The 62,390-nt window shown below is 45.1% G+C and overlaps 1 protein-coding gene across 3 annotated transcripts; it reads left to right on the top strand.

Annotated features, from left to right (window-relative positions):
• Positions 1 to 2,010: 2,010 nt before the first annotated feature.
• On the top strand, positions 2,011 to 46,965 carry LOC142256116 (phospholipase A2 inhibitor and Ly6/PLAUR domain-containing protein-like). 3 transcript variants are annotated; one of them, XM_075327653.1, is made up of 6 exons: positions 2,012 to 2,095; positions 7,726 to 7,839; positions 39,302 to 39,415; positions 39,504 to 39,650; positions 42,095 to 42,244; positions 44,212 to 46,965. In XM_075327653.1, exons 2-6 carry the CDS (start codon positions 7,740 to 7,742, stop codon positions 44,325 to 44,327), a joined length of 627 nt encoding a protein of 208 aa, XP_075183768.1. In that variant the 5' UTR covers positions 2,012 to 2,095; positions 7,726 to 7,739; the 3' UTR covers positions 44,328 to 46,965. The 3 variants fall into 3 exon arrangements, with proteins under 3 accessions (XP_075183770.1, XP_075183768.1, XP_075183771.1); XM_075327655.1 differs by lacking the exon at positions 7,726 to 7,839 and having other exon boundaries at positions 2,011 to 2,095; XM_075327656.1 differs by lacking the exon at positions 42,095 to 42,244.
• The last annotated feature ends 15,425 nt before the right edge of the window (positions 46,966 to 62,390 follow it).

The raw sequence follows: 62,390 nt of genomic DNA on the forward strand, positions 1-62,390 counted from the left end.
GGCTGGTCTCAAAGAGTCAGGACCTCAGCAAGCCCAACGTATGTCTCTAAAAAGATGATTTTCAATCTTCATCAGGGGATGATTAAGAGTGGAAACAAACCAGAAATGCGTTGATGCATATGCCATTATAGTGGTTTCCTTGTGACAGTTTTGATGATCTGTGTACTTGAAATTCTCAAACAATAAACAAGAAATTGTTCATTTGAGCTGGACTTTACTGTTTTACTTGTTTGAGTAATTGATGTGATGTCATCGTAGCTGAGCTGGCACGTTTTGACTGGTCACCCAAAGATGATAGAATACTGAAGGCTCAATAGACTAAATAGATGATGTAATAGACTAGATGCTTATAACGTCATAATGATTAAATAATAAATATATACCTTTTCTATAAGCTTGCATGAAATGTGTAATAAGTAATTACAACCTTCTATGGATCTTGAAAATTAGATCAGCAAATTTAAGCATTATATTCATTTTCAGCACCAAAAAAATAGTTAAATAAGTGGTTCACACCTTTTCATTACTGCCACATCGATATTATATGGAGAAACAAGATTGCTCTCATATACCTTGTGTTGCCAATTGTGCCTGTGAGTAGCGCTTTTGCGGTTCGCTCATCTCCATTAGGCCAGGGCCACATGGGCATCTACTGCGATCCTCGCATGACACTCGGCTCTTGCTGGCAGCACAGCAGGAGCCGAGTGTCATGCGAGTGTCAGACGATCGGACCTCAGCTGAGGGGGGCGGACCGGCTCTGAGGAGTGGCGGACCAGTGCTGAGGAGGGGTGGGCTGGCACTGTGGAGGGGACGGATTTATCTCCCTCTCTCCTCCGTTGACGGCTATTGCCATTTTCGCCCTGTACTTGTGGTACACCGGTGTACTGCGAGTGCAGTCTGATTTTTCTCTCACCCCATAGACTTGAATTAGTGCGAGAGAGACCTGGATCGCATTACAGTCACAGCATACTGCGATTGTTTTCTCGGTTCGAATAGGGCTGAGAAAATAATCGCTCATGGGTGCTTGCACATAGGCTAATATTGGTCCAAGTGGAATGAGATGTTTTATCGCATACCACTCGCTCCGATTTTCATGCTGTATGTCTTAGGCCTTACGTGACCATCGGGCTCTGTGACCTCTGATGTTCGGTGATATCACATCAACTTACTGTTGACTTGACATCACTGTGGCCGTCTCCAGTGTCCGTGAGTTACTGGACTGTGGGCGGCGCTTCACCGCTCGTCACAACCCAATATTGCTCCTGCTTGCATGCTCTGCAGTGAAGGAGGAGGGAGCAGGGAGATGCTGGGCTGTGATGAGCGGTGAAATGCCGCCCACAGCCCAGTCACTCAGGGAGACTGCGGCTCTCCTCAGTTGATGTGACATCACCAGGCATCAGAGGTCATGGAGCCCGGGGGATCACGCGAAAAGGATGAGCGGACAGTAATATCACCACTCACTGGCACTATTGGCAACACAATGTATTTGAGAGAAACATTGTTTCTCAATATAATATTGATGTGACCAGTAATGAAAACAGGTGAACCACCCCTTTAAGTTCCACTGTTGTCATCTTTAAACCAATTTGGCTGGAGAAGAGTGTACATTTTTTAATCATTTGTATGTATTAAGTTTCACCTATAGGTAGCTGCAGATTGCCTGAATTCTTTATTTTATCTCTATTTCTATGAAGGGACATTTTCAGAAAAGCCAAGATTCAATTGCCATAGGGATAAACTATAATTTAATTAACCCAGGATAAAAAATAAACATGGTGTTGAGTGTTGGAAACTTACTGTAGACGCCTGAAAGAAAAACAAACAATAAGTGCCTTGCCTGAAAAAACCATAAATTTTTGGGAGAACAAAATGTCCTGCCAGGGATACTTACAATATGTATTATGCCATGGGGTTATTGGAGTGATCTCATCCATCTTGTGATACAATAGTTTCTTTACCTTTCCAAAGAGTATATATATGATCCCTGTGTAAAGAGAACAGGACGAGCAGAAGAGATTCCGAGAAGACGCCCAATCATCTGCAATGAAGAACCTCGTTGTCTTTCTTTGTATTATCTCTGCGCTTGTCGTCTCAGGTAAGATTAATGTAGTTACAACACAGTATAAACACAATACACTGAAGAGTGTTTGTAGGCTTAAGGGTGCGCTCACACGAGCGTTGAAATCGGACGAGTGCAATGCGAGAACATCTCGCATTGCACTCTGACCAATATTGGTCAATGAGGGACAGCAGTTGGTCAGCTTTTCTCGCATCTAGATTCTGGATGCAAGAAAAGTAGCAGCATTCTATGATTTTCTGCGAGACCCATATCTCTCAAGTGAATGGGTGCAAGAGATACATCGGACTGCCCTCGGATGTTATCCCAGTGCAGTGCGATATACGCACAGGCTGACAATGGAGGAGATGGGGGGATTAACCCATCCCTCTCCTCTGCAGTGCCCGCCCTCAGCTTCACAGCTCTGACCTGATTGCAGGATCGGGTCACAGTCGCATGACACTCGGCTCATGTTCACAGCAGAGCCTAAGCTGGGGGTCATTAGCATATCGCATCCGATGCCGAGTCCAGCCTAACTGACATGTTCCTTAATGATTTTCAATAGTTCTACACCTAATATAAAAGGGTTTGTTCAGGAAATTAGCATTAATGTCCTAACCATAGGATAGTGAAATAAAAAACTGAATCGCACATCCTAACAGATAAATGTGAATAGATGCAGACCGTAAATACAATAAACTAAAGATTAGATAACTGCACTCTGGAAACATTCAATATGGGAGTTATAGACCTTCATTACTGTCATTAGAAGTAGAAAAATTGAGAGACTTAGCACATAAAGTGGCCAGTTTATGAGAGCCCAGCAGCCAACAACAAGGTGTTTCTCTTTGCTGGGTCCCTATCATGATATGCCTCTCTCTGGGCTGAAAGCCTAAAATTTTAACAGCACACAGGACCCTACTAAACTGAAAAGTACCTAAAGCTTGTGGGAAGAGTGCTCAGTCAGAAGGATTGAACTACACTGACCAGAAAATTCAAACAGATAAGTGTGAACAGGTGCAAACCGTAAATACAATAATCAAAATAATTATAGACAGCTGCACTCTGTAGCACTATAGCTTGCAATCATTTAATAAGGGAAATTAAAGACCTGCATTACTAGTGTTGAACATAGAAAAATTGGGATATTTACCGCATTTGCAACTGTTCACATTTATCAGTTAGGATGTGCAGATCACTTTTTTTTATTTCACATTGTAGTCCATTCCTTCTGACTAAACACTCGTTTGACTAGCTTTATGTGGGTTTCAATTTAGCAGGTTCCTCTATGCCCATAAAATTGTAAGCTTTCAGCCCGCATTGAGGCATATTGGGATAAAGACCAAGTATAGAGATATGCCTTGTCCCTGGCTGCTGGGCTTTCATAAACTGCCACTTTATGCACTGAGTACCCCAATTTTTCTATTTTCAATAGTAGTAATGCAGGTCTAAAATTCCCCTATTAATTTTTCTTTTTCAAAGCTAAAGAGGGCAGCTGTCTGTTCTAACCCTAACTCGTCTCATCGGTGGGGATGTAACAACTGGCACCCTTGTCAATCAAATGTTCCAGATACCAGGAAGCCCATCAACTATGTAGTGGCTGTAGTTGAATACTGGATATCTGCCCCTATTTGTATCAATAGGGGTGGATGTGCAGTGCCCAGCCACAACCACTATTCTATTGATGGTGGTGGGGTGTGTAGCCCAACATCTGAGTAGTTGTTGCTACCAGCAAGAACTAAGCAAATCAAGAGTATTAAGCCAAAGAGTTTTTCTTAATAAATGAAAAATCTTTATTAAAAATAAAAATATTCTAAAAAGGAGACACGCCTCTCAGAATGTGATCAAAATTCTCTCATCTGTTATATGTTACGGCAGAACTTTTTTTTATCAAAAAACAGACCCACCATTCTATATTAATTTCACAATATAGAAAAATTTATCTAAGAAATCTGGACTATAGGACAGCAAGTTAAAAATAAAACATAATTTTATTTTGTACATTAAAAACATTCTAAATATAAACAGTACATGCCACCAGTGTAAGGGTAAACTACACAGACCTTAGTATAAAAATAAATACAATATATTCAATGTCCTTCAAAATAGATCAGCAGCAATCATAAATATGTTAACACTTAAACTTCCAAATAGACAAAGTATTAAAGTGCAAAAGTGCCACTAAATTAAATATCAGTCTATATGTTGTTACAGACTAGCATTATAAATAGCCCTCCACCGTATACCTCATACATACAGTGCCTACAAGTAGTATTCAACCCCCTGCAGATTTAGCAGGTTTGATAAGATGCAAATAAGTTAGAGCCTGCAAACTTCAAACAAGAGCAGGATTTATTAACAGATGCATAAATCTTACAAACCAACAAGTTATGTTGCTCAGGTAAATTTTAATACATTTTCAACATAAAAGTGTGGGTCAATTATTATTCAACCCCTAGGTTTAATATTTTGTAGAATAACCCTTGTTTGCAATTACAGCTAATTATCGTCTTTTATAAGACCTGATCAGGCCGGCACAGGTCTCTGGAGTTATCTTGGCCCACTCCTCCATGCAGATCTTCTCCAAGTTATCTAGGTTCTTTGGGTGTCTCATGTGGACTTTAATCTTGAGCTCCTTCCACAAGTTTTCAATTGGGTTAAGGTCAGGAGACTGACTAGGTCACTGCAACACCTTGATTTTTTCCCTCTTGAACCAGGCCTTGGTTTTCTTGGCTGTGTGCTTTGGGTCATTGTCTTGTTGGAAGATGAAATGACGACCCATCTTAAGATCCTTGATGGAGGAGCGGAGGTTCTTGGCCAAAATCTCCAGGTAGGCCGTGCTATCCATCTTCCCATGGATGCGGACCAGATGGCCAGGCCCCTTGGCTGAGAAACAGCCCCACAGCACGATGCTGCCACCAACATGCTTGACTGTAGGGATGGTATTCTTGGGGTCGTATGCAGTGCCATCCAGTCTCCAAACGTCACGTGTGTGGTTGGCACCAAAGATTTCGATCTTGGTCTCATCAGACCAGAGAACCTTGAACCAGTCTGTCTCAGAGTCCTCCAAGTGATCATGACCAAACTGTAGACGAGCCTTGACATGACACTTTGAAAGTAAAGGTACCTTACGGGCTCATCTGGAACGGAGACCATTGCGGTGGAGTAAGTTACTTATGGTATTGACTGAAACCAATGTCCCCACTGCCATGAGATCTTCTCGGAGCTCCTTCCTTGTTGTCCTTGGGTTAGCCTTGACTCTTCTGACAAGCCTGGCCTCGGCACGAGTGGAAACTTTCAAAGGCTGTCCAGGCCGTGGAAGGCTAACACTAGTTCCATAAGCCTTTCACTTCCGGATGATGCTCCCAACAGTGGAGACAGGTAGGCCCAACTCCTTGGAAAGGATTTTGTACCCCTTGCCAGCTTTGTGACCCTCCACGATCTTGTCTCTGATGGCCTTGGAATGCTCCTTTGTCTTTCCCATGTTGACCAAGTATGAGTGCTGTTCACAAGTTTGGGGAGGGTCTTAATTAGTCAGAAAAGGCTGGAAAAAGAGATAATTAATCCAAACATGTGAAGCTCATTGTTCTTTGTGCCTGAAATACTTCTTAATACTTTAGGGGAACCAAACAGAATTCTGGTGGTTTGAGGGGTTGAATAATAAATGACCCTCTGAATAAACTTTTCACAATTTAAAAAAAAAATAAAAAAAGAAATAACATTCATTTTTGCTGCATTGCATTTCACACTTCCAGGCTGATCTACAGTCCAAATGTCACAATGCCAAGTTAATTCCGAATGTGTAAACCTGCTAAATCTGCAGGGGGTTGAATACTACTTGTAGGCACTGTATATTAATTGTCAAGTGACTAAACCCATGGGTAACTGTCAAGCAATTAATCTAGTTTCATTTACATGCTGCACATGAAGAAAGGAACATTTTTTCTATAACTTACACAAAGTTTGACTATTGGCCTGTGTGTTTCCCTCCTGCATCCGACGCGCGTTTCGTCACCTTCATCAGGGAATGTATCTCAAAATACCTGGTCTAAAAAGATTGTCCACACAAGAAATATATGCATAGTGAAAAAATCAATACAAATAGGCAAGTTGCTATATTATAATAAGTCCACTAGATGACCAAGCAGGCTAAAAAGGAAGGGGTGGACAGAAAAAAGACGGACAAAAAGGGAGAGTGAAATAAGATGGAAATGCGCAAGTAAAAGGAAAAACAAAATAGGTCACCACTTGGCAAAAGACAATGATGAAGGTGTGACATAGACGGAATGTGGGAAAAAAGTAGTATCTGAAAAAAACTCTAAATCATTATGTGCGCAAAAAATACATACATAGCGAAAAAGTCATTAAAAGAGTTGAGCGAGTACCTAACTATTCGTACTCGCTATACTCATAACAAATACTGTCTAATACTCACGAATTCATTCCAAATAGCGTGTGCAATGCAAGTCAATGGGAAAAAACTTGTAAAGCAACGAGTAACCCGAATACCATACTATTCGTGAGAGTAAAAAATAGTACGGAATTTGGGTTACTCATTACATTGTGAGTATTCCCCATTGATTTGCATTGCACACTATTCGGAATGCATACGCGAGAATTAGACAGTACTCGTTATGAGTATAGAATAGTTAGGTACTCGATCAACAAAAGTCATAAAACAATATGTATGTATAAGTAACATATAACACAGAATCAATATACGCACAATATTGAGTATGAGGAAAACCTCTTGATAGTCTCAATGAGAGCAAAGTTGAAAGTATAAAGAGAGATGAGAACGAAATAGTGGGAAACAGAATAAAGTAGAATAAAACAGAAGCAATGTATATATAACACACAGTTTGTGGAAAAATTGCAACTTGTGGACATTGTGTTATTGCGGAAAGCTCCTACAGAAAGCGGGCAAGCCTGAAGAGTTATGTGGCAGTCAATGACCATACAAAATCCACATAATTAAATAGAAAAGGAAAAAAAATTAAAAAAAATTATATATATATATATATATATATATATATATATATGATGGCGGATCACTCAAAAACAAGGGAGTATTAAATGTCCAATGTGGGACAACAGCTTAACCCTTAAGCCCCGGGTGATTTTCCGGTTTTTGTTTTTTTGCTCTCCTTCTTCCAAGAGCCGTAACTTTTTAATTTTCTCGGCAATCTTGCCATATGAGGGCTTGTCTTTTGCAGGACAAGTTGTACTTTTAAATGAAGCCATATGTTTTACCATATAGTGCACTGTATAATACAAGTGCAGAAAAATTGCAAAAAAGAGCGATTGGATTGTTTTTGGAATATTTTATTCACCATGTTCACTATATGGTAAATTGATGTGCCACTGTGATGTGTCAGGAGAGTATGAGTTTGTAGAGATCAAACATGTATAGGTTTATTTTTATCTAAAGGGTTAAAAAAAATCAGAATTTTGTTAAAAAAAAGTGGCACACTTTTTGCACCATTTTCCGTGACTCATAGCATTCTCATTTTTTGGAATAAGGGCCTCAGTGACCACTTATTTTTAGCATAGTGAGCTGAGATTTTCGCACAGATCCTACATTCTGATCTCCTGTTATTGCATTTTGTGCAAAATTTGCTACTAGAAAATGTAATTTTGGCATTTGGATTTTTTTAAAATTCTCTCAGGTGTGATCTGATGTATGTGGGGGTGTGTTCCGCTGAAGGTCCTGGTGCTCCACTGCAGCGGAAGGCAGGTCCTTACCGTATGCCGGCCAGAAACAATCGATATTCTTGGATGTGGTGAGTGTGTGTGTGCAGTCTGATGTGTAATTGTGTGTGCGATCTCATGTGTGTGTGTGATCTGATGTGTGTGGGTGTTCGTTCCACCTGCAGGTCCTGGCGCTCCACTTCACAGCATGCCAGGTCCTTACCGTATGCCGGCCAGAAGCAATTGATATTGTTGGATGTGGTAAGTGTGTGTGTGCAGTCTGATGTGTAATTGTGTGTGTGTGATCTGATGTGTGTGGGTGTGCATTCCACCTGCAGGTCCTGGCGCTCCACTTCACAGTATGCCACGTCCTTACCATATGCCGGCCAGAAGCAATCAATATTGTTGGATGTGATGAGTGTGTGTGTGTGCAGTCGGATGTGTAATTGTATGTGCGATCTCATGTGTGTGTGTGATCTGATATGTGCGTTCCACCTGCAGGTCCTGGCGCTCCACTTCACAGCATGCCTGGTCCTTACCGTATGCCGGCCAGAAGCAATCGATATTGTTGGATGTGGTGAGTGTGTGTGTGCAGTCTGATGTGTAATTGTGTGTGTGTGATCTGATGTGTGTGGGTGTGCGTTCTACGTGCAGGTCCTGGCACTCCACTTCACAGTATGCCATGTCCTTACCATATGCCGGCCAGAAGCAATCGATATTGTTGGATGTGATGAGTGTGTGTGTGTGTGCAGTCGGATGTGTAATTGTATGTGCAATCTCATGTGTGTGTGTGTGATCTGATATGTGCGTTTCACCTGCAGGTCCTGGCGCTCCACTTCATAGCATGCCTGGTCATTAACGTATGCCGGCCAGAAGCAATCGATATTGTTGGATGTGGTGAGTGTGTGTGTGCAGTCTGATGTGTAATTGTGTTTGTGTGATCTAATGTGTGTGGGTGTGCGTTCCACGTGCAGGTCGTGGCACTCCACTTCACAGCATGCCTGGTCCTTACTGTATGCCGGCCAGAAGCAATCGATATTGTTGGATGTGATGAGTGTGTGTGTGTGTGTGTGTGTGTGTGTGTGTGCAGTCAGATGTGTAATTGTATATGCGATCTCATGTGTGTGTGGGATCTGATATGTGCGTTCCACCTGCAGGTCCTGGTGCTCCACTTCACAGCATCCCAGGTCCTTACCGTATGCCGGCCAGAAGCAATTGATATTGTTGGATGTGGTGAGTGTGTGTGTGTAATCTGATGTATGATTGTGTGTGCGGTCTCATGTGCGTGTGTGATCTGATGTGTGTGATTGTGTGTGCTCCCGGTAGGCATTTAATGAGTATGATTGTGAGGTCTTCTCTCTTATTTCTTTTTGGAGTGTCTGCTTTCTATAATGAAGTGTCCTGCAGTATTCTATAACTATTTTTAGCTGGAGGAGGACTTATATTGAAGCCTTGCTGAAAACTCCTAGTAGCGTTTATTTTCACAATAGTTCTAATTTTCAGGAAAACACGTCAGAAGTAGAGTTGAGCGCGGTTCGTGGTTCGTGGTTCTCCAGTTCGCGGCTCGAGTGATTTTGGGGCATGTTCTAGATCGAACTAGAACTCGAGCTTTTTGCAAAAGCTCGATAGTTCTAGAAACGTTCGAGAACGGTTCTAGCAGCCAAAAAACAGCTAAATCCTAGCTTGGTTTCTGCTGTAATAGTGTAAGTCACTCTGTGAATCAAACTATTATCACATTTCAGTGTATAGTGTGCGTGAACAGCGCCTTCAGATCACTGCTGTTTCTATAATGGCGATCGCCATTTTTTTTTTTTTTTTCTTGTCTTCCTTCCCTAAGCGCGCGCTTCTTGTGGGGCGGGCCAGCATGTCAGCCAATCACAGACACACACACATTTAAGTGGACTTTGAGCCAGAGAAGCAACGGCATGTGTGATAGGATCTGCATGTCACATGTCCCTGCATTATAAAACCGGACATTTTCTTCACGAACGCCATTATCTGCCTTCTGCGTCTTTGGTGTCAGACATCAGTGTCGCAGCTCCGTCCTCCTGAGTCCTATAGCCGATACAGCTGTATGCGCTGCATACACAGCGTTAGACAGCTTAGGGAGAGCACATTCTAGCAGTCCTTTTAAGGGCTCAAAGCGGCAGGGTCAGAGAGCCATAAGTGACAGGTCCTGCAAACAGCAACAGCGTCTGTGTAGCCCAGGTCAGGGATTTCCTCCCTGCATTTCACCATTAGGAGGGAATAGAAAGGCAGGCTTCCATTCCTCTACCCAGAGCACCACAATCCTGCCACTGTACCCTCTTGTCCTCTGCACACTCCAACTCATTCTAAGTAAGCCATTATACTAGCAAACATTCAGTGTACCTAGTGGCATCCTATACGTGGCTATTGGACTTTGCTATAGTCCCACTAGTGCAAAGACATTTGCAGAGCACATCTGCCTGCATTGCACACTACAACTTTTTTAAACTAAGCAATTTTACTAGCAAACACTCAGTGTACCTAGTGGCATCCTATACGTGGCTATTGGACTTTGCTATAGTCCCACTAGTGCAAAGACATTTGCAGAGCACGTCTGCCTGCATTGCACACTACAACTTTTTTAAACTAAGCAATTTTACTAGCAAACACTCAGTGTACCTAGTGGCATCCTATACGTGGCTATTGGACTTTGCTATAGTCCCACTAGTGCCAAGACATTTGCAGCACGTCTGCCTGCGTTGCACACTCCAACTAATTATAACTAAGCCATTATACTAGCACACACTCAGTGTACCTAGTGGCATCCTATACGTGGCTATTGGACTTTGCTATAGTCCCACTAGTGCCAAGACATTTGCAGCACGTCTGCCTGCGTTGCACACTCCAACTAATTATAACTAAGCCATTATACTAGCACACACTCAGTGTACCTAGTGGCATCCTATACGTGGCTATTGGACTTTGCTATAGTCCCACTAGTGCCAAGACATTTGCAGAGCGCATCTGCCTGCGTTGCACACTCCAACTAATTATAACTAAGCCATTATACTAGCACACACTCAGTGTACCTAGTGGCATCCTATACGTGGCTATTGGACTTTGCTATAGTCCCACTAGTGCAAAGACATTTGCAGCACGTCTGCCTGCGTTGCACACTCCAACTAATTATAACTAAGCCATTATACTAGCAAACACTCAGTGTACCTAGTGGCATCCTATACGTGGCTATTGGACTTTGCTATAGTCCCACTAGTGCCAAGACATTTGCAGAACGTCTGCCTGCGTTGCACACTCCAACTAATTATAACTAAGCCATTATACTAGCACACACTCAGTGTACCTAGTGGCATCCTATACGTGGCTATTGGACTTTGCTATAGTCCCACTAGTGCCAAGACATTTGCAGAGCGCATCTGCCTGCGTTGCACACTCCAACTAATTATAACTAAGCCATTATACTAGCACACACTCAGTGTACCTAGTGGCATCCTATACGTGGCTATTGGACTTTGCTATAGTCCCACTAGTGCCAAGACATTTGCAGAGCGCATCTGCCTGCGTTGCACACTCCAACTAATTATAACTAAGCCATTATACTAGCACACACTCAGTGTACCTAGTGGCATCCTATACGTGGCTATTGGACTTTGCTATAGTCCCACTAGTGCCAAGACATTTGCAGCACGTCTGCCTGCGTTGCACACTCCAACTAATTATAACTAAGCCATTATACTAGCACACACTCAGTGTACCTAGTGGCATCCTATACGTGGCTATTGGACTTTGCTATAGTCCCACTAGTGCCAAGACATTTGCAGAGCGCATCTGCCTGCGTTGCACACTCCAACTAATTATAACTAAGCCATTATACTAGCACACACTCAGTGTACCTAGTGGCATCCTATACGTGGCTATTGGACTTTGCTATAGTCCCACTAGTGCCAAGACATTTGCAGCACGTCTGCCTGCGTTGCACACTCCAACTAATTATAACTAAGCCATTATACTAGCACACACTCAGTGTACCTAGTGGCATCCTATACGTGGCTATTGGACTTTGCTATAGTCCCACTAGTGCCAAGACATTTGCAGAGCGCATCTGCCTGCGTTGCACAATCCAACTAATTATAACTAAGCCATTATACTAGCACACACTCAGTGTACCTAGTGGCATCCTATACGTGGCTATTGGACTTTGCTATAGTCCCACTAGTGCCAAGACATTTGCAGCACGTCTGCCTGCGTTGCACACTCCAACTAATTATAACTAAGCCATTATACTAGCACACACTCAGTGTACCTAGTGGCATCCTATACGTGGCTATTGGACTTTGCTATAGTCCCACTAGTGCCAAGACATTTGCAGCATGTCTGCCTGCGTTGCACACTCCAACTAATTATAACTAAGCCATTATACTAGCAAACACTCAGTGTACCTAGTGGCATCCTATACGTGGCTATTGGACTTTGCTATAGTCCCACTAGTGCCAAGACATTTGCAGCACGTCTGCCTGCGTTGCACACTCCAACTAATTATAACTAAGCCATTATACTAGCACACACTCAGTGTACCTAGTGGCATCCTATACGTGGCTATTGGACTTTGCTATAGTCCCACTAGTGCCAAGACATTTGCAGAGCGCATCTGCCTGCGTTGCACACTCCAACTAATTATAACTAAGCCATTATACTAGCACACACTCAGTGTACCTAGTGGCATCCTATACGTGGCTATTGGACTTTGCTATAGTCCCACTAGTGCCAAGACATTTGCAGCACGTCTGCCTGCGTTGCACACTCCAACTAATTATAACTAAGCCATTATACTAGCACACACTCAGTGTACCTAGTGGCATCCTATACGTGGCTATTGGACTTTGCTATAGTCCCACTAGTGCCAAGACATTTGCAGCACGTCTGCCTGCGTTGCACACTCCAACTAATTATAACTAAGCCATTATACTAGCAAACACTCAGTGTACCTAGTGGCATCCTATACGTGGCTATTGGACTTTGCTATAGTCCCACTAGTGCCAAGACATTTGCAGCACGTCTGCCTGCGTTGCACACTCCAACTAATTATAACTAAGCCATTATACTAGCACACACTCAGTGTACCTATTGGCATCCTATACGTGGCTATTGGACTTTGCTATAGTCCCACTAGTGCCAAGACATTTGCAGAGCGCATCTGCCTGCGTTGCACACTCCAACTAATTATAACTAAGCCATTATACTAGCACACACTCAGTGTACCTAGTGGCATCCTATACGTGGCTATTGGACTTTGCTATAGTCCCACTAGTGCAAAGACATTTGCAGCACGTCTGCCTGCGTTGCACACTCCAACTCATTATAACTAAGTTACATTGTCAGGGATATTTATTCTTTATTATTCTGCTGTTAATAAAGCTAGACCACCACTGCAATCTTCACCACCTCTCAATTTTTACTACCACATTTTCAGTCCACAATCTTGTCGCAATCAACATGAGTGGCAAAATGACAGATGCTGGTGGAAAGGGGAAGAGGCGTGGTGGAAAAGGCAAAAAAGGTTTTGTCAGTGGGGAAGGTGGCAAAGCTCCATTATCATCTGCTGAAGATAGACCATCTACTAGCAAAAGTAAGATGTCTACTACTTATTGTGGACAATCCGATGTGCTCCCTTTATTACGGACACGAACAAGAGGAACAAAGGTAGATGATGGGCAAAAAAGGAAAATGCTTGAATGGATCTCAAGTGGTCCAACAAGTGCCCTCTCAGCCACTTCAAGTACCGCATCCAAAAAACACCATTCCTCTGAGTTGTCATCCCAATCACACTTGATTTCTCCCAGCTCTGAAGTCTCCATCAGCCCTGCACAGTATGGTGGAACTGAGATGGCTGAGTCTGCAGAGCTGTTCAGTCACACTATAGCCTGGGAATCAGAGGTCTGCTCCCAAGCTACAGTGAGTACAGAACAGGAAATGGTCTGCAGTGATGCCCAGAACCTTTGTGACTCAGATTCAGGCCGTGAGGACCAAGTTTCTGAGCATAATGTTGACCCTTTGTCACAAACTGTAACACCTGTGGTTATAGACAATGAGGAACATACTGATGAAGATGAGACTCAGATACCCGATTGGGATGACAACTTAAATATTCGGTCAGGGCAAGAAGAGGCTCGGTCTGAGGGGGAGGGGAGTGCAAACACAACAATTGATGATGACGTTCTAGATCCCACCTACTGTCAACCCCCAGTCAGGCACTCGAGGAGGTCAACAGAGGCGGTGGAGGAGGATGCAACCGACGACGAAGTTACCTTGCGCCTTCCTGGACAGAGTCGGAGCACTGGTAGCACGTCTACAACTGCATCCTCAGCCACCACTCTGCCTATGAGCATTATTCGGGGTGGATCAACAGGTCGCATGGCCTCTAAGCCTTGCCTAGCCTGGGCCTTTTTTCACATCGAAAAAGATCGCCCAACTCATGTGATATGTAACATTTGTCATGATTCTGTTAGTAGAGGTCAAAACCTCAGCAGTTTGACAACTTCTTCCATGAATCGTCACATGAATAAATATCATAAGTCCCGGTGGGAAGCTCACCGTGCTGCAATGCCGGCTAGCGGAGCGAACCATCCACCGCCCGCCCCTTCCAGTGCATCCGCGCGCTCTTCATCTTCTAGGACTGTGGGGACAGCTGTCACACCTGTTTTTCCACGCAAAACTTCCACCACTGTAACCGCAACAGGCAGTTTGCTTGTAAGGTCGTCAGTTGGTTTGGAAGGGGAAACAAGTGAGTGTGTACAGCTCTCTCAGACATCGATAGCACCAACGTTGGATGAAGGCAACATCATGTCTCCGCCTGAACTTTCCTCACAAACCTGCATTTTTCCAGGGACACCCTACTCAACACCATCTACACACAGCAGCCAGATCTCTGTCCCTCAGATGTGGTCAAATAAAAGGCCACTTCCTCCGACCCATGACAAAGCTAAGAGGTTGACTCTATCCCTCTGTAAGCTGTTGGCTACCGAAATGCTGCCTTTCCGCCTAGTGGACACACATGATTTTAGAGAGCTTATGTCTGTCGCTGTGCCCCAGTACCAGATGCCTAGTCGCCACTACTTCTCTAAGAAAGGTGTGCCCGCGCTACACCAGCATGTCGCACACAACATCACCGCTTCCTTGAGAAACTCTGTGTGTCAACGGGTGCATTTCACCACCGATACTTGGACCAGTAAGCATGGACAGGGACGTTACATGTCGCTGACTGGGCACTGGGTAACTATGGTGATAGATGGTGAAGGGTCTGCTGCACAAGTCTTGCCGTCCCCACGACTTGTGTGTCAATCCTCTGTCTGTCCAAGTTCCGCCACAGCTTCTGCATCCTCCACCTCATCTGGGTCCTCCACCTCCGCCCCAAGCCTGCCTGGTCAGGCCACCAGCGTTCTCACTGCGCAGAAGAAATCACGCACGCCTCATTACTATGCTGGCAGCCGAGCGCAACGGCATCAGGCGGTCTTTAGCTTGACATGTCTTGGTAATAAGAGTCACACAGCTGAGGAGTTGTGGTCAGCTCTGCGGTCCGAGTTTAATAAATGGTTGTCTCCACTCAACCTGCAGCCTGGTAAGGCCGTGTGCGACAATGCTGCAAACCTGGGTGCGGCCCTTCGCCTGGGCAAGGTGACACACGTACCTTATATGGCTCACGTGTTGAACCTTGTCGTGCAGCAATTTTTAACACACTATCCCGGCCTAGATGGCCTTCTGAACAGGGCACGAAAACTGTCTGCTCACTTCCGGCGTTCAAGCGCCGCAGCTGAGCGACTTGCATCGCTCCAGAAGTCTTTCGGCCTGCCGGTTCATCGCCTGAAATGCGATGTGGCGACACGCTGGAATTCAACTCTCCACATGTTACAGCGACTGTGGCAGCACCGCAGAGCCCTGGTGCAATACGTCATGACGTATAGCCTGGGCCAACGAGATGCAGAGGTGGGGCAGATCACCCTGATGGAGTGGTCTCAGATCAAGGACCTATGCACCCTTCTGCACAGTTTCGACATGGCGACGAATATGTTTAGCTCTGACAATGCCATTATCAGCATGACGATTCCAGTCATTTACATGCTGGAGCACACGCTAAACACTATTCGGAGTCAGGGGGTGGGACAACATGAAGGGGAGGAACTACAGGAGGATTCATATGCGCAAGGGACAACAACATCACCAAGGTCCAGACGTTCATCATCACCAATGCAGCAGGCATGGGACCATGGGGAACAGGGATCGACAAGGGCGCATAGTAGCAGGCGAAATGTTGAGCAAGGTGCAGGAGAACATGAAGAAATGGAGGACGAACTGTCCATGGACATGGAAGACTCAGCGGATGAGGGAGACCTTGGTCAAATTTCAGTTGAAAGAGGTAGGGGGGAGATGTCAGAGGAAGAAAGAACGGGTAGCACCTCTATGCCACAAACACAGCGTGGACTTGGTCCGCATGGCTGCGCAAGACACATGAGTGCCTTCTTGTTGCACTACCTCCAACATGACAGTCGTATTGTCAAAATTAGAAGTGATGATGACTACTGGATTGCCACACTATTAGATCCCCGGTACAAGTCCAAATTTTGTGACATAATTCCAGCCATAGAAAGGGACGCACGTATGCAGGAGTATCAGCAGAAGCTGTTACTCGATCTTAGCTCGGCTTTTCCACCAAACAACCGTGCAGGTGCAGGGAGGGAATCTCCCAGTTGTAACTTGACAAACATGGGACGGTCTCGTCATCTTCACCAGTCTACCCGTACCAGTAGGACCGTATCTGGTGCCGGTAACAGCAATTTTATGGAATCTTTTCATAATTTTTTTAGACCCTCTTTTGCAAGGCCACCAGAGACAACAAGTCTGACACATACTCAATGGCTGGAGAGGATGATACAGGAGTATCTCCAAATGAACATCGATGCCATGACTGTGCAACTGGAGCCTTGCTCCTTTTGGACTTCAAACATAGAAAAATGGCCAGAGCTCTCCAGTTACGCCTTGGAGATTTTGTCGTGTCCAGCTGCCAGCGTTGTCTCTGAACGTGTATTCAGTGCTGCTGGGTGTGTGCTGACAGATAAGCGCACGCGTCTGTCCAGTGACAATGTGGACAGACTGACGTTCATCAAAATGAACAAGTCATGGATCCAGAAGGAATTTACTACCCCTGTGTCATCCTGGGGAGAGTAAATGCTTGTGGATTTGGAATGTGCTTGATGCAAATCAAAACATCCTGTTTGCAACTAGGGCCCAAGTGCTGCCACTGATGGGGTGGGTGTCTGTGTGGCCCAATTTTTGGAAAAAAGGGAGACTCCGCTTGGAGTAACCCTTGCTTACATTGTTTTTAAAAGAAGCCAAGATGAACAAGTCATGGGTCAGCAAAGACTTTGCTACCTACCCCGGTGTCATCCTGGGGATGGATAAGAATGGCGTATTTTGGAATGTGCTTGATGCAAATCTAGCTGTGAAGTGTACAACTGGGGCACAACTGCTGCCACTGAATGGGTGGGTGTGTGGGGCCCAATTTTTGGAAAAAAAGGGAGACTCCGCTTGGAGTAACCCTTGCTTGATGTGTTTTTAAAAGAAGCCAAGATGAACATAGCTGGGATCAGGAAAGACTTTATCTACCTACCCCGGTGTCATCCTGGGGACGGATAAGAATGGCGTATTTTTTAATGTGCTTGATGCAAATCAAAACATCCTGTTTGCAACTAGGGCCCAAGTGCTGCCACTGATGGGGTGGGTGTCTGTGTGGCCCAATTTTTGGAAAAAAGGGAGACTCCGCTTGGAGTAACCCTTGCTTGATGTGTTTTTAAAAGAAGCCAAGATGAACAGAGCTGGGATCAGGAAAGACTTTGCTACCTACCCCGGTGTCATCCTGGGGACGGATAAGAATGGCGTATTTTTGAATGTGCTTGATGCAAATCAAAACATCCTGTTTTCAACTAGGGCCCAAGTGCTGCCACTGATGGGGTGGGTGTCTGTGTGGCCCAATTTTTGGAAAAAAAGGGAGACTCCGCTTGGAGTAACCCTTGCTTGATGTGTTTTTAAAAGAAGCCAAGATGAACAGAGCTGGGATCAGCAAAGACTTTGCTACCTACCCCGGTGTCATCCTGGGGACGGATAAGAATGGCGTATTTTTGAATGTGCTTGATGCAAATCAAAACATCCTGTTTGCAACTAGGGCCCAAGTGCTGCCACTGATGGGGTGGGTGTCTGTGTGGCCCAATTTTTGGAAAAAAAGGGAGACTCCGCTTGGAGTAACCCTTGCTTGATGTGTTTTTAAAAGAAGCCAAGATGAACAGAGCTGGGATCAGGAAAGACTTTGCTACCTACCCCGGTGTCATCCTGGGGACGGATAAGAATGGCGTATTTTTGAATGTGCTTGATGCAAATCAAAACATCCTGTTTGCAACTAGGGCCCAAGTGCTGCCACTGATGGGGTGGGTGTCTGTGTGGCCCAATTTTTGGAAAAAAGGGAGACTCCGCTTGGAGTAACCCTTGCTTACATTGTTTTTAAAAGAAGCCAAGATGAACAAGTCATGGGTCAGCAAAGACTTTGCTACCTACCCCGGTGTCATCCTGGGGATGGATAAGAATGGCGTATTTTTGAATGTGCTTGATGCAAATGTAGCTGTGAAGTGTACAACTGGGGCACAACTGCTGCCACTGAAGGGGTGGGTGTGTGTGTGGCCCAATTTTTGGAAAAAATGGAGACTCCGCTTGGAGTCACCTTGCGGTGTTTTACATGATTTTAGAAGGGCGTGCCATGCCTATATCTGTGTGTCCTCCTCTTTTTCCTTGTCCAGCTGTTTTGTTTTCGCATGAGTATATGTCCTTGTCACTTTCCAATGTGTTTGAGTTGTTTGTCACCTTTAGGACACCTTTGAGGGTGTTTTCTAGGTGTTTTTCTGTGTTTTTGATTGCCTGCCATTGTTTCCTATGCAGTTCGAGTTCGGTTCGTCGAACGTTCGACGAACCGAACTCGAACGGGAGGTCCGTTCGGCGAACCAACCTCGAGCCGAACCGCGACCGGTTCGCTCATCTCTAGTCAGAAGTTTGATATGTCAAAAATAAAATTGGCCTAATTGCGTAAATTTATCCAAAAATTGGATTTGCAGTAGTTATTCTTAAAAAATGTTATGTCCCTTATTATGTGTGACTGCCTCTAGACTACAGAGCATAATAATCATAAGCTGTTAAGAAAATAAAATATCTCAACACTTACCTCTAAAGCTGACACACTACCCCATATTTGGTCCTCAGGGCTTCTTTTTTCTGCCATTATGTTTCACTTCTCTGGCCTCCTCTACCCACACTGTTCACATGCAGCAAATTGCCCAAAAAAGATATGTTGAAGAATAGAGCTTTTTACAAAAAGTCAAGCAGATTTCCATTTCACTCAAATAAACTTGACTAGCTGTAGATAGAAGATTTCTATGAGCCAAGATATCAAGTAATTGTGGAAATAAGGTAAGATTATTGGCGATAACCAATTTACAAGTCTTGTTGGCTATGGTTATACAGTTAGGTCCAGAAATATTTGGACAGTGACACAATTTTCGCGAGTTGGGCTCTGCATGCCAACACATTGGATTTGAAATGAAACCTCTACAACAGAATTCAAGTGCAGATTGTAACGTTTAATTTGAAGGTTTGAACAAAAATATCTGATAGGAATTGTACAAATTTCTTTACAAACACTCCACATTTTAGGAGGTCAAAAGTAATTGGACAAATAAACTAAACCCAAAAAAAAATTTTTAGTTTCAATATTTTGTTGAGAATCCTTTGGAGGCAATCACTGCCTTAAGTCTGGAACCCATGGACATCACCAAACGCTGGGTTTCCTCCTTCTTAATGCTTTGCCAGGCCTTTACAGCCGCAGCATTCAGGTCTTGCTTGTTTGTGGGTCTTTCCGTCTTAAGTCTGGATTTGAGCAAGTGAAATGCATGCTCAATTGGGTTAAGATCTGGTGATTGACTTGGCCATTGCAGAATGTTCCACTTTTTTGCACTCATGAACTCCTGGGTAGCTTTGGCTGTATGCTTGGGGTTATTGTCCATCTGTACTATGAAGCGCCGTCCGATCAACTTTGCGGCATTTGGCTGAATCTGGGCTGAAAGTATATCCCGGTACACTTCAGAATTCATCCGGCTACTCTTGTCTGCTGTTATGTCATCAATAGAGATGAGCGAACCGGTCCCGGTTCGGCTCGAGGCGGTTCGCCGAACGGGGGGTCTGGCTCGAGTTCGGCTCGTCGAACGTTCGACGAACCGAACTCGAGCCCATAGGAAACAATGGCAGGCAATCACAAACACAGTAAAACACCTAGAAAACACCCTGAAAGGTGTCCAAAAGGTGACAAACAACTCACAACATAACACAAACACATGGGAAAGTGACAAGGACATATACTCATGTGAAAACAAAACAGCTGGACAAGGAAAAAGAGGGAGACACACAGATATATGAGTATATGCAAAGAAACAGCGATTCCATTATTGTGCAACTTGAGCCCTGCTCATTTTAGGCTTCCAATCTGGATAAATTGCCTGAGCTCGCCACGTACGCCTTGAGGATCTTGTCGTGTCCTGCAGCCAGCGTTCTCTCGGAACCTGTCTTCAGTGCTGCTGGGGGTCTGCTGGCAGATAAGCACACGTGTCTGTCCACTGACAATGTGGACCTGGCTCTCAGAGGACTTTTCTTCCCCTGGGTCAGCCAGGGGAGGCGAAAGGCACGCGTATTTTTGAGAGTGCTTCATGCAAAGCATCTTTTTCTTTGTCAAAAGGGGGGCTCAACCGATGCCAGTCAAGTGGGGTGTGTGTGGCCCAGTTAGTGGCAACGAGGGAGACTGTGGTTGGAGTCCCCTCGCTGTGTCTCTAAAAGAACCAAGATGAACAAGTCATGGCTCTCAGAGGACTTTTCTTCCCCTGGGTCAGCCAGGGGACGGGAAAGGCACGCGTATTTTTGAGAGTGCTTCATGCAAAGCATCTTTTTCTTTTTCAAAAGGGGGCTCAACCGATGCCAGTCAAGTGGGGTGTGTGTGGCCCAGTTAGTGGCAACGAGGGAGACTGTGGTTGGAGTCCCCTCGCTGTGTCTCTAAAAGAACCAAGATGAACAAGTCATGGCTCTCAGAGGACTTTTCTTCCCCTGGGTCAGCCAGGGGACGGGAAAGGCACGCGTATTTTTGAGAGTGCTTCATGCAAAGCATCTTTTTCTTTGTCAAAAGGGGGGGTCAACCGATGCCAGTCAAGTGGGGTGTGTGTGGCCCAGTTAGTGGCAACGAGGGAGACTGTGGTTGGAGTCCCCTCGCTGTGTCTCTAAAAGAACCAAGATGAACAAGTCATGGCTCTCAGAGGACTTTTCTTCCCCTGGGTCAGCCAGGGGACGGGAAAGGCACGCGTATTTTTGAGAGTGCTTCATGCAAAGCATCTTTTTCTTTTTCAAAAGGGTGCTCAACCGATGCCAGTCAAGTGGGGTGTGTGTGGCCCAGTTAGTGGCAACGAGGGAGACTGTGGTTGGAGTCCCCTCGCTGTGTCTCTAAAAGAACCAAGATGAACAAGTCATGGCTCTCAGAGGACTTTTCTTCCCCTGGGTCAGCCAGGGGACGGGAAAGGCACGCGTATTTTTGAGAGTGCTTCATGCAAAGCATCTTTTTCTTTGTCAAAAGGGGGGGTCAACCGATGCCAGTCAAGTGGGGTGTGTGTGGCCCAGTTAGTGGCAACGAGGGAGACTGTGGTTGGAGTCCCCTCGCTGTGTCTCTAAAAGAACCAAGATGAACAAGTCATGGCTCTCAGAGGACTTTTCTTCCCCTGGGTCAGCCAGGGGACGGGAAAGGCACGCGTATTTTTGAGAGTGCTTCATGCAAAGCATCTTTTTCTTTTTCAAAAGGGTGCTCAACCGATGCCAGTCAAGTGGGGTGTGTGTGGCCCAGTTAGTGGCAACGAGGGAGACTGTGGTTGGAGTCCCCTCGCTGTGTCTCTAAAAGAACCAAGATGAACAAGTCATGGCTCTCAGAGGACTTTTCTTCCCCTGGGTCAGCCAGGGGACGGGAAAGGCACGCGTATTTTTGAGAGTGCTTCATGCAAAGCATCTTTTTCTTTTTCAAAAGGGTGCTCAACCGATGCCAGTCAAGTGGGGTGTGTGTGGCCCAGTTAGTGGCAACGAGGGAGACTGTGGTTGGAGTCCCCTCGCTGTGTCTCTAAAAGAACCAAGATGAACAAGTCATGGCTCTCAGAGGACTTTTCTTCCCCTGGGTCAGCCAGGGGACGGGAAAGGCACGCGTATTTTTGAGAGTGCTTCATGCAAAGCATCTTTTTCTTTTTCAAAAGGGTGCTCAACCGATGCCAGTCAAGTGGGGTGTGTGTGGCCCAGTTAGTGGCAACGAGGGAGACTGTGGTTGGAGTCCCCTCGCTGTGTCTCTAAAAGAACCAAGATGAACAAGTCATGGCTCTCAGAGGACTTTTCTTCCCCTGGGTCAGCCAGGGGACGGGAAAGGCACGCGTATTTTTGAGAGTGCTTCATGCAAAGCATCTTTTTCTTTTTCAAAAGGGGGCTCAACCGATGCCAGTCAAGTGGGGTGTGTGTGGCCCAGTTAGTGGCAACGAGGGAGACTGTGGTTGGAGTCCCCTCGCTGTGTCTCTAAAAGAACCAAGATGAACAAGTCATGGCTCTCAGAGGACTTTTCTTCCCCTGGGTCAGCCAGGGGACGGGAAAGGCACGCGTATTTTTGAGAGTGCTTCATGCAAAGCATCTTTTTCTTTGTCAAAAGGGGGGGTCAACCGATGCCAGTCAAGTGGGGTGTGTGTGGCCCAGTTAGTGGCAACGAGGGAGACTGTGGTTGGAGTCCCCTCGCTGTGTTTTACATGCTTTTAGAAGGGCATGAAATGGCTTGGAGGTTGACTTTCATCATATGCAAACTGTTGGCTACCAAAATGCTGCCTTTCCAACAACTGTGGTTATAGGCAATGAGGAACATACTGATGAAGATGAGACGCAGATACCCGATTGGGATGACAACTTAAATATTCGGTCAGGGCAAGAAGAAACTCGGTCTGAGGGGTAGGGGAGTGCAAACACAACAATTGATGATTAAGTTCTAGATCACACCTACTGTCAACCCACAGTCAGACACTCGAGGAGGTCAACAGAGGCGGTGGAGGAGGATGCAACCGACGTCGAAGTAACCTGGCGCCTTCCTGGACACAGTCGGAGCACTGGTAGCACGTCTACAACTGCATCCTCAGCCACCACTCTGCCTCTGAGCATTATTCGGGGTGGATCAACAGGTCGCATGGCCTCTAAGCCTTGCCTAGCCAGGTCCTTTTTTGACATAGAAAAAGATCGCCCAAATTATGTGATCTGTAAAATTTGTCATGGTTCTCTTAGTAGAGGTCAAAACCTCAGCAGTTTGACAACTTCTTCCATGAATCGTCACATGAATAAATATCATATGGCCCGATGGGAAGCTCACCGTGCTGCAATGCGGCCTAGCGGAGCGAACCATCCACCGCCTGCCCCTTCCAGTGCATCCGCGCGCTCGTCATCTTCTAGGACTGTGGGGACAGCTGTCACACCTGTTTTTCCACCCACAACTTCCACCACTGTAACCGCAACAGGCAGTTTGCTTGGTAGGTCGTCAGTTGGTTTGGAAGGGGAAACAAGTGAGTGTGTACAGCTCTCTCAGACATCGATAGCACCAACTTTGGATGAAGGCAACATCATGTCTCCGCCTGCACTTTCCTCACAAAGCTGCATTTTTCCAGGGACACCCGACTCAACACCGTCTACACACAGCAGCCAGATCTCTGTCCCTCAGATGTGGTCAAATAAAAGGCCACTTCCTGCGACCCATGACAAAGCGAAGAGGTTGACTCTATCCCTCTGTAAGCTGTTGACTACAGAAATGCTGCCTTTCCGCCTAGTGGACACACAGGATTTTAGAGACCTTATGTCTGTCGCTGTGCCCCAGTACCAGATGCCTAGTCGCCACTACTTCTCTAAGAAAGGTGTGCCCGCGCTACACCAGCATGTCGCACACAACATCACCGCTTCCTTGAGAAACTCTGTGTGTGAACGGGTGCATTTCACCACCGATACTTGGACCAGTAAGCATGGACAGGGACGTTACATGTCGCTGACTGGCCACTGGGTAACTATGGTGATAGATGGTGAAGGGTCTGCTGCACAAGTCTTGCCGTCCCCACGACTTGTGTGTCAATCCTCTGTCTGTCCAAGTTCCGCCACTGCTTCTGCATCCTCCACCTCATCTGGGTCCTCCACCTCCGCCCCAAGCCTGCCTGGTCAGGCCACCAGCGTTCTCACTGCGCAGAAGGAATCACGCACCCCTCATTACTATGCTGGTAGCAGAGCGCAACGGCATCAGGCGGTCTTTAGCTTGACATGTCTTTGAAATAGGAGTCACACAGCGACTGAGTTGTGGGCAGCTCTGGAGACTGATTTTGATAAATGGTTGTCTCCACTCAACCTGCAGCCTGGTAAGGCCGTGTGCGACAATGCTGCAAACCTGGGTGCGGCCCTTCGCCTGGGCAAGGTGACACACGTGCCTTGTATGGCTCACGTGTTTAACCTTGTTGTCCAGCAATTTTTAACACACTATCCCGGCCTAGATGGCCTTCTGACCAGGGCACGGAAACTGTCTGCAGTGCTCACTTCCGCCGTTCAACCGCCGCACCTGAGCGACTTGCATCGCTCCAGAAGTCTTTCGGCCTGCCGGTTCATCGCCTGAAATGCGATGTGGCGACACGCTGGAATTCAACTCTCCACATGTTACAGCGACTGTGGCAGCACCGGCGAGCCCTGGTGCAATACGTCATGATGTATAGCCTGGGCCAACGAGATGCAGAAGTGGGGCAGATCACCCTGATGGAGTGATCTCAGATCAAGGACCTATGCACCCTTCTGCACAGTTTCGACATGGCGACGAATATGTTTAGCGCTGACAATGCCATTATCAGCATGACGATTACAGTCATTTACATGCTGGAGCACACGCTAAACACTATTCGTAGTCAGGGGGTGGGACAACAGGAAGGGGAGGAACTACAGGAGGATTCATATGCGCAAGACACAACAACATCACCAAGGTCCAGACGTTCATCATCACCAACGCGGCAGGCATGGGACCATGGGGGACAGGGATCAACAAGGGCGCATGGTAGCAGGTGAGATGTTGAGGAAGGTGCAGGAGGACATGAAGATATGGAGGACGAACTGTCCATGGACATGGAAGACTCAGCAGATGAGGGGGACCTTGGTCAAATTTCAGTTGAAAGAGGTTGGGGGGAGATGACAGAGGAAGAAAGAACGGTTAGCACCTCTATGCCACAAACACAGCGTGGACTTGGTGCGCATGGCTGCGCAAGACACATGAGTGCCTTCTTGTTGCACTACCTCCAACATGACCCTCGTATTGTCAAAATTAGAAGTGATGATGACTACTGGCTTGCCACACTATTAGATCCCCGGGACAAGTCCAAATTTTGTGACATAATTCCACCCATAGAAAGGGACGCACGTATGCAGGAGTATCAGCAGAAGCTGTTACTCGATCTTAGCTCGGCTTTTCCACCAAACAACCGTGCAGGTGAAGGGAGTGATTCTCCCAGTTGTAACTTGACAAACATGGGACGGCCTCGTCATCTTCAACAGTCTACCCGTACCAGTAGGACCGTATCTGGTGCTGGTAACAGCAATTTTATGGAATCTTTTCATAATTTTTTTAGACCCTCCTTTGCAAGGCCACCAGAGACAACAAGTCTGACACATAGTCAACGGATGGAGAGGATGATACAGGAGTATCTCCAAATGAACATCGATGCAATGACTTTGCAAATGGAGCCTTGCTCCTTTTGTGCTTCAAATCTAGAAAAATGTCAAGAGCTCTCCAGTTACGCCTCGAAGATTTTGTCGTGTCCAGCTGCCAGCGTTGTCTCTGAACGTGTCTTCAGTGCTGCTGGGTGTGTGCTGACAGATAAGCGCACGCGTCTGTCCAGTGACAATGTGGACAGACTGACGTTCATCAAAATGAACAAGTCATGGATCCAGAAGGAATTTACTACCCCTGTGTCATCCTGGGGAGAGTAAATGCTTGTGGATTTGGAATGTGCTTGATGCAAATCAAAACATCCTGTTTGCAACTAGGGCACAAGTGCTGCCACTGATAAGGTGTCTGTGTGGGGCCCAATTTTTGGAAAAAAAGGGAGACTCCGCTTGGAGTAACCCTTGCTTGCTGTGTTTTTTAAAAATGATACAAGATGAACAGATCTGAAGGCAAGATGAAGCCAACATCATGTCTCCGCCTGCACTTTTCTCACAAACCTGCATTTTTCCAGGGACACCCTACTCAACACCGTCTACAGACAGCAGCCAGATCTCTGTCCCTCAGATGTGGTCAAATAAAAGGCCACTTACTGCGACCCATGACAAAGCTAAGTGGTTGACTCTATCCCTCTGTAAGCTGTTGGCTACCGAAATGCTGCCTTTACGCGTAGTGGACACACAGGATTTTACAGACCTTATGTCTGTCGCTGTGCCCCAGTACCAGATGCCCAATCACCACTGCTTCTCCAAGAAAAGCATGCCCGCGCTACACCGGCATGTCGCACACAACATCACCACTTCCTTGAGAAAATCTGTGTGCGACAGGGTGCATTTCAACACAGATACTTGGACCAGTAAGCATAGACAGGGTCATTACATGTCACTGACTGGGCACTGGCAAACTATGGTGAGAGATGGAGAAGGGTCTGCTGTACAAGTCTTGCCGTCCCCACGAGTTGTTTCAATCCTTGTTCTGTATGTAGAAGTTAATACACTGCTTCTGCCTCTTCAACCTCGTGTGGGTCCTCTACCTTTGCGCAAACCCTGTGTGGTCAGGCCACCCTTCCTTGCAACTGCGCACAAGGACTACCACACACCTCCTTACTATGCTGGCAGCAGAGCTCAATGCCATCAGGCGGTCAAAGTTTTACTTTGAAATGTATGGGAAATGTGAGTCACACCGCTATTACAGAGAATAGTAGTCAGGCAGGGTCAAAACATTAATTGAGGAACAGGAACAGAATGGGACGGCCAGGACTTAATCAGAAAACAAGCAGAGGTGAAATGCGTATCGGCCAACAAGGTACATAAACAGCAAGCAGGAAAAGTAGTCAGGTAACAAGCACACAAAATCATAAAACTGAACTGGGGGTAAAATTAACCAGAGGTTCATAGCTATGTCTGGCAGTGGTCTGCAGACAGGATGGGCATAAAAAAGGGTGTGGTGTCTTCCCATTGGTTGTAGCTGAATGATGGTATTTCATCTGTGAGATACCCACCAGCTACATTCAGCCAGAGATTCTGCATCTGTCAAGGTAATGCAGCCCAGTGGGTGAGCATAACCTGCGTCCACCTGCGCCGCTGGCATCGACTACTCTCCCATCATCAGCACTATTCATGAAAGGAACACGTTGTCACCTGGCGACCGGAGTACAAATTGACGGAGCGGACTCCGTTGGTGACTTAACAGCCGTGTGCGGCAATGATGCAAACCTGGCTGCGGGCCATCCTCAGGGCAATGTGACACACGTGCCTTTTATGGCTCACGTGTTGATCCGAATTCTCCAGCAATTTTTAAAACACCATCACGGCCTACATGTCCTTGTGCAGCGGGCACGCTCGCTATGTGCTCACTTCCATCGTGCGCACACAGCAGCTCAACAACTTTCATCACTCCGGAAGTCTTAGGGTCTGGCAGTTAAACGCCGGAAATGCGATGTTCCGACACGCAGGAATTGGAATCTGCACATGTTGCAGCGTGTGTGGCAGCACCGCAGAGCCCTGCTGAAATACGGTAAGACATATAGCCTGGGATAAGTTGATCCAGAGGTGGTGCAGATCACGCTGCTGGAGTGGTGTCAGATCAAGGACCTATGCACCCTGCTACACAGTTTTGAAATGTCGACGAAGATGTTTAGCACTGGCAATGTCATTCTCAGCGTGACAATTCTGGTCATCTACATGATGGAGCACACTGTAATTATTATTCGGAGTCAGGTGTTGGGACAAGAGGAAGGGGAGGAAGTACAGGAGGAGTCATATGCGGAAGGGATAACAAGATCTACGAGGTCCAGATGGTCAGCGGCACCTATGCGGCAGTCATGGTGAGGGAGAGGGATTAACAAGGGCGCATAGTATCAGCAAAAAGTGTTGATGAAAGTGCAGGAGCCCATGAAGAAATGGAGGACGAACTGGCGATGGGCATGGAAGACTCAGCAGATGAGTGAGAGCTTGCTCACATTTCGGTTGTGCGAGGTTGTGGGTAGAGGGCAGAGGAAGGATGCACGATTCTCACCTCTCTGCCACCAACACACCAAGGACTTGGTCCTCCTGGATGCACAAGACACATGAGCGCCTTCTTGCTGCACTACCTACATGACCCTCGGATTGTATGAATTTGAAGTAATCCTGAATACTGGGTTGCCACACTGTTAGATCCCCGGTACAAGACAAAATTTGGCGAACTAATTCCTGCCATAGAAATAGACGCACGTATACAGGAGTATCTGCAGAATGTGGTACGCAATCTTAGATCTACTTTTCCACTAAACACCAGTGCTGCACAGAGTGAATCTCAACACTTTGTCATGGATAGGAGGAAATGGTCTTTTACTTGTCCACATCGGAGGGACCGAGGGATGGCTGCTGTGCTGAGATGGCGTTGAGTACGGTGTCCCTGCACAGTTGCACTTTTGGTCATATCCCAAAATGAGTTGAAAAAGGACAGATGCTGTTGGAAAGGGGAACAGGTGTGTTGGAAAGGGGAAAAAAATTTGGGTCCGTGGATTTGGTGGTTAAACAACTGTAACATTTGCTGAAGAAACAACATCTGTTACAGTGGGACTGGCAGATTTGGATAAAGTGGTATATAATCTGTGACCGCTATATAACAAAAATTAATAAGAAAAGAAAGAGAAAGGTATATATCACCTTCAGCAGTCAGTGTCCACCGTGCTCCCAGTTGGAAAAGGAGAGGTTGGCAACTTGAAGGTTTGGTGGAGGATACAGAGCTGTGTGGCTATGAAACTAATAGTAGCCTGAACCGAGTTAGACGCCATTCGGATCTGGAGACTGTGAGCCCTGTTAGCGTCACAGGGTCCACATGCCCACCCAGCCCAGGAACTCCCTGTTAACAACACAGGGGCCATTGAGTACGCTGACCGTGTGCGTAGGGGCCACACCTGTGGACAGCAGGCGCATCAGCAGCAGCAGGCCTGTTAATGCCACTGGGCTGCACAAGCAGGACTGGTAGGACAGGAGCTGGTCTTAACCATTCTGCGTTACCAACTGTGGTGGTGGCCTGCATCGACACCCTATCCCTGCCTACCTCTGGCCTAAAGCCGCAATGGGTTCAACACATGGAGGTGTGCTCTTTCGGAGCATAATAGAAGACTGCGCACCTCCTTGTTGGCTCCAGCCCCTTTTATAACCTGGGTCCGCCCCAAACCAGGGTGAACCACAATGCACCTCCTGGAGACAAAAGCAGAGTGACACGTCATGAGTGGCATAACTAGCGTCCTATTTGGAAACGCAACTTCAATGATGACCTCATGGCTGCCATGACCCAAACACCTCACCAGTCATCGTCTGACCATCAATAATGCGGTGACAAGTCATAGGTGTGGGCCTCTGCAAGCCATTTGGGAGGACACCTGATGCCCTGTGGTCTATATGGGACCCCCACATCAGGGCCAGGGCCAAAGAGTTCATTACCGGACCTAGTCTCTGATGCAGGAAGTGCCTGAGCATGCTCAGTAGCATGAAATACAGTCTCTGAAAAAAGACTATCAGCTTTAGCATGGTGTCTAGGCACAAAACAGGACTTAGACCCGGCACAGAATGCAAGCACCTGTGCAAAGAGGCTTTTCACACTTAGTGTGGGAGCATGCGCTGTATCCCGAAATGAAGACTTAGCGTCAGGAATGGCACAGTCAGGCTGAGCATACTCACTAGGCGAAACACTGTAATTATGCTGCAGCTGGGGTACATCGGCACACGCATGCGCACTAGCTGCCTCTCCACACTTAGACGTGGAGGGGAAATTTGTCTTGGAGATGCTGTCTATGAACAGAAGGAAAAGCTAAAGGAAGCCTGACTTTCTATCCCTCCGAATTATGAAATGCAGCAATGAATTCCATGAGTTTGCTATAACATTAGCGTAGCTAAATGTGCATGAGGGTGTGATGTAGAGGTGCTAGAAATAGCTTGTCACCAGTGGGGCACTAATGGAATACAACAGCCAGTTCTATGATGCCACAAAATGGCAGTATTTTGTGCTATCATTATAGCTTATTAAAAACAGAGCACGAGGTTGTCATGCAGAGGTGCTGCACATAGATTTGCAGTAGTGTGAATAGACAAAAGTACAATAGCCACGTTTAGGATACAACTAGGTACACTGAGTGTTTGCTACTATAAATGGCTGAGTTTAAAAAAGTTTGAGTGTGCAATGCAGGCAGACGTGCTGCAAATAACGTTCCAATACTGTGAATTGACAAAAGTACAATAGCCACGTTTAGGATACAACTAGGTACACTGAGTGTTTGCTACTATAAATGGCTGAGTTTAAAAAAGTTAGAGTGTGCAATGCAGGCAGACGTGCTGCAAATAACGTTCCAATACTGTGAATTGACAAAAGTACAATAGCCACGTTTAGGATACAACTAGGTACAGTGAGTGTTTGCTAGTATAATGGCTGAGTTTAAAAAAGTTAGAGTGTGCAATGCAGGCAGACGTGCTGCAAATATCGTTCCAATACTGTGAATAGACAAAAGTACAATAGCCACGTTTAGGATACAACTAGGTACACTGAGTGTTTGCTACTATAAATGGCTGAGTTTAAAAAAGTTTGAGTGTGCAATGCAGGCAGACGTGCTGCAAATAACGTTCCAATACTGTGAATTGACAAAAGTACAATAGCCACGTTTAGGATACAACTAGGTACACTGAGTGTTTGCTACTATAAATGGCTGAGTTTAAAAAAGTTAGAGTGTGCAATGCAGGCAGACGTGCTGCAAATATCGTTCCAATACTGTGAATAGACAAAAGTACAATAGCCACGTTTAGGATACAACTAGGTACACTGAGTGTTTGCTACTATAAATGGCTGAGTTTAAAAAAGTTTGAGTGTGCAATGCAGGCAGACGTGCTGCAAATAACGTTCCAATACTGTGAATTGACAAAAGTACAATAGCCACGTTTAGGATACAACTAGGTACACTGAGTGTTTGCTACTATAAATGGCTGAGTTTAAAAAAGTTTGAGTGTGCAATGCAGGCAGACGTGCTGCAAATAACGTTCCAATACTGTGAATTGACAAAAGTACAATAGCCACGTTTAGGATACAACTAGGTACACTGAGTGTTTGCTACTATAAATGGCTGAGTTTAAAAAAGTTAGAGTGTGCAATGCAGGCAGACGTGCTGCAAATATCGTTCCAATACTGTGAATAGACAAAAGTACAATAGCCACGTTTAGGATACAACTAGGTACACTGAGTGTTTGCTACTATAAATGGCTGAGTTTAAAAAAGTTTGAGTGTGCAATGCAGGCAGACGTGCTGCAAATAACGTTCCAATACTGTGAATTGACAAAAGTACAATAGCCACGTTTAGGATACAACTAGGTACACTGAGTGTTTGCTAGTATAATGGCTGAGTTTAAAAAAGTTAGAGTGTGCAATGCAGGCAGACGTGCTGCAAATATCGTTCCAATACTGTGAATAGACAAAAGTACAATAGCCACGTTTAGGATACAACTAGGTACACTGAGTGTTTGCTACTATAAATGGCTGAGTTTAAAAAAGTTTGAGTGTGCAATGCAGGCAGACGTGCTGCAAATAACGTTCCAATACTGTGAATTGACAAAAGTACAATAGCCACGTTTAGGATACAACTAGGTACAGTGAGTGTTTGCTAGTATAATGGCTGAGTTTAAAAAAGTTTGAGTGTGCAATGCAGGCAGACGTGCTGCAAATAACGTTCCAATACTGTGAATTGACAAAAGTACAATAGCCACGTTTAGGATACAACTAGGTACACTGAGTGTTTGCTACTATAAATGGCTGAGTTTAAAAAAGTTAGAGTGTGCAATGCAGGCAGACGTGCTGCAAATATCGTTCCAATACTGTGAATAGACAAAAGTACAATAGCCACGTTTAGGATACAACTAGGTACACTGAGTGTTTGCTACTATAAATGGCTGAGTTTAAAAAAGTTTGAGTGTGCAATGCAGGCAGACGTGCTGCAAATAACGTTCCAATACTGTGAATTGACAAAAGTACAATAGCCACGTTTAGGATACAACTAGGTACACTGAGTGTTTGCTACTATAAATGGCTGAGTTTAAAAAAGTTTGAGTGTGCAATGCAGGCAGACGTGCTGCAAATAACGTTCCAATACTGTGAATTGACAAAAGTACAATAGCCACGTTTAGGATACAACTAGGTACACTGAGTGTTTGCTACTATAAATGGCTGAGTTTAAAAAAGTTTGAGTGTGCAATGCAGGCAGACGTGCTGCAAATAACGTTCCAATACTGTGAATTGACAAAAGTACAATAGCCACGTTTAGGATACAACTAGGTACACTGAGTGTTTGCTACTATAAATGGCTGAGTTTAAAAAAGTTAGAGTGTGCAATGCAGGCAGACGTGCTGCAAATATCGTTCCAATACTGTGAATAGACAAAAGTACAATAGCCACGTTTAGGATACAACTAGGTACACTGAGTGTTTGCTACTATAAATGGCTGAGTTTAAAAAAGTTTGAGTGTGCAATGCAGGCAGACGTGCTGCAAATAACGTTCCAATACTGTGAATTGACAAAAGTACAATAGCCACGTTTAGGATACAACTAGGTACACTGAGTGTTTGCTAGTATAATGGCTGAGTTTAAAAAAGTTAGAGTGTGCAATGCAGGCAGACGTGCTGCAAATATCGTTCCAATACTGTGAATAGACAAAAGTACAATAGCCACGTTTAGGATACAACTAGGTACACTGAGTGTTTGCTACTATAAATGGCTGAGTTTAAAAAAGTTTGAGTGTGCAATGCAGGCAGACGTGCTGCAAATAACGTTCCAATACTGTGAATTGACAAAAGTACAATAGCCACGTTTAGGATACAACTAGGTACAGTGAGTGTTTGCTAGTATAATGGCTGAGTTTAAAAAAGTTTGAGTGTGCAATGCAGGCAGACGTGCTGCAAATAACGTTCCAATACTGTGAATTGACAAAAGTACAATAGCCACGTTTAGGATACAACTAGGTACAGTGAGTGTTTGCTAGTATAATGGCTGAGTTTAAAAAAGTTAGAGTGTGCAATGCAGGCAGACGTGCTGCAAATAACGTTCCAATACTGTGAATAGACAAAAGTACAATAGCCACGTTTAGGATACAACTAGGTACACTGAGTGTTTGCTACTATAAATGGCTGAGTTTAAAAAAGTTAGAGTGTGCAATGCAGGCAGACGTGCTGCAAATAACGTTCCAATACTGTGAATTGACAAAAGTACAATAGCCACGTTTAGGATACAACTAGGTACACTGAGTGTTTGCTACTATAAATGGCTGAGTTTAAAAAAGTTTGAGTGTGCAATGCAGGCAGACGTGCTGCAAATAACGTTCCAATACTGTGAATTGACAAAAGTACAATAGCCACGTTTAGGATACAACTAGGTACACTGAGTGTTTGCTACTATAAATGGCTGAGTTTAAAAAAGTTAGAGTGTGCAATGCAGGCAGACGTGCTGCAAATATCGTTCCAATACTGTGAATAGACAAAAGTACAATAGCCACGTTTAGGATACAACTAGGTACACTGAGTGTTTGCTACTATAAATGGCTGAGTTTAAAAAAGTTTGAGTGTGCAATGCAGGCAGACGTGCTGCAAATAACGTTCCAATACTGTGAATTGACAAAAGTACAATAGCCACGTTTAGGATACAACTAGGTACACTGAGTGTTTGCTACTATAAATGGCTGAGTTTAAAAAAGTTAGAGTGTGCAATGCAGGCAGACGTGCTGCAAATATCGTTCCAATACTGTGAATAGACAAAAGTACAATAGCCACGTTTAGGATACAACTAGGTACACTGAGTGTTTGCTAGTATAATGGCTTAGTAACAATGAGTTGTAGTGTGCAATGCAGGCAGACGTGCTCTGCAAATGTCTTTGCACTAGTGGGACTATAGCAAAGTCCAATAGCCACGTTTAGGATGCCACTAGGTACACTGAGTGTTTGCTAGTAAAATTGCTTAGTTTAAAAAAGTTGGAGTGTGCAATGCAGGCAGATGTGCTCTGCTAATATCTTTGCACTAGTGGGACTATAGCAAAGTCCAATAGCCACGTATAGGATGCCACTAGGTACACTGAGTGTTTGCTAGTATAATGGCTTAGTTAAAATGAGTTTGAGTGTGCAATGCAGGCAGACGCGCTATGCAAATGTCTTTGCACTAGTGGGACTATAGCAAAGTCCAATAGCCACGTATAGGATGCCACTAGGTACACTGAGTGTTTGCTAGTATAATGGCTTGGTTTTAATGAGTTGGAGTGTGCAATGCAGGCAGACGCGCTCTGCAAATGTCTTTGCACTAGTGGGACTATAGCAAAGTCCAATAGCCACGTATAGGATGCCACTAGGTACACTGAGTGTTTGCTAGTATAATGGCTTGGTTAGAATGAGTTGTAGTGTGCAATGCAGGCAGATGTGCTCTGCTAATGTCTTTGCACTAGTGGGACTATAGCAAAGTCCAATAGCCACGTATAGGATGCCACTAGGTACACTGAGTGTTTGCTAGTATAATGGCTTAGTTAAAATGAGTTTGAGTGTGCAATGCAGGCAGACGCGCTATGCAAATGTCTTTGCACTAGTGGGACTATAGCAAAGTCCAATAGCCACGTATAGGATGCCACTAGGTACACTGAGTGTTTGCTAGTATAATGGCTTGGTTAGAATGAGTTGTAGTGTGCAATGCAGGCAGATGTGCTCTGCTAATGTCTTTGCACTAGTGGGACTATAGCAAAGTCCAATAGCCACGTATAGGATGCCACTAGGTACACTGAGTGTTTGCTAGTATAATGGCTTAGTTAAAATGAGTTTGAGTGTGCAATGCCGGCAGACGCGCTATGCAAATGTCTTTGCACTAGTGGGACTATAGCAAAGTCCAATAGCCACGTATAGGATGCCACTAGGTACACTGAGTGTTTGCTAGTATAATGGCTTGGTTTTAATGAGTTGGAGTGTGCAATGCAGGCAGACGCGCTCTGCAAATGTCTTTGCACTAGTGGGACTATAGCAAAGTCCAATAGCCACGTATAGGATGCCACTAGGTACACTGAGTGTTTGCTAGTATAATGGCTTGGTTAGAATGAGTTGTAGTGTGCAATGCAGGCAGACGCGCTCTGCAAATGTCTTTGCACTAGTGGGACTATAGCAAAGTCCAATAGCCACGTATAGGATGCCACTAGGTACACTGAGTGTTTGCTAGTATAATGGCTTGTTTAGAATGAGTTGTAGTGTGCAATGCAGGCAGACGCGCTCTGCAAATGTCTTTGCACTAGTGGGACTATAGCAAAGTCCAATAGCCACGTATAGGATGCCACTAGGTACACTGAGTGTTTGCTAGTATAATGGCTTAGTTATCAGTTGGAGTGTGCAGAGGACAAGAGGGTACAGTGGCAGGATTGTGGTGCTCTGGGTAGAGGAATGGAAGCCTGCCTTTCTATTCCCTCCTAATGGTGAAATGCAGGTAGGAAATCCCTGACCTGGGCTACACAGACGCTGTTGCTGTTTGCAGGACCTGTCACCTATGGCTCTCTGACCCTGCCGGTTGGAGCCCTTAAAAGGACTGCTATAAAGTGCTCTCCCTAAGCTGTCTAACGCTGTGTATGCAGCGCATACAGCTGTATCGGCTATAGGACTCAGGAAGACGGAGCTGCGACAGTGATGTCTGACACCAAAGACGCAGAAGGCAGATAATGGCGTCCGTGAAGAAAATGTCCGGTTTTATAATGCAGGGACATGTGACATGCAGATCCTATCACACATGCCGTTGCTTCTCTGGCTCAAAGTCCACTTAGCTGTGTGTGTGTCTGGGATTGGCTGACATGCTGGCCCGCCCCACAAGACGCGCGCACTTAGGGAAGGAAGACAAGAAAAAAAAAAAAAAAAAATGGCGATCGCCATTATAGAAACAGCAGTGATCTGAAGGCGCTGTTCACGCACACTATACACTGAAATGTCATAATAGTTTGATTCACAGAGTGACTTACACTATTACAGCAGAAACCAAGCTATGATTTAGCTGTTTTTTGGCTGCTAGAACCGTTCTCGAACGTTTCTAGAACTACCGAGCTTTTGCAAAAAGCTCGAGTTCTAGTTCGATCTAGAACATGCCCCAAAATCACTCGAGCCGCGAACTGGAGAACCACGAACCACGAACCGCGCTCAACTCTAGTCATCAATAAACACAAGTGACCCAGTGCCATTGAAAGCCATGCCTGCCCATGCCATCACGTTGCCTCCACCATGTTTTACAGAGGATGTGGTGTGCCTTGGATCATGTGCCATTCCCTTTCTTCTCCAAACTTTTTTCTTCCCATCATTCTGGTACAGGTTGATCTTGGTCTCATCTGTCCATAGAATACTTTTCCAGAACTGAGCTGGCTTCATGAGGTGTTTTTCAGCAAATGTAACTCTGGCCTGTCTATTTTTGGAATTGATGAATGGTTTGCATCTAGATGTGAACCCTTTGTATTTACTTTCATGGAGTCTTCTCTTTACTGTTGACTTAGAGACAGATACACCTACTTCACTGAGAGTGTTCTGGACTTCAGTTGATGTTGTGAACGGGTTCTTCTTCACCAAAGAAAGTATGCGGCGATCATCCACCACTGTTGTCATCCGTGGACGCCCAGGCCTTTTTGAGTTCCCAAGCTCACCAGTCAATTCCTTGTTTCTCAGAATGTACCCGACTGTTGATTTTGCTACTCCAAGCATGTCTGCTATCGCTCTGATGGATTTTTTCTTTTTTTTCAGCCTCAGGATGTTCTGCCTCACCTCAATTGGGAGTTCCTTAGACCGCATGTTGTCTGGTCACAGCAACAGCTTCCAAATGCAAAACCACACACCTGTAATCAACCCCAGACCTTTTAACTACTTCATTGATTACAGGTTAACGAGGGAGACGCCTTCAGAGTTAATTGCAGCCCTTAGAGTCCCTTGTCCAATTACTTTTGGTCCCTTGAAAAAGAGGAGGCTATGCATTACAGAGCTATGATTCCTAAACCCTTTCTCCGATTTGGATGTGAAAACTCTCATATTGCAGCTGGGAGTGTGCACTTTCAGCCCATTATATATATAATTGTATTTCTGAACATGTTTTTGTAAACAGCTAAAATAACAAAACTTGTGTCACTGTCCAAATATTACTGGACCTAACTGTATATACATACTATCATGATTTTCTGTGCAGAGCATCTCACAGACTTGGAGATGTTCTGGTGCACTTACAGATCTGGCAGATAAGCGGGCTTTACACGCTACGATATATCTAACGAGATGTCGGCGGGGTCATGTCGCAAGTGACGCACATCCGGCATCGTTAGTGATATCGTAGCGTGTGACAGCTAAAAGCGACAGTGAATGAGCAAAAATACCTTCTCGTTCATCGTTGACACGTCGCTCATGTTCAAAAAATCGAACGTCAGGTTGTTCATTGTTCCCGAAGGCAGCACACATTGCTCCGTGTGACACCCCGGGAACGATGAACACAGCTTACCTGCGTCCCGCCGGCAATGTGGTAGGAAGGAGGTGGGCGGGATGTTTATGTCCCGCTCATCTCCGCTCCTCCGCTTCTATTGGCCGGCCGCTGTGTGACGTCACATTGACGACGAAAGTCCCTCCCCCTTCAGGAAGTGGATGTTCGTCGCCCCCAGCGAGGTCATTTGGAAGGTACGTACATGTGACGGGGTTTAAGAGTTTGTGCAACACGGGCAACAAATTGCCCGTGCCGCACAAATGATTGGGGCGGGTGTGATCGCAAATGCGATCACACAACAAATTGAAGCATGTAAAGCAGGCTTTACTCTATTCCTTTGTGCAGAACATCTTGTCTTTGATGATGTTCTGCGGAGCCGCTCTTGATACTGACCTGGCAGCTTGGTTAAGGTCCTTTCACATCAGCAGTATTTTGCCGTAATGTCAGATCCGTCAGAAATGCAGTACAGTTCAATACAGTTAAATGGCATCGCAGCAAGATAAAGTTACCTGCAGTCACATGCGGCCGCATGAGACTTCATGTGACCTTATCTTGCCGAGATGCCTTATCTTGCCTTACTACACAGGAGTTCAGGTTGGTTCTGGTAGGTGCCGGTTACAATAAAGCAAACTTGCCTAGAGGCAATAAGGTTCAGCCCAAATCCTGATATAAGCAACAATATATAGCAAGGATTAAAATATAACCTTTAATGTTATTTGTCTAAAAACAATAGACCTTAATAGAATAGTAAATAAAGTGCAGTGCATAAACAAGAGTGATAAAAAGGATGGATCTCACCCAGTTTTTCTCTCCCGAGCAGATGACATACCACCGGAACAGACCACAGGCGGAAGAGGGCAAAATCAGACAAAAGGGGAGGGAACAATAATTAATCTCCCCTGATGAACTCTCTGGTAACACGGAGAGGTAAACGCGTTGGGAGGGGTATATCTCCATTGAGGTAGCTTTACCTGACTTGGGTGCTGCCCTTGTAAGGGCGGAAGCACTTTGCATGGGCACGACAGGGATAGGAATTATTGAAATTATCGTTTCCTCCCCTTTTGTCTGATTTTGCCCTCTTCCGCCTGTGGTCTGTTCCGGTGGTGTGTCATCTGCTTGGGAGAGAAAAACCGGGTGAGGTCCATCCTTTTTATCACTCTTGTTTATGCACTGCACTTTATTTACTATTCTATTAAGGTCGATTGTTTTTAGACAGATAACATTAAAGGTTATATTTTAATCCTTGCTATATATAGGTGCCGGTTACTCAGCTGTTCCATCTTCCGGGTAATTGCTCAGGCTTCTTTACCGAGCATGCTCCCCAGAACTCTGCCGATTGTTTTCTCTGGCTCTGCTGTGTTGCTGTAGCTTGTGTGTATGCTAGAATTCTGATCTTGGTATTCGGACCCCGGATTGTTATTGGACTTCTCTCTGCTATTCCTGTCATGTTCTCCTGCCTTTGACCTGGATCATTACTTGACTACGTCTTTGCTTGCTCCCTTTATCTACTATGTGCTCTCCTGGTATTTTGACCCTCAGATTGTGCCCTGACTACATCTCTGTTTACTTCTTATGAATATACATGGCCTCCTGTTACCAGACCCCAGCCTTCCTGACTACCCTTCCGTCCATGTGACCCCATAAGCTAGTGACTAGCGTTATACATACATGATGACTATTTCACAAAATATCCTCTAAATTGTGTTCTTTTTATCCAGTCTTTTCCGATAAATGTTATTCGTGCGTCTCCAGCAATTCTACAACATGTAACCAGACTGAAATTGAATGTCTTGGATCTCGATGTATGACCGCCTCCCAATACTTTATCCTTAGTGAGTAAAACTCATTAATTTCTTTTAAAAATAATATAGGATAACCATGTTATTTCTAACTTTCTTCTGTTTATTTATTGTTTTACAGATGGAACGCTATCTGAGTCAATGTTTAAAGGTTGTGCCAATGAAACTATGTGTAAAGACAATGGCATGGGAAAAGTGAAAAATACAAAATATGAATTTGTTTCAAAATGTTGCAGTGGGACCTTATGTAACAAGGAAAAATTTGAACGTAAATATCACAATGGAAATAAATAAGAGATTAACTAATAATCTAAACCTCAATCTAAGGTCACATTCAGGCAATGGTGATTTTTTTTAAATAAAAAAAAATTAACTGATTTTCAGTCAATTTTTGAACCTGATTTTCATTAGTGTTTGGTCAGTTTCTTACAATCAGTCTAATTATCCCATATAATAATCTAAAACAAAAATAGGATCTGCACCAAGGAGTCCAAGAAGGGTCTCTAGTAGAAATAAAATTGAGAGCAGCTCGTAGCATAAAACACTTTTGTCATGGTGCCAAAATCAATAAAGTGGAAAGGATAAATAAAGCCATTGCGTATCTCAATCTACAAGGAGGTGTGCTATATAAGTTACTTAGACCACAATTGACCAAAGGGTACATAGGCTGGATAATGAACCAAAGTGTCATGCTGTACTATGAGAGACACTGAAGCTACAAGCAGTGTAGCTTCAGAGTGCAGTAAGCAGGCAAACCACAAGAGGACAATAGAGTAGTCAGTAGGTTAGGTCAGCAGTAGGAGGTCTCGTCAGTAGTACAGTGATAATCAAATCGTGGTCTGGTGATAGCTGAGGATCAAAAGCCGGGAAGTCACGTATTCATCATAAGGGAGAAATAAAGCCAAAGTCAGGAATGTGGATACAAGTCATATGCCAGGAAGTCCAAGAAACGTAGACGGGTGGAGGACAAATAGGTCAGGATGGGGTAAGACAGACAGGGCTATGAGCACAGGCAGACAGGAGTGTGTAGTCAGGGCCCGGGATTGATGGACGGAGGAGGGAACGGGCAGGACAAGGTAACAGGGAGGCAGAAGAGATCAGGTAACTCACGGGAGCCAGCAACACATGCAGCAGAGCATAAACTATCACTTGCACTGCACCGAAGGTGCAGCGCCATGATATAGCTTGCCGACATCCGGAACGAGGCAGGATGGGATTAACCCCTCACATGACCTGTACCCCTGAACTGAAAAACCAGCCATAGCTCAGCCGAGGCTGACACAGGCATGGATCATGACACAAAGATTAAATAGGTCAAAAGAACAAATAAAATGGATAAAACACCACAATAATTATTGTGCAAACTAGATTATATAAACTCACTGTGACCTCACATGTGTTGCTGGTGACTGATGGAGTGTATGATCAAGCCAATCCAGAGGGTTAGGCAGTTGGTTTTGCAGCACATGATGCTGGCTGAGAACCACCAGCATAAAGAGAGACCGCAGAAAATTCCACCTATCTGGTCAGGTTCATTGCATGGTCCAAGGTCATAAGATGGATCAAGCTCCAGAGAAGGTATCAGGTTCGGGGTGCTGTGTAGGTCTATTTCGACACAGCAGAAGGAGTCCCCATGCTGTCTGTTAGGTGCAATTTCGCTGATAGGACACCTCGGCTGATGATGTTCCCAGCAACGCTGCAAGACACAGGAAGCCAAGTCTGCAGGAGATAGAGCGGGTGACATTACCCCTGAGTAAGGAGGCCTGGGATGGCCAATGTCCAATCTAAACCAACGCATTCAAAACACACGAGTTTCTTCATCAGGGATACACTCAGGACTGCCCTTCCTGTATTAAATACATCCTGAAGCTGGGGGCAACCTATCAATTACCACTTATGAAAAATAATCAAAGCATTTTTAAAACAATTAGATTCCTGGGCATTGCTAACCAATGGTGGAAATATTGTAAAATATGTAAGGCCAACCCAAATATTTCATAATAAATACCAAATTTATAATAACATCTATACAAAAATAAGGGTTCACCCTATTAGGCTCCCACCTAATAGCTTTTATTATAAATTATCGTACTACAAAAAAAGTGAAAGTAGATAAAATGTCTCAATGATTTTTACAGCATTTTAGCTTCAATTATTTTGTTTTTTTATTATGATTTTTTTTAATGTGATTTTATCTTCTCTGTTATTTTTTATTTTCATGTTTTTTTTATTTTTTATTTGATTTTTAATGTTACTTTTTTTTGTGTTTTTTATCTTTCATTTTTTCATATTTTATAATTTTATATATTTTCATTATTTTTTTATTTTTTTTATTCATTTATCTTTCCATTGAGTCAAGAGATATAAAAATGCGGAAATATAAAAAGTTGTTTAAAAATTCTTAAAAAATATTATCAAAAATCTTGCGGTTTTTATCCATTTAAAAAAAAAATTGTTTAAGAGAACTAAACAATTTTTTTATCTTTATTGGCTAACACGGTACAAAGATATTTTTTACCTATATCTAGCTTTTTTTGTCCTTTTGACTTATTTAATATTTGGTTAGTTAACCAGCCTATGTACCCTTTGGTGAATTGTGGTCTAATTTTTCCATTATGTTTAAAAAAAATGCAGTTTTTCTAATCTATTAAAATGTAAAAAATGGAAATTGATGTTAATATTTAAAGCAATAATTAGCATCTTTTTCTTCAGATCCTAAAGAAAATTTAACAAAAAATGGAGTAAAATGTCCATACTCCTTCTGTATGGGAACCTTAGCGGAATGTAAGACTGATGAGATGATAAACTGCACAGGATCCATGGACCGATGTTTGGATTACAGGGCCACAGTGAGGGATAAATGCAAGTACATTTTTCTTAAAGATGTGTAAAATATATATAAAAAAAAACTATATCAAATTCACATGTGAAATATTTAATAGTTTGTGTATACAGTTCCTGTGTACATTTATCATTTAGAACCTTTTCAGTCCAATTTATACTATACTAGCTGTAGTACCCGGCGTTGTCTGTGATAGTAACTGTCTCACTGTCTCTCTCCCAGTCTCTGTTTCCCTCTCTGTCTCTCTATCTCTCTGTCTGTGTCTGTCTCTAGCTTCATCTCTTTTTCTGTCTGTGTTTTCCCTGTCTGTCTCTCGCTTCTTCTGTCTGTCTCTGTATCTCTGTCTCTTTCCTTGTGTTTCTCCTTCTGTCTCTTTACCTGTCTGACTATCTCTTTCCCTGTCTGTCTCTTTCTGTTTCTTTTCCTGTCTTTCCCTGTCTGTCTCTTTCCCTGCCTGTCTCTTTGTCTTTCTATCTGTCTGTTTTTCTCTTTGTCTGTCTGTCTCTGCCTCCTTCTGTCTGTCTGTATCTTTTTGTGTCTGTCTCATTCCCTGTCTATTAGTCTCTTTTCTTGTCTGTTAGTCTCTTTCCCTGTCTGTTTCCTTGTCTCTCTCTGTCAGTCTCTTTCCTTTTCTGTCTCTTTCCCTTTCTGTTTCTTTCCTTGTCTTTTTGTGTCTATCTATATCTCTGTCTGTATGTCTGTCTCTGTCTGTGTGTCTTTCTCTGTGTGTCTGTCTCTTTACCTGTATGCTTCTTTCCATGTTTGTCTCTTTCCCTGTCTGTCTCTTTCCCTGTCTGTCTGCCTTTTTTCCCTGTCTGTCTGTCTTTTTTTCCCTGTTTGTATCTGTCTGTTTGTCTCTGTCTTTTTCCCTGTCTACCTTTGTCTGTCTCTTTCTCTGTCTGTCCATCAGTCTTTTTTCCCAGTCTGTCTGTCTGTTTGTTTCTTTCCCTGTCTGCCTCTTTCTGTCTGCCTCTGTCTGTCTCTTTCTCGTTCTGTCTGGCTTTTTTTCCTATCTGTCTCTATCTGAATGTCTCTGCCTCTTTCCCTGTCTTCCTCTGTCTGTCTCTTTCTTTGGTTGTCTATCTCTGTCTGCCTTTTTTCCCAGTCTGTCTGTCTGTTTGTTTCATTCCCAGTTTTCCTGTGTCTGTCTGTCTGTTTCCATGTGTGTCTTTTTGTCTGTCTCTTTCTCTATCAGTCTGGCTTTTTTTTTCCTATCTGTCTCTTTCTGTATGTCTTTGTTCTTTTTCCCTGTCTGCCTCTGTCTGTCTGTCTCTTTCCCTATTTGCCTCTTTCTCTCACTGTCTGTGCCTCTCTCTCTCTGTCTATTTCTGTCTCTCTCTATTCATCTCTCCAGTGACATCTTATTATCTCACACAGAAGCTTCTTATACTAACAATTTCCTTTGTTCCTATAACAACCAATCACAGCTCCTATTAATGACCTGCAGCTCCCAGCTTCATTTCCCCCTCAAAACATAGTCGATGATGTTCCCTGAGTAAAATTGGGCATCTGTGCAAAATTTTGTGATTGTACATGCGACGGTGCAAATTCACTTAGCGGACATACACACACACACTAATACATACACACACACAAACACACACACACATACACACACACACAAACACACACATACACACACATATACACACACATACACACACAAACACACACACACACATACACACACATACACACACATACACATACACACACAGACACATACACATACACACAAACACACACGCATACATACACACATATACACACGCATATACACACACACACACATATACACACGCATACACACACACACACACACACACACACACACACACATACACACACACACACACAAACACACATGCATACATACACACACAAACACACACACATACATAAACTCAGCTTTAAATATTAGATTAATGGAAAGTAAAATATCTGCATAAGTTCCCTTTGCTTAATGCTGTCAAATTTATTTCTACAGCTGGGAGAGATACTAATTATTCTTGCAAAGGCTGTGTTAATCCTGACGGCTGCAAGTTCAACTTCTACAGCAAGATTTTATTTGAAGAAATGCACAGGGAGCTGCTGAAGTGTTAGATGTTAATTCGTAACCAGGCATTTTCGATAAATAAACTAATAATGAATTATCAATCAAATCACAATGATCTTTCTTAATTACAAATAGTATACTGTAGAGTGATACAATGCATACGATTTAAATGAACATGTGATTATATGTACACCTTAAAAAATATTCATTAAATACTGTTTTGTCTCATTACAATGCACTTGCTCTGTAATGATTTCTAATGGAAGGACTGTTCCGATGAAATAAATAAAAACTCTTAAACAGTGGCGTAACTAGAGTGTGATGGGCCCCGGTGCAAAGTTCAGACCTGGGCCTCCCTCCACGTACACCGACACTTAGGGTACGGGATAATGACACTGACACTCGGGGTACAGGATAATGATGCTGACACTTGGCTCTTACCCACAGCACCCAGATTTCCCATGATCTGAAATCCCTCTGTCAGCACCCAGCTTTCCTATTTTCTGATATCCATCTTGTCCTCGGCACACTGCTTCCCCATGCTCTGCTATACATCTTTCCCTCAGCACCCAGCTTTCCCATATCAGAGCATGGGAAAGCTGGATGCTGAGAGATGTACAGCAGAGCATGGGAAAGCTGGGTGCTGAGAGAAGATGTATAGCAGAGCATTGGAAAGCTGCGTGCTGAGGGAAAAGTATCTTGTATCTTTGTCCCCCCTTGTATATAGTTCTCCAAATACAATAATGGCACCCACATAGCCTTCCAAATAGTATAAAGGGTCCCACATAACCCTTCATATATTAGAATACACTTCCATAGTCCGCCATGTATTATAATGCATTTCCCATAGTTCTCCATGCATTATAATTCACCCCATAGTACTCAATATATAATACTGCACCACATAGTCCTCCATATATTATAATACACCCCCATAATCCTCCATGTATAAAGTAGCCCTTCAATTATTATCATGAATTTCTCATAGTTCTCTATGTATTATAATTCACCCCATAGTTCTCCATATATTACACTGCACCACATAGTCCCCAATGTTTTACAATGCACCCCCATAGTCCATGTATAAGGTAGCCTCCATAGTCCTCCATATATTATAATGTAGCCCCCATAGTCCTATATGTATTATAACGCAACCCCATAAAACATCATATTGCATTATGCAGCCCCATACTCCTCCATGCATAATGCACCCCTATATTCCATGTATAAGGTGTCCTTCATTTTGTATTATGCAGCCCCCCTGACCTCCATATATAATAATGCAGCCAGCCTCTCCAGGCCTCAATGCATTATTATGCAGCCAGCCTCCTCAGGCCTCCATGTATAATGCAGTATCTCCAGGCCTCCATGTATAATGCAGTATCTCCAGGCCTCCATGTTTAATGCAGTATCTCCAGGCCTCTATGTATAATGCAGCCTCCCCAGACCTCCATGTATAATAATGCAGCCTCCCCAGACCTCCATGTATAATAATTCAGCCTCCCCAGACCTCCATGTATAATAATGCAGCCTCCCCAGACCTCCATGTATAATAATGGAGCCTCCACAGACCTTGCATAATAATGCAGCCTCCCCAGACCTCTATGTATAATGCAGCCTCTACAGGCCTCCATGTATAATAATGCAGCTTCCCCAGACCTCCATGTATAAAGCAGCCTCTCCAAGCCTCCATGTATAAAAATGCAGCCTCCCCAGACCTCCATATATAATGCAGCCTCCCCAGACCTCCATGTATAAAGCAGCCTCTCCAGGCCTCTATGTATAAAGAAGCCTCTCCAGGCCTCCATGTATAAAGCAGCCTCTCCAGGCCTCCATGTATAAAGCAGCCTCTCCAGGTCTCCATGTATAATAATGCAGCCTCTCCAGACCTCCATGTAGAAAGCAACCTCCTCAGACCGCCATGTATAAAGCAGCCTCTCCAGGCCTCCATATATAATGCAGCCTCCTCAGACCTCCATGTATAAAGCAGCCTCTCCAGGCCTCCATGTATATTAATGCAGCTTCCCCAGACCTCCATATATAATGCAGCCTCCTCAGACCTCCATGTATGAAGCAGCCTCTCCAGGCTTCCATGTATAATAATGCAGCTTCCCCAGAACTGCCTTCCCAAGCCTCTGGCCACCGTTTACTCACTTATATTAGAAAAAAAAAACCAACAAGTACTCACCTTCTCTCTTCCTTCCACTGCTGCTGTCCTCCCCGCTGCTCGTTCTCCCGGTGCTGCGGTCGGCATCCTCCCGTCCTGCACTCTGTGCACTCAGCACAGCAGTCGCTCGGGAGTGACGTCACCGCACAGGGGGAGAATGGTGATGCATAGCGCGGCACCGGCCGCGCTATGCTTCATCATTACTGTGCGCGGTGACGGGGGAGACGCCGAAGCCAATGACACCAGGCAGGGGGGCCCGGTGTTGGCGGCGGCAGTGGGTCAAATAGCGGCCGCATGGTCTGTAACAGATCAGCGTGGCTCCTCTCACACTGACAGGAGCTGGCTGTTGATCTGCCTGGCGGCCGCCGGGCCCCTAACCTCCCGGGCCCGGTCGCGACCGCTGCGACCGCGGTAGTTACGCCACTGCTCTTAAAGTTTATATGTCAGTTTAAGTGTATTTGCCGAATAAGATGTCATGTGCATGCGTTCATGAAAAATAAAAACATTTATGTCCATTACTTGAAGAGTATCCTGCAGTTTTTATTGGTAGTTACTGTATTTCTGCAGGCTCTATCTATAGTATTTATTTCTATTTGAACTATTGAGGAGTGGAAATTAATTTTTAACACATTTCCCATCAACAGCACACAAAGACACGAGAGATTTCTGGTGTAAATTTTCTATGTGGTGCATATTCTGAAATGGCAGCATAAATGACATTGTAGTACAATACTGAGCAGTGCAGCTGTGAATCCAGCTCTTGGCTGAGATAAAACATTTTCTTAAATACATCAACAAGATAGATGACATTATATAACTGGACTGAGCAGGGCAATTGTGAATCCAGCTTTGGGGTAAGATCTGCCATCTAAAGGGTGCATTAAACGCTGCGACATCACTAATGATATATCGTCGGGGTCACGGTGTTTGTGACGCACATCTGGCATCGTTAGCGGCATCGAAGCGTGTGACAGCTAGGAGCGACGATCAACGATCGCAGAAACAACAAAAATCATTGATCGTTGACACGTCGCTCCTTTTCATAATATCATTGGTGGTGCATGCCACTGGTTGTTCGTCGTTCCTGCGGTATCACACATCGCTGTGTGTGACACCGCAGGAACGACGAACATCTGCTTACATGCGTCCACCGGCAATGAGGAAGGAAGGAGGTGGGCGGCATGTTCCGGCCGCTCATCTCCTCCCCTTCTCTGCTATTGGGTGGCCGTTTAGTGACACCGCTGTGACGTCGCTGTGATGTCAAACGCACCTCCCCCTTGAAGGAGGGATTGTTCGGAAGCAACAGCGACGTCGCTAAGCAGGTATGTGCGTGTGACGCTGCCATAGCGGTAATGTTCGCTTCGGCAGCGATCACCACATTTCGCACCAACGATGGTGCACCCTTTACTGTTCTTCCACAATGCCATAGTGTTAGATAGGCAGCTGTAATTTGACCCTGTCGCATGGAGATTTTTACAAACTTCACTGACCGTGATGGTGGCGTTGAGATCTGTTCAGACTACAGATTCTGACAACCTGCCTAATAACTTATCTGATGTCTCTGCTTAATTCAGGCAGACTTGGGCATCAACTTTCAGAGTGTTAGATCATACGCAGGAAAGCAAGAGTTAATCTCTCCTAGTCTACTTGTTAGTCTCCTTTGATCACATGATGTGGGGAAGCCAATCACATTTGCTCCTCTCCTATATATGTTGGCTATATCCTTATTTCTATGCCAGCTATAGTTTGTCTTTCGGTCATTTGCATTGCACCTCTCCGAAGCTGGAACGCAAACACCCAACTTCGGAGTAGTGTGCATGACTGGACATGCGGATGACTTCCGAGCAAGCGCAGTAAGCCTCTATGAAGTCTGGGTGCATATACAGTACAGACCAAAAGTTTGGACACACCTTCTCATTCAAAGAGTTTTCTTTATTTTCATGAATCTGAAAATTGTAGATTCACATTGAAGGCATCAAAACTATGAATTAACATATGTGAAATGAAATACTTAATAAAATACTTAACAAAAAAATGTCACCAGACCCGAACCCAATTGAGATGGTTTGGAGTGAGCTGGACCGCAGAGTGAAGGCAAAAGGGCCAACAAGTGCTAAGCATCTCTGGGAACTCCTTCAAGACTGTTGGAAGACCATTTCCGTTGACTACCTCTTGAAGCTCATCAAGAGAATGCCAAGAGTGTGCAAATTGTCTCTCGAGGAAAGTAGATAAACTCTAGCGCAGCGCCACCTATTGGAAGTAGCGATCCTAAAAGTCAAATGTGGATTTTTAACAATCCTTTGCATATGACTTGGGATATATAAGCCAAATCAGAATCCCAATTTGCATACACGGTGTTTTGGGGTGCTTTCCCCTCGTCAGTGCAAAGTATGGGGTGTCTGCTCTGGTTCATGAGAAGCTTTGTGGGGACCACGGGGAACACTATTCTCCTTAAGGAGACTTTGCAAGCCAGTCTGGCTGCCAGTAAAGTAAGTGGACTTATAGCTGCCACACCCCTCTGGGGAATATTCAAATTGTCTCTCCAGGAAAGGAGACAAACTCTAGCGCAGCGCCACCAATTGGAAGTAGCGATCCTAAAACTCAAATGTGGATTTTTAACAATCCTTTGTTAAAAGTGTGCAAAGCAGTAATCAAAGCAAAAGGTGGCTATTTTGAAGAACCTAAAATATAAGACATATTTTCAGGGATTTCACCCTTTTTTGTTAACTATTTCATTCCACATGTGTTAATTCATAGTTTTGATGCCTTCAATGCGAATCTACAATTTTCAGAGTCAGGAAAATAAAGAAAACTCTTTGAATGAGAAGGTGTGTCCAAACTTTTGGTCTGTACTGTACCTGGTGTCAGACATACTCCCTGCTAAGAGGTGCAAATCTTCACTCATATGTGGGTTTGTATAGAGATGCAGATGACGCTGGGCATTGTATGTGGGCAGACTAGTCGAGGGAACTAATGCCCCTGTGACTAGTCACAGCAATAATTAGCATCTCATAATGGGTCTTAAGAAAAACTTTTTCTAAAGGTCTGTTTTTATGTGCTACTCTATGCTAGAACTGTTAGGCAGGGATTGGATATATACACACTGAACTGTTCTGGGTGCCCAGGGGACCGGGCAAGTTCCCATTGAAAGGAAACCTATCTTTAAAAAGTTTAAAAAGTTGTTAGAAATTTTTTCTATATTTCCATCACTATTTGCTCACAGAAGGCTGGCAATTCCTGTTGTGTAAAGATTGTTTCTCAGCTTATTGTAATGAGTGGGGAGGGATAAAATGAAAGGGAACACCATTAGTATAAAGCAGCTTTGTATTATTATTAGGGATGATCGAATACCGCAAATATTCGTCAACGCCCATATTCGCCGAATAAGTCGCCGCTATTCAACTATTTGTGAATATTTGATGTGCAATATAAGTCTATGGGAAACCCGAATATTTGCCGAATAGCAACTATTCGGGCTTCCCATAGACTTACATTGTGCATCGAATATTCACATAGCGGCGACCTATTCGTCGGATATTCGCAAAGCCGAATATTGCCGAATATTTGTGATATTCGAACATCCCTAATTATTATCAATAGGTAATGGACAATAAGACTGTGTGCACATGATGCCTTTTATTCATTTTTTTATGTATTTTTCAGTGCAGATTTGTCACAAAATCTGAAAGGAGTCACGATACCAGCAAAGTCAATGAAAATCCTGAAGTCTCATGCCTATGCTGGGTATTTTATTCTTGCAGATTTGGTGAAAATTTAAGCCTGCAGCAAGTCAATTCGGGCAGCTTTGTTTTTGCAGATTTTAAGTATTCCAATGAAAGGGAAAAATCTCCACCAAAAACAAACGCTAAACAAGCACATCAAAAATATACCAAAAACACGCGTTTTTTCCACTATGCTTAAAATAAGAAAAGTACTAGTTGGTTAATTAAAATCCAGAATTACGGAGTTACAATATATCGTATATACGCAAGCCAACCCGAGTATAAGCCAAGGCACCTACGTTTACCACAAAATACTGGGTTATCTTATTGAACCTAGTATAAGCCTAGGATTATAAGGCGCACTCCAAATTTAGAGATGGAAAATTGGAAAAAATATTATTTAATGTTAAAATGGGGGTTTTTCTTATAATCCTAGTGTCTTATCTTAATTAGCTCACCAGGGCAGCTCAGGAGGCTGAGTCAGCAATGTTGCGAACTCAGAGAATGAAAGTTTTTACGGCTTAATAGGGTCAAAGGATGGAAGGTTGGCAATACTTTTGGCTCGGGGTTGTCACTGCTCATGAGGGTCGGTGATTCTGGGGAATCAGGGGTGTCGCGACAGGTGCCATTGAGCCTGTAGGTGGACTGCGAACTCCGATGAGCTCACAGCGGTTGGCGCAATAGACTTCATGACATGTGCCATGGAAGCAGCGCATGCGCAGATTGAGATCTCGACTCTCCGAGATCTCAATCTGTGGATGTGCCGCTCCTACGGCCATTTTCTTGAAGTCTATTGCATCAACCGCCGGCCAGCTCAATGGAGCCCGCAGCTCGACTGCAAGTTTAACGGAGTTGGCCACCCACTGGAAGGCTCAATGGCGCCCACTGCAACATTTCATAGCCCCCAGTTTTGCTGACCCTCTTGAGTCATTACCCTGCCACAACAGACTCAAGCCACAGTATTGCCAACCCTCCATCCTGTGACCATGCTCTGCCACGGTGACACGGCAAGCTTTATCTGGATTTTAATACACACCCCCATTTCCCCCCCATTTTGTGGGCAAAAATGTGTCTTATAATCAGTAAGTGGGACCCCCACTCGAGCATAAGCCGAGGTGGTCTTTTTCAGCATAAAACATGTGCTGAAAAACTTGGCTTATACTCGAGTATATACAGTATATTGCAAAAAAATGGATATTGCAAGGCCAAACTCAAAGGGGAACAAACGCAATTAAAAATTAAAGGAACAGAGGCATGACATGAGATTGAAACAAACCTTGTTATATTAAATATAACAAATAAAAAGAAATAAAGGTAATACGTGGCTTTAAAAGGAAAAAAATGATAAGCCATGGGAAGAGGAGGAAAAAAATTATTCAGGTATAATAACAGCCTGAGGGTAATAACTAATCCAATTGTCATTCGATAAATCAAAAGTATAATGCACAATATATTAAGAGATAAAATAAAAGATAGTTAAGTGATTTATATCGATAAGGATTCTAAATTCAAAATCATAAATTTTAATGGGAAGCTAAGAAGTAGAAGTTTTCTGGCAAGGAGAAGACTAAGGGGTACTTTGCACACTACGACACCGCAAGCCGATTGTAGCGATGCCTAGCGCGATAGTCCCCGCCCCCGTCGCTTTTGCGATCTCTTGTGATAGCTGCCGTAGCGAACATTATCGCTGTGGCAGCTTCACATGCACTTACCTGCCCTGCGATGTCGCTCTGGCCGGCGAACCGCCTCCTTCCTAAGGGAGCAGGTCGTGCGGCGTCACAGTAACGTTACACGGCAGGTGGCCAATAGAAGCAGAGGGGCGGAGGTGAGCGGGACGTAAACATCCCGCCCACCTCCTTCCTTCCTCATTGCAGCTGGTACGCAGGTAAGGTGATGTTCCTCGCTCCTGTGGCTTCACACACAGCGATGTGTGCTGCCGCAGGAACAAGGAACAACATCGTACCTGTCGCTGCAGTGACATTATTGAAATGCCCGACACTACATCGATCATACAATTTCGACACTTTTGCACTCGCTAATCGTATTAAAAATGATTCACATACTCTGATGTCGACAACGACGCCGGATGTGCGTCACTTTCGATTTGACCCAACCGACATCGCAGCTGCGATGTCGTAGTGTGCAAAGTACCCCTAAAGGCCGCTTTCCATGCTACGACATCGCTCAAGCGATCTCGTTGGGTTCACGGAATTTGTGACACACATCCGGCCGCTTTAGCGATGTCGTTGCGTGTGACACCTATGAGCGATTTTGAATCGTCGCAAAAACGTTCAAAATCGCTAATCGGTGACATGCCCCCCTATTCCCAATTATCATTGTTGGTGCAGCTAGCGATGTAGTTGCTCGTTCACGTGGCAGCACACATCGCTATGTGTGACACCGCAGGAACGAGGAACCTCACCTTACCTGCGGCTGCCAGCAATGAGGAAGGAAGGAGGTGGCCGGGATGTTACGTCCCGCTCATCTCCGCACCTCCTTTTCTTTTGGGCGGCGGTTCAGTGACGCCGCTGTGATGCTGAATGAACCGCCCCCTTAGAAAGGAGGCGGTTCGCCGGTCACAGCGACGTCGCTAGGCAGGTAAGTAGTGTGACGGGTCCGTGCGATGTTGTGTGCCACGGAAAGCTATTTGCCCATTTTGCACAACTGATGGGGGCGGGTACGCACGCTAGCGATATCAATCATGATATTGCAGCATGTAATCGGCCTTAATTCATCCATTTCCACCATATTTGTTTTTTAAAAGTGGGTTAGGTGATATTTTGCTAGGTTTAGATTTTCTCTATGCTGTTTATATGTTGCTTTTTTATTTGTTCATTCACTGATGGAGACAGTGACGTGGAATTATCAAAAAGAAAAACTCTGCTACACTGTTAAAGGCCCATAATGGCTGAATAACAGAGACATCATCTGCCAGCAAAAGAGCAGGCTCACGTCCTGAGCCCCCATCAAAGTAAGGGATTCCACATCAGTTAGTTGGCTGCAGTGACACAAATTGCACACATTAATTTGGCACTAATAGGGAAATTTCTGGAAATATTGCAAATTCTATTTTGTAGCAATGACTACTTATTAATTTCTAGAGATGAGCCACCTCCTAGTGTTCGAGTTCGGTTCTGTTCGTCGAACGGCGGCTGTGCTCGACGAACATTCGACGAACACCTTTGAAACCCATTAAAAACAATGGCAGGCAAACACAAACACATACAAACACATAGAATACACAAAAAAGGTTCAGCTTACCTGCGTAGAAGCCACAGGACAACTCAGGAGGTGCACGGATGGATCCAGATGAGCCAGTTCTGGTATGACGTACATATACACAGAGTAAACTCCTTCTACGGTCTCCAAAAGTGAAACTACTCAGAAGTCCTTATAGGGCAAGGACATGTGACATACACAGCCAATGACACATGCCCTTGCTTGTGTGCAAAAAATGCACTTTGCTGTGTGTGTGGGTGATTGGCTGACAGCCTGCACCGCCCCACTGTAAGCGCGATTAGGAAAAAAAAAATGGAGATCACCATTATTATACTATTACTATACACTGAATTTGGATATTATTATGAACATTGCGCACATTGCGTAGTGCCCATGCGTTTAATTCTGCAGTGATTTGGCAGCACATGTGAATGTATTGTGACTGCAGAATTAATGCAGAATGTATGCGCGCTGGATGCTTGCTCTGCCATTCAACTCATCTCCTCCATGCCCGCTGACAGCAGACACAGACAGTCGCGCGATGAGAATGAACTCGGATGAACTTCACCCGACTCCATTGTCATCCTGCGGCTCTGTCTGTGTCGCAGCCTGGTCTGCGGTCACCGGAGAAGGACGCACCGGTGACCGCAAATCCCTTGAGTGACTGAAGTGAGCCATGATAAGCGGTGCCGTCATTGCAGTTATTGGCCTCCATCATCCCCGCACACACCGGCCCGTCATCCCTGCCGTGCACACCAGCCTCCATCATCCCCGCACACACCAGCCCCCATCATCCCCGCACACATCAGCCTTCATCATCCCCGCACACACCGGCCTCCATCATCCCCGCACACAACATCCCCGTCATCCCCGCACACACCGACCTCCGTCATCCCCACACACACTGGCCTCGATCATCCCCACACACACTGGCCTCCATCATCCCCGCACACACCGGCTCCCGTCATCCCAGCACACAATGCCCCGTCATCCCCACACACACCGGCCCCATCATTCCCACACACACTGGCCCCCATCATCCCCGGACACACAAACCTCCATCATCCCCGCACACCGGCCCCGTCATCCTTGCACACATCGGCCCTGTCATCCCTGCACACAAAGGCCCCCATCATCCCCGAACACATCAGCCTCCATCATCCCCGCACACCGGCCCCTGTCATCCCCGCACACACCGGCCCTGTCATCCCCGCACACACCGGCCCCGTCATCCCCGCACACCAGCTTCAATCATCCCCGCAAACACCGGCCTCCATCATCCCCACACACAACGCCCCTGTCATCCCCGCACAAACCGGCCCCATCATCCCTGCACACACTGGCCCTACCTGAGTGAAGTCTCCGGTGAAAGCACGGCTCACTTCAGTTGCTGCGTGGAGCTGACACAGAGTGGTCGTGTTCTACAGCACTCCCTGTCAGCTTCATGTAGCAGAGCTGAAAGTATTGTGTGGATTACTTCGGACCTGGATGGGTATTTGGGGATTAATAAAGTGGTAAATGAGGGATTTTTTTGTCTTTTGTTCCAAATAAAGGATTTTCCTTTGTGTGTGTTTATTTACTTTCACTTACAGGTTAATCATGGAAGGTATTTCGCAGAGACGCCTGCCATGATTAACCTAGGACTTAGTGGCAGCTATAAACTGTCATTTAACTCCTTATTACCCCGTTTGCTACAGCACCAGTGCAATTCGGGATTAGCCGGGTAGAGTCCCGGGACTGTCACATCTAATGGATGCGGCAATTACAGGCGGCTACTGGCTCACATTGTTAGGGTGGTGGGCTCCCCATAACGTGGCGCTCCCCATCCTGACAATACCAGCCTCCAGCCATGTGGCTTTATCTTGGCTGCTATCAAAATTGGGGGACCGCACGTCTTTTTTTTTAAATATTTATTTATTTATTTTACTGCACGATATTGACCCGCCCACAGGCGGCTGTTATTGGTTGCATTGAGACAGCTGTCACTCAGCATAAGGGCGTGTCTGACTGCAACCAATCGTGGGTGCCGGTGGGCGGGGAAAGCAGGTAATACGAGACTGAATAATGAGCGGCAGCCATTTTCAAAAGAGGAAAAGCCGCCGGAGCTTTGTGACAGCCAAGCAGCTGACCAGTGAGTAGGAAAGAAAGAGAGATTGTGCTAGGGACGCAGGACACATGCAAACATACAACGTGCGCACATAGCCTTACTGTGAAAAGCCACGCTTTTGGTGATCGCATCGTTATCGAACGTTAACTCGAACTGTCGAATGTGAAACAAATCGTTCGAGTTTGTCAAACGACTTGAAAATCGCCAAAAACAACTCAAATTTGAAATTGGCGAATGGTTCAATTCGAACATCGCTCATCTCTATTAATTACAACAAATATAAAAAAAAGCAGACTAGTGACCCAGGTAATTAATATCTAATGGTATTTAAAGCATATACTTTTTTATACATTACCTTAAAGTGAATATGTTAGCAGTAGAGATGAGCGAACCGGTCGCGGTTCGGCTCGAGTTTGGTTCGCCGAATGAAGGTCGCGTTCAAGTTCGGTTCAGCGAACCACTCGAACCCCATAGGAAACAATGGCAGGCAATCATAAACACATAAAAACTCCAAGAAAACACCCTCAAAGGTGTCCAAAAGGTGACAAACAACTCACAACAAAACACCAACACATGGGAAAGTGAAAAGAACAAATTTTCATGCGAAAACAAAACAGCGTTACCAGGAAAAAGAGGACGAGACACAGATATAGGCATGGTATGCCCTTCTAAAATCATGTATAACACCACAAGGGGACTCCAAGTGTAGTCTCCCTTTTTACCAAAAATTGGGCCACACAGACACCCCTTTAATGGCAGCACTTGTGCCCCAGTTGTACACTTCACAGGTAGATTTGCATCAAGCACATTCAAAAATACGCCATCATTAACCATCCCCAGGATGACACCGGGGTAGGTAGCAAAGTCTTTGCTGATCCCCGATCTGTTCATCTTGGATCATTTTTAGAAACACTGTAAGCAAGGGTTACTCCAAGCGGAGTCTCGCTTTTTTCCAGAAATTGGGCCACACAGACACCTCCTTCAGTGGCAGCACTTGTTCCCCAGTTGTACACTTCACCGGTAGATTTGCATCAAGCACATTCAAAAATCCGCCATAATTAACCGTCCCCAGGATGACACCGGGGTAGGTAGCAAAGTCTTTTCTGAACCATGACTTGTTCATCTTGGCTCCTTTTTAAAAACACAGCAAGGGTTACTCCAAGCGGAGTCTCCTTTTTTTCCAAAAATTGGGCCACACACACCCACCCCTTCAGTAGCAGCACTTGTGCCCCAGTTGTACACTTCACAGGTAGATTTGCATCAAGCACATTCAAAAATATGCCATCCTTAACCGTCTTCAGGATAACACCGTGGTAGCTAGCAAAGTCTTTGCTGATCCCCGATCTGTTCATCTTGAATCATTTTTAGAAACACTGAAAGCAAGGGTTACTCCAAGCAGAGTCTCCCTTTTTTCCAGAAATTGGGCCACACAGACACCTCCTTCAGTGGCAGCACTTGTGCCCCAGTTGTACACTTCACAGGTAGATTTGCATCAAGCATATTCAAAAATACGCCATCCTTAACCGTCCCCAGGATGACACCGTGGTAGCTAGCAAAGTCTTTGCTGATCCCCGATCTGTTCATTTTGGACCATTTTTAGAAACACTGCAAGCAAGGGTTAGTCCAAGCGGAGTCTCCCTTTTTTCCAAAAATTGGGCCACACAGACACCTCCTTCAGTGGCAGCACTTGTGCCCCAGTTGTACACTTCACAGGTAGATTTGCATCAAGCACATTCAAAAATACACCATCCTTAACCGTCCCCAGGATGACACTGGGGTAGGTAGCAAAGTCTTTGCTGATCCCAAATCTGTTCATCTTGGATCATTTTTAGAAACACTGCAAGCAAGGGTTACTCCAAGCAGAGTCTCCTTATTTTTCAAAAATTGGGCCACACAGACACCCCTTCAGTGGCAGCACTTGTGGCCCAGTTGTACACTTCACAGGTAGATTTGCATCAAGCACATTCAAAATACACAAGCATTTACTCTCCCAAGGATGACACAGGGGTAAAAAATTCCTTGAGGATCCATGACTTGTTTATTTTGATGAATGTTAGTCTGTCCACATGGTCACTGGACAGACGCGTGCGCTTATCTGTCAGCACACATCCAGCAGCACTGAAGACACGTTCTGAGACAATGCTGGCAGCTGGACATGACAAGATCTCCAAGGCGTAAGTGGCGAGCTCAGGCCATTTTTCAAGATTTGAAGCCCAAAATGAGCAATGCTCCATTTGCAACGTCACAGCATCATTGTTCATTTGGAGATACTCCTGTGTCATCCTCTCCAGCCATTGACTATGTGTCAGACTTGTTGTCTCTGGTGGCCTTGCAAAGGATGGTCTAAAAAATTATAAAACGATTCAATAAAATTGCTGTTACCAGCACCAGATACGGTGCTGCTGGTACGGTTAGACTGTTGATGATGACGAGTCCGTCCCATGTTTGTCAAGTTACAACTGGGAGATTCACTGCGTGCACCACGGTTGTTTGGTGGCAAAGCCGAGCTAAGATCGAGTAACAGCTTCTGCTGATACTCCTGCATACGTGCGTCCCTTTCTATGGCTGGAATTGTCACAAAATTTGGACTTGTACCGGGGATTTAAAAGTGTCGTAAGCCAGTACTCATCATCACTTCTAATTTTCACAAAACAAGGGTCATGTTGGAGGTAGTGCAGCAAGAAGGTGCTCATGTGTCTTGCGCAGCCATGCGGACCAAGTCCACGCTGTGTTTGTGGCATAGAGGTGCTAACCGTTCTTTCTTCCTCTGACATCTCCCCCAACCTCTTTTAACTGAAATTTGACCAAGGTCTCCCTCATCTGCTGAGTCTTCCATGTCCCTGGACAGTTCGTCCTCCATTTCTTCATGTTCTCCTGCACCTTCCTCAAAATTTTGCCTGCTACCATGCACCCTTGTTGATCCCTGTCCCGCATGGTCCCATGCCTGCCACCTTGGTGATGATGAACATCTGGACCTTGGTGATGTTGTTGTCCCTTGCGCATATGAATCCTCCTGTACTTCCTCCCCTTCCTATTGTCCCACCCCCTGACCAAACCAAATAGGGTTTAGCGTGTGCTCCAGCATGTAAATGACTGGAATTGTCATGCTGATAATGGCATTGTCAGCGCTAAACATATTCGTCGCCATGTCGAAACTGTGCAGAAGGGTGCATAGGTCCTTGATCTGAGACCCCTCCATCAGGGTGATCTGCCCCACGACTGCATCTCGTTGGCCCAGGCTATACGTCATGACATATTGCACCAGCACTCGGCGGTGCTGCCACAGTCACTGTAACATGTGGAGAGTCAAATTCCAGCGTGTCGGCACATCGCATTTCAGGCGATGAACCGGCAGGCCGAAAGACTTCTGGAGTGATGCAGCTGCGGAGGTTGAATGGCGGAAGTGAGCAGACACTGTTCGTGCCCTGTTGAGAAGGCCATCTAGGCTCGGATAGTGTGTTAAAAATTGCTGGACAACAAGGTTCAACACGTGAGCCATACAAGGCACGTGTGTCACCTTGCCCAGGCGAAGGGCCGCACCCAGGTTTGCAGCATTGTCGCACACGGCCTTACCAGGCTGCAGGTTGAGTGGAGACAACCATTTACCAAACTCAGTCTCCAGAGCTGCCCACAACTCAGCCGCTGTGTGACTCTTATTTCCAAGACATTTCAAGATAAAGACTGCCTGATGCCATTGCGCTCTGCTGCCAGCATAGTAATGAGGGGTGCATGATTCCTTCTGCGCAGTTAAAGCGCTGGTGGCCTGACCAGGCAGGCTTGGGGCGGAGGTGGAGGACCCAGACGAGGTTGAGGAGGCAGAAGCAGTGGAGGTACTTGGACAGACAGCGGATTGACACTCAAGTCGTGGGGATGGCAATACTTGTGCAGCAGACCCTTCACCATCTATCACCATAGTTACCCAGTGCCCAGTCAGCTACATATAATGTCCCTGTCCATGATTACTGGTCTAAGTATCAGTGGTGAAATGCACCCGTTCACACGGATTTTCTCAAGGAACTGGTGATGTTGTGTGCGACATGCTGGTGTAGCTCAGGCACACCTTTCTTAAAGAAGTAGTGTTGACTGGGCATCTGGTACTGGGGCACAGCGACAGACATAAGGTCTCAAAAATACTGTGTGTCCACCAGGCGGAAAGGCAGCATTTCGGTAGCCAAGAGCTTACAGAGGGAAAAAGTCAACCTCTTAGCTTTGTCATGGGTCGCAGGAAATGGCTGCTGTGTGGAGACGGTGGTGAGTAGGGTGTCCCTGGAAAAATGCAAGTCTGTGAGGAAAGTGCAGGCGTACACATGATGTTGCCTTCATCCAACATTGGTGCTATCGATGTCTGAGAGAGCTGTACACACGCACTTGTTTCCCCTTCCAAACCAACTGACGATCTACCAAGTAAACTGCCTGTTGCGGTTACAGTGGTGGAAGGTGTGCATTGAAAACCAGGTGTGACAGCTGTCCCCACAGTCCTAGAAGATGAAGAGCGCACTGATGCACTGAAAGGGGCAGGCGGTGGATGGTTCGCTCCGCTAGGCCGCATTGGAGCACGGTGAGCTTCCCTCTGGGACATATGATATTTATTCATGTGACGATTTATAGAAGAAGTTGTCAAACTGCTGAGGTTTTTGCCTCTACTAACAGAATCCCGACAAATTTAACAGATCACATGATTTGGGAGATCCTTTGCAGGTCAAAAAAGGACCAGGCTAGGCAAGGCTTAGAGGACATGCGACCAGCTGAGCCACCCCGACTAGTGCTCAGAGGCAGAGTGGTGGCTGAGGATGCAGTTGTAGACGTGCTGCCAGTACTCCGACTCTGTCCAGGAAGGCGATAGGTAACTTCGTTGTCAGTTGAATCCTCCTCCGCCGCCTCTGTTGACCTCCTTGAGTGCCTGACTGTGGGTTGACAGTAAGTGGGATCTAGAACTTCCTCATCAAGTGTTGTGTTTGCACTCCCCTCACCCTCAGACCGAGCCTCTTCTTACCCTGACCGAATATTTAAGTTGTCATCCCAATCTGGTATCTGCGTCTCATCGTCATCAGTATGTTCCTCATTGTCTCTAACAACAAATATTACAGTTTGTGAATAAGGGTCAACATTATGCTCAGAAACTTGGTCATCACGGCCTGAATCTGAGTCACAAAGGTTTTGGGCATCACTGCAGACCATTTCCTGGTCTGTACTCACTGTAGCTTGGTAGCAGACCTCTGATTCCCAGGCTATAGTGTGACTGAAAAGCTCTGCAGACTCAGCCATCTCAGTTCCACCATACTGTGCAGGGCGGAAGGAGATGAGAGCTGGGAGAAAGCAAGTGGGATTTGGATGACAACTCAGAGGACTGTTTTTTTTTTTAATGCAATAGTTGAGGTGGAGGAGAGGGCACTTGTTGGAGCACTTGAGATCCATTCAATCATGTGCTTTTTTTGTGCATCATCTACCTTTCTTACAGTTTTGCGGGTCCGTAAAAAAGGGAGCACATCAGATTGTCCACGGAAAGTAATAGACATCTTACTTTTGCTGGTAGATGGCCTATCTTCAGCAGATGTTAATGGAGCTTTGCCACCTTCCCCACGGACACAACCTTTTTTTACTTTTTCCAACATGCCTGTTCCCCTTTCCACCAGCATCTGTCATTTTGCCACTCATTTTGATAGCGACAAGTTTGGCCACTTGAAATGTGGTAGTAAAAATTGAGAGGTTCTGTAGATTGCAGAGGTGGTCTAGCTTTATTGACAGCTGAAGAAACAACACTGACTATCCCTGACAATGCAACTATGGCCCTTAAACTGGCAGCAGTGTTTGCTATTATAATAGCTTAGTAAAAATGAGCAGGAGGGTGTAATGCAGAGGTGCTGGAAATTGCTTGGCATCAGTGGGACACTAATGGAGTCCAACAGCCACTTTTAGGATGCCACTAAGTTTCCTCAGTGTTTACTATTATAATAGCTTAGCAAAAATGAACTTGAGGGTGCAATGCAGAGGTGCTAGAAATTGCTTGGCACTAGTGGGACAAAAATGGAGTACAACAGCCACTTTTTGGATGCCACTAAGTTTCAGCATTTTTTGCTATTATAATAGCTTATTAAAAATGAGCAGGAGGGTGTAATGCAGAGGTGCTGGAAATTGCTTAGCACCAGTGGGACAGAAATGGAGTACAACAGCCACTTTTTAGATGCCACTAAGTTTACTCAGTGTTTGCTATTATAATAGCTTAGTAAAACTGAGCTTGAGGGTGCAATGCAGAGGTGCTGGAAAATGCTTGGCACCAGTGTGACACTAATGAAGTCCAACAGCCACTTTTTGGATGCCACTAACTGGCAGCACTCTTCTCAATTAAAATGGCTTTGCAAAAATGTGCAGGAGAGTGTAATGCAGAGATGGTGGGACTTGCTTGGCACAAGTGGGACAATAATGGAGTATAGCAGCCACTCTTTGGATGGCACTAACTGCCAGCACTCTGCAATTTAAATGGCTTTGCAAAAACGTCAGGAGGGTACAGAGGCCGGGTTGTGGGTCAGTGTAGAGGAAAGGAAGCCTCACTTTCTATCCCTCCTAATGGTGAAATGCAGCAAGGAATTCCCTGAGCTTAGCTACACAGACACTGTTATCTGAAGCTGTATACAGCGTTTCCACTGACCTGACTGTCACCTTTGGCTCTGAGCCAGCTGTAATTAGCCCTGAAAAGGGCTGAAATAAACTTCTGTCCCTAATCTGTAGAATGCTGTGTGTAGAGCGTACACAGCAGGACCGGCAACAGGAGCTGTGTGAGCGGTGACTGACACGCAGATGCAGGAGGCAGATAATGGCGTCCTGAGGGAATATGTCCGTTTTTATAATGCAAGGACATGTGACGTGGACAGCCTATGACACATGCCCTTGCTTGTTT

Source organism: Anomaloglossus baeobatrachus, chromosome 11 (assembly GCF_048569485.1).
Source record: "Anomaloglossus baeobatrachus isolate aAnoBae1 chromosome 11, aAnoBae1.hap1, whole genome shotgun sequence".
In the NCBI taxonomy this organism is placed as follows: Eukaryota; Metazoa; Chordata; class Amphibia; order Anura; family Aromobatidae; genus Anomaloglossus; species Anomaloglossus baeobatrachus.

Bases quoted from the DNA above. Each gene is read 5' to 3' on its own strand.
- LOC142256116 (XM_075327653.1), top strand. From the start codon at position 7,740: ATGTGGGGGTGTGTTCCGCTGAAGGTCCTGGTGCTCCACTGCAGCGGA. The intron at 7,840-39,301 runs GTGAGTGTGTGT...CTTTTTATCCAG, and splicing joins AATCGATATTCTTGGATGTG to TCTTTTCCGATAAATGTTAT. The intron at 39,416-39,503 runs GTGAGTAAAACT...ATTGTTTTACAG, and splicing joins CTCCCAATACTTTATCCTTA to ATGGAACGCTATCTGAGTCA.